Source organism: Eschrichtius robustus, chromosome 17 (assembly GCF_028021215.1).
Source record: "Eschrichtius robustus isolate mEscRob2 chromosome 17, mEscRob2.pri, whole genome shotgun sequence".
NCBI classification, from domain to species: Eukaryota; Metazoa; Chordata; class Mammalia; order Artiodactyla; family Eschrichtiidae; genus Eschrichtius; species Eschrichtius robustus.
The window spans coordinates 78,824,677-78,896,765 of record NC_090840.1 but is presented as its reverse complement, the minus strand read 5'-3'; the positions used below and the strand labels follow the sequence as shown (position 1 = coordinate 78,896,765).

The 72,089-nt window shown below is 45.5% G+C and overlaps 1 long non-coding RNA gene across 1 annotated transcript; it reads left to right on the top strand.

Annotated features, from left to right (window-relative positions):
• The first annotated feature begins 32,163 nt into the window (after window positions 1–32,163).
• Window positions 32,164–64,695, top strand: LOC137751102 (uncharacterized). The gene is made up of 3 exons (XR_011070691.1): window positions 32,164–32,330; window positions 45,706–45,754; window positions 64,578–64,695. It is a non-coding gene; the product is annotated as an uncharacterized lncRNA (long non-coding RNA).
• Window positions 64,696–72,089: the final 7,394 nt, after the last annotated feature.

Sequence of the window (72,089 nt, the reverse complement as noted above, 5' to 3'; positions counted from 1 at the left end):
CATAAAGTGCTGTTTCATTGGTAAATGCTAAAACAAAATCTCTAGTGATGTCAAACTTTCATTCATGACTTTGCCCCTCCAGCTCAATTTTACATGTTTCCTTAACCACAATTTCTCCCACGGTGAGAGTTTCAGGAACCCAACCTGCAAGGGAGTGGATGGACCCTTAAGATTTCATGGTTTCCCAGTTCATGTTTTTTAATCCCTATTGCCTTGGCCTTTGTGACCTTACTCTCCTAGATCTGTAGCTCTGCGTGTTTTTTCTCCGCCTTCTTCCTGCACTCATGTTTTCTCCAAAGGTTGGTGATTCACAGGATGCTGTTCTTGGACCTCCTCTTATCTATATGCCTCCTCTTATCTATATGCTCTCTAAATGATGACTTTAATTACCACTGGCATGCCAATTAATGCCAAGTCCAAAGCTCCTGCCTGACTTCAGTCCCTTGTATATTTACTTTCCTGTTGGGCTTCTCAGACTAAATATTCCATTAGCACCTCACATGCCATATATCCCCCATTGTCATTCCTTACCCTTTGTCCTTGTCATCTAATGCAGGTAATAGAAGCCACATGAGGCTGGTACCTAGGTCAGAAGTCAGGGAGTCATCTCTATCCGTCCTTCTCCTTCACCTGTCGTATCCAATCAGTCAAAAAGTCCCATCAATCTTGCCCTCTGAAGATTTCTTTAATTTCTCCAACCTCATGATAGGATAGGATAGGAAAGAAAATGAGTGCATTGAATGCAGTAAGGGTAAGTATTGTGTAGTATATTTGGTTCAATTGTATATATCATTTTATGTATTTGTGTATGTGTGTGCATATTGGAGCATGATGTCAAATGTATTTTTTACAGTAAGTCATGGGACAGGGCAGTTTAAAAAGCACTAACTTAAGCCCTTCTTTATCGAACATATTGGAGCCCAACTGACTAGAATTATCCATAACTCTCTCTTTTCTCTTTCTATGAAGGCTTTTAACATAATGAAATAAAATAAAATGAAAAAAACACTCCCTGGCATGTTTCCTCATAAGAGCACTTCAGTTGCATCATCCTTAGGAACATAGAGACCAGCCTGTGTTCACAGCCCCTCCCCAAGGTTTGGAGCAATCTGTCCCTGTAGAATAGAGCCATGTGCATTCTGGAGGTGACTCGGTTATATGAGGACAGGAGTCCCTGCCTTCAGAGAGATTTCTAATAACGGACAGTGATATAGTAAAGACCTCCTAGTAGACTCTGGGAGAATCAGAAAGCCCATTTTCCATGGGTGACCCCTGTACACATTGAGTTCTTGGAGAATTTGATGAATGAATTCACTTTTCCTCTGCTCCCATCCTAATACACCCCAAAACTCCACACACTCACGCAAACCCACCCACATGCAATTTTATCCTTACACCCTCAGCATTTTATTTTTCTTCTAGGTCAATGGTTTTTTAAAGCATTTTCTGTAGCAGAGTGCTTTTTTTCAAAGGAAATCTTTACCAATACCCCAACCTATAAAATGGATGAAAGCAATAAATGGGTTCCTAGAGCATTTAAATATTCATTGTTTGATGGGGAAAAATAACTATAATAGTCGTTTTTTATTAAGAACCCCTACCTTCAGAGCCCGGCTTGAAAAATTAGTCCTTGAAAAACTATGGTGGGATAGATGTTGTCCATCCCTGAATGGTTCTGAAGCCTGGGTGGGATTACGTATGAGCAGTGTCTTCACTGTAAGCTGTACACCATTGAAGTATTATTATTAGTTGTACTTCTACCTTCTTTAGCTGAACAACCTTGGGCAAACCATTCAGCTTTGGGGGCTCTATTTCCCATCCCTGAATCACTAGGATCAGACTGAAGGATCTTCAACTTCCTTTTTACTACATGTGTCCTTAGAACAGATATGAGCACTGTTCTTAACACCAAGGTGCTGATACTGGTTATAAAGCTGTGGTTCATGGTGAAGTTTGTAATCACCACTGCAGGTTTTTCCTAGGTGGTTGATTTTATGATCCGCTCAAAGAGGCTCCAGGTGTCCCTTAAGTCGTTTTTCCAATATTTAACTGTACAACCAGGAAACTCATTTTCACATGTATCACTGAGTCCTTGTAATAATAATAGCAACCATAGCAATTTGTTTGAATACGTGTCAATCTACAAATGCTTATAGCTGTTATTTCCTTTGATTCTCACAATAATCCTATGTCTCCATTTTAAGAGAGCACAGATGTAGAGAGGAAAGCGGATTTGCTAATGTCTGTTAGCAAGAAGCTGGAGCTGTGATGGGGTGTCAGGTGGGGACCACAGCTTGGGAAGCCTTGGTATCAGGCCGAGGAGTTTTCATTTCACTGGGTCCACATGTTACCAAGTCCAAGCTCATACTGCTTGCCATACAACAGGCCAATAAATTGAGAGACCAGTTGTTAGGGCAAGGAATAATGACTTTAGTTAGAAAGCCAGCAGACCGAGAAGGTGGTAGACTAGTGTGCCAAAGAACCGTCTTGCTTGGGTTTGGATTCTAGTTTCTTTTATAGAGCAAAAGGGGGAGGGAGGTGAGGAGGGAAAGCAAAAAAGTTAATAAATTGTTGCAAATATTTCCTAGTTCTGGCCAGACTCTGAAAGGGACGTGTTAATTTCTTCTCCCCTGCAGCCATTCACAGGTAGGCCTGTTTCCTGTGACTAAACTAAGGTATTTTAGCTTAATGCTCAGGCATGGGAGTCAGGGTTCCCAGAGACGAGCCATTAAATACACTTTAAGCTATGGGCAACATCCCTTTAGAGGTTAACTTGTAGCAAACTCAGTAGAATACAAAGGTTAAAGTAAAAGAAACAGATCCAATTTGGAGTCAGATATGTTCTTCCCAATTACACACAGCCCTGATGGAAGAAAGAGGAGAGTTACCTGATCAAGGTAGAGAGGTACAGGCCAGGTGATGGACACCTGAAGGACCCCAGAGCAATCCTTTGACGGCTGCCTTGAGATGGTGGCAGCAGGGTAGACAGAGGAAGCAAATACAAGAGAGCATTTCACTCTTATCTTTCAGGGAATCCTGAACCCTGCAACTGAAACCTCTTTCTTTAGTATGGCTCATGAAGAAACACAGAATAGCTCCAAACTAAATATCCGTCTCCCTCTGAATGTTAAGTTCCAGAGGGCAGAAAGATTCCCCTTCTCACCTACTCTTTCTTCATCGAAGCTTTCCCTCTGGGCTCCCTTTCCAACCCTCCAGCAGTTCTCATGAGTATTAAATACATTAGAGTGTCTTCCATTCCCCGCCTCAAGCTGGAAACCAGAATCCAAGAGTCACGAGAAGGTTTAGGTCAGTTTTGTGGAGCTGCCAAATCTGATGGGCTAAGTTTTCATTCTCTTTATGTTATGTATTTCAAAGGTTCATATTCATTGAACTGTGAAAACTGCCCTGTTCCCAAGTTATATAAAAGGACAAAAGCTGCATTGTCGGCAGCAGAATTTGGCCTAAGTCTGAAAAGTAACTAAGGAGTAAAATGATCTTGGATTTCTTAGGGATCCTACAGCAATGAGGCAGCAGGTGGAGGGTGGGTGTCTGACCACATGGTGGCAGAGCTGAAGGCATGAGAGACAGATCTGAAGATACTCCAGAACTTGCATGAGGCTGGTGCGTTGTCTTCATGTAACTTTTGCCTTGGAAAGAGAAGCAGGGCATATACTACCATATTTACTTCTTTGGTGCTGCTACAATAGGGATACATTTCAGTGCTCACCCCATCAGACATGTTCAGTATGTTGTGTGGAAATAAGCAAAGACCAAGCAAATGAGAATAAGCAAAGGATGCATTTTGCAGAGACTCAAAGGCAGACAGAGGAGTGGGAAAGCTTCATAGCAGAAAAAAAGGGAAAGCTTCAGGGATGCCCTGATTGGAAGCTTTTGGCATGGGAAAGCTGTAGGTGGTCCAACTAGCTGATGGCCTGGCACGTAGAAGAAACTCCAAGCCTCAAGGCTTGCACTTGGGTGAAGAGCTTCCAACAGTCAGGACTGCCTGAAAATGGGATGCTTCTGACGTAATGCGAACATCAGTGGGAGGTGAAGGATTTGCTGGGTACGTGGCCTCTGCAGTCACCCTGCTGCCCTGACACAGGCTGCATCTGAGGAATGCTAACCCCCCTCGTCGGGCCAGTTCAGGGCATGATTCTGCCTAAGGCAGTGGTTCTTAAATCTGGCTCCATGTTTAAAGCTCTGGGGAACTTTTAAAAAGTGATAACCAGCCCCAGGCAAGAGAAATCAGAATTTCTCAGGATAGCAATGGGTCATTTGTATTTCCTAAGAGCTCCCCAGATAAATCTGATACAAAACCCACTGGGTTAAGATGTGTCTTCCCCAGAGCAGCATCATTGGTGTAAGAGGAAATGAGAAGGGTCATTCAAAGGGAAAATGAAGCAGCTTTCTAGTGTATAATAAGATCAATAGGAAATAATTAATCCCAAGGGAGCTAGCCACAGTAAAATAGAGCAAGCACATTGGCCAGTACAAGCAGGGTCTGTGGCACTAATTTTGACTGTATTGGATCAGAAGAACTGAAGTTTTGTTTTGGCAAGGAGATCCAGTGCTCTGTTTTAGTAAAATATGTCACACAGCTAAATGGGAATAGAGTGTCTGTAAGCTTTCCCATGTAACAAGGACTAAGTCCATAGCCAGCCCTTCAGTTCTCCACGGCTATAATACAATGTTAGGTTGTTTTGGTAACAAAAGTAATTGATAGATATTAAAGAAAACATAGAGCTATAGGTAAGTATAAATATTAGAAAATATAAAGGAAAGCATAAAGAAGAAACTAGGAGATTTTCTCTAATCCCATCATACAAAACTAGGCATTTTTACAGTTTTGCTATAATATATACAGACAACACACTCTAATTTATATGCACACACATATAAATATACATCTGTCTGTCTATCTAAATTTCTATTTATTTATCTGTTTATTAGACTCTGTACTAAGCACTTTTGGTGAGTTATTTTTTGAAACCTCAAAACAGAAGAGATTTTTTTTCACCTAGGGTGACAGTAATAGTATTTACCTCATGGGATTGTTGTGTGTTAACATTAGTTAATACACAGAAAATGCTTAGAACAGTGTCTGACATATACTAAAGTCTCAATAAGTGTTAAAAAGAGAGAGGAAGGAAGAGAGAGAAAGAGAGGGAGGGAGGGAGGAAATTTGCTGGAGTTAGAAAGATGGGAACTTAGAGTTGGGTTTCTCAACTGACTGCTGACATGTGGGCTGGATACTTCTTTGTTTTTATTTGCCGGGGGGTGGGGTGCTGTTCTGTGTTTGGTAGGGTGCTTGGCAACACCCCTGGCCCCTTCCCAATCAATGCCAGCAGCAATCTCCTCCCCAAGGCATGACAATCAGAAATATCTCCAGATGTTGCAAAATATCTCAGGAGGGGGCAAAATCACCCCCAGTGAGAAACACTGACCTAAAACCATCATATTCTAATTCCTGTTCTTTCAGTGAAAAACTATATTTTAAACAAATGCACATGTCGAAAAACACAAATGAGATCCAAATACATATACGATGTTATATTCTGCCTTTTCACTTAACATCACGTTGCAATAATTTTCCCACATCATTAAACATTCATTATAAATGTCATTTTCAGTGACTGTATTATATTCCATTTTTTGAACGTACTGTCATTATTTTAATGACACACTATTGTGAAGTAGGTTGTTGCCACATTTTGCTGTTATCGCAAGAAAACTCATCCTCCAAACACACACACACACACGTGCACACACATGTGCACAAATATACACTCAAGTGTAAACATATCCTGTCCACATTTTCCCTTCTTTTCCTTGGGTAAATTTCTCAGAGTAAACTTACTGGAACAAAGTAATTAAGATCCTGAAGAGTCCTGATAACTACTGTCAAGGCGCTTTCCAAAACAGCTGTCCAAATTCACACCCCCCCAGAATTCAGGTCAGCATCTGAACTGTGCTAGGTATGGATGGCAGCATGGTTTTGATTTGCACTAAATAAAGGGGCTCTTTTATCCTAAACCTCATAAAGGAAAAAAATCAAGAGTTAAAAATAAAATAGGACTCTTGTTATGGAATGAGCCAACTCAGGGTCACCAGCCGGGATGGATATCTGACTCCCGTCCACTCAGGGAGTAATGGCCACATCTTATATAAACTGAGTGAGTTCCTTTTGTAATATTCTAGAATCCTTGCAGTAGGCAGAAAATCGGCTGCTTCACTTCTACGTTTTGGTGGAAAACTTTTAGAAACAGAAAGGGAGCCCTGTTCTGCTTTGGACAGATACACGATCCTGCATCAACTATTGGAACTTCTAGGCTCCGGTGTCCTATTTGCATATGGGATGTGGATCTGAGCTTCTCTGCGGACTCATCTGGCCCTGATGTTCTCGGACTCTCTGACTCCAAGCCCTCAGTTATTCTTAATATTCCTGTGAAGGTCACACGGGTTTCTTCAACAGTATAACCAAGGGCAGAGTAATTGAGCTAATAAAAAAGACTGACAAATCCAAATGGGCTTTTAGCACAACCCGATAGAGCCGAACATACACTTTTCAGATTGTCTTCTGATAAGTGTTATGGGCTGAATTGTGTCCCCCTAAAATCCATATGCTGAAATCTTAACCCCGAGTACCTCAGAATGTGACTGTGTTTGCAGACAGGGTCTTTAAAGAGGTAATAAAGTTAAAATGAGGTCATATGGATGGGCCCTAATCCAATCTGACTGGCATCTTATAAGAAGAGATTAGAACAGACACACACAGGAAAAACCACGTGAAGACACAAAGAGAAGATGGCTACCTACAAGCCAAGAAGAGACGCCTCAGAAGACATTAAGCCTGCCAACACCTTGATCTCAGACTTACAGCTTCCAGAGTTGTAAGAAAATAAATCTCTGTTGTTTGAGCCGCCCATTCTGTGGTACTTTGTTATGGCGGCCCTAGCAAACTAATATAATAAGTAATGCAATTTCAGAGACTTTCACTGAACGCTGTCTTAGCCTGAGCCTCTATGTTAGGTGCTGTGGAGAATAAACAAAACATTGTTCCTATCCTTCAAGACTTTAGAGTCAAGAAGAGAAGATTTTGAAACACGCAATTATCTAGAATGTTTGACATAAAGTTAAAAAAAGGTTTATTATAAACTGTGTCCAAGGACTTCAGGGCAAGGAGACTAGCTTGGCAGCAAGCATTACACGGCACTTAGTACGTGCCAGGCACTGTTCTAAGTGCTTAACATAGAGCTAACTCAATTCTTAAAATGCCTTTCTTAAAATGGCATCATCATTAAACAACTTGCCCAAATCCCAGAGCTAGGAAGTAGAAGAGTTGAGAGATGGATCCCACTAATCCCACTAGCTGGAACCAGAGACTGTGGGCTTAAAGGCTAGCCAAGCTGCTTCTCCTTAGCTGGGGTTAGGAAGAGCCTCAAGAAGGGCAGATCTCCCAAACAGACCGGCTTGTGAGTTACGCTAGACAATCTGAACATAACCAAGGAGGCAAGAGGCTACCGATGCATATTGAGCAGGGGACCCACGTTATCAACACCGAACCTTAAGAAGATGAATCTTGTAGCACCAAGTAGGAGTGAGGAGGCATCACAGGTAGAGGAACAAAGGTCAATGGTTAGCAATCATGCAGGCTTGCTGCATCACCACAATGATGGGACAGAAGCTGTGAGATAAATAACCAGGCTTTATGGAGCTTGACACTGTGTTTTAATCCTCACACTAACCCAGAAAGGGAGTTGTTGACGTCCAAGTTAGCAGATAAGGAACCCAAAGCAGTGGGGAGTTAGATGCATTGCCCAGGAGTTCACAGCTTGTCAGAGACAAAACTGGGATTTAAACCCCGATCCATCAGAATCCAAAGTCCTTATACTGTCTAACATCCCCGTGCATAAGTGGGCATCCAGCTCCTGCTTGCTGAGATGGGGCAGGAATAGTTGCCACAGTGATTGGAGATGGATCAGGAGTGAGACAGGCAGAGAGAGGCTTCCAGTTTTCCCTTTTCTTCTACAGCACGTGCAGGGTTAACTAGCAATGAAGGCATCATATACCGCTGTTCTTTGGCTGGCTGGCTGCAATCTGAGTTTCACTCCTGCATCGAATAAAGGCCCCTGGGAAATTTGCTGGGGCTACAGACTTTCTGTCAACTAGGAGGAGTGGAGTTTTGCCCCTGAAAGAGGCCGATACCCTGCAAGCTTGGACTGTGGAGTCTTTATTTGCATTCGGAGCCCCTGATGCTTCTTCCAGAATCACAGAAGGAAGCCGGTGTCTATTGAGAGGAAAGTGGTATAGATGGAGGTCTGGGCTGGATTATAGCTCTTAAATATACACACACACACACACACACACACACACACACACACACACACAAAGAGGAACATGCATTGAATAACATACTATCATAGAGTGCTAAGATAAGTTGGAGGCATGAAGTTCATTTCTTCTCTCAAAAGATAATCTTTATGAAGTAGTAGTTACTGTGTGATTTGTCATGGGATCATTAGTGATACTAGATTCTGGGTAAATAATTAAAGAGACTCACATGATCGTATGATATAATGTTATCACAGGAGCAATACAGCAACACCTTTGCCATATTCTGTAAGTTACGAGTCATCACAAGCCCTGCCCACACACAAGGGGAAGCGATTATATAAGAACATGGAAACTGGAAGATGGGGTTAGAGGGACACCTTAAAGTCTGCTCAAGACAGAAGCAGAAAAAATTCATGTATTAGTCAGGGTTCTCCAGAGAAACAGGACCAATAGGCTGGAGAGAGAGAGAGAGAGACAGAGAGTAAGATATTAAGGTTTATTATAAGGAACTCACTCAGGTGATTTTGGAGGCTGAGGAATCTCAAGATCTGAAGTAGGTAAGCTGGACACCCAGAAAAGCCAGTGGTGTCAGTTCCAGTCTGAAAGCCAGCAGACTTGAGACTCAGGAAGGTTTTGGTTCAATTACAAAGGCAGGAAAAGATTCATGTCCCAGATCAAAGCCTTAAGACAGGAGGAGTTTCCTCTTACTCGTGAGAGGGTCAGCCTTTTTGTTCTATTCAGGTCTTCAACTGATTGGATGAGATCCACCCACACTACGGAGAGCAATCTGCTTTACTCAGTCTATCAATTCAAATGCTAACCTCACCTCAAAACACCCTCGCCGACACACCCAGAATAATATCTGACCAAATGCCTGGGCAGCCTGTGGTCCAGTCAAGTTGACCCATAAAATTGTCACAACAACACCGTCCAGGTTAGAGATAAGCCTGTGAAAAAGTGAGGAATAGTCCTGGACCAGGGTGAGGCAAGCTAAGTGCCCAGGGTATACAGTTTAAGACAGCCCTAATTCTTAGGGTTGTCCAAGGGCAGGGGTGGCACCTGAGGGTGATGGCCTCTTTAAATTTTACACCCCGGATTCCTCACTCACCTCACCCTAGCCGGGGCCCCGGTAAGAATCAGTGAAAGGACTCACAGGTGGAAACTGTGCCTCTCTCAGTGTGGCTGAGGAAAGGGGGCACGTGGCTCATGAGACAGTCAGGAGATTTCGGAGAGCTGAGAGCAGGCTTTGACGGCTCTGGCCTCTCCAGATGGGAGTGCTGGGAACGTGCCCCTCAGGACCCCACAGATGGGAGGGACCAACCACATGCCCAGGGCAAATACAAGCAGTACCCCCTCCTCTCACCACCTAGACTTGCAAGAGAGACACTGCAAAGTTCAAATTAGGTAGTATTAAAACTCATCCACAATAGCCAAGACGTGGAAAAAACCTAAATGTCCACCAACAGATGAATGGATAAAGAAGATGTGGTACGTATATACAATGGAATATTACGCAGCCATAAAAAAGAACAAATCTAAATGTGGAATCTAAAATATGACACAAATGATCCTATCTATGAAACAGAAACAAAATTAGGGACATAGAAAATAGACTGGTGGTTGCCAAGGGGGAGGTGGGTGGGAGAGAGTAGGAGTGGGAGTTTGGGATGAGCAGATGCAAACTGGCATATATAGAATGGATAAACAACAAGGTCCTACTGTATAGCCCAGGGAACTATATTCACTATCCTGTGATAAACTGCAATGGAAAAGAATATGAAAAATAATATACATGTATAACTGAGTCACTTTGCTGTACAGCAGTAATTAACACAACATTGTGGTTCAACTATACTTCAATAAAAAATAAATTAAAAAAAAAGAAAGCTTACCAACAAAGGAATGGTAGTTAAACTTAACAGTAGACTTTACTTCCCAGCAATAGATGCCAGGAAAGGGGAAGTATCATCTTGAAAGTGCTGAGGAAAAATGACTGATAATCTAATAAAAAGAAAAATAAATAATAGCTATCAACTTTTGAGCACTTAGTATGGCACCCTGGAGGTCTGTACTCAGCAGAACAATCACTTCATGAGAGTGAAATACAGACTTTCAGACATCCAAAGAATTCACCAACCATTGGCTCTCGATAGAAAACAAAATCTGCAGGACGATGGGTAAGGATGGAGAAAACAAAAGTGAACACGGAAACTGGTAAAATATATTGCTAAATATATTTAACAATTAAGAAATTGATAATAATGACTACTTTGTGTTTTTAAGATGGTAGAATTGAAAATGGTAACAAGAAAGATATAGAATATTTAATAAGTAAAGTGTCTGAGATAATTTGAGATAATAATTGAGATAAAGAGTACACTTAGACTTGTTAGAAAAACGATTAGTTGTGTATAGATATTGGAAATAAATATGAACAAAAGAAAGAATAAAAATATTCATCATCACACAGTATATATTGCACACCTGCTCTGTGGGAAGCTCTGTTCTATGCACGGATGATACAAAAAAAACAAGACAGAAAAGTCTCTTAACACGTGGATTTATTCATTTAAATTGTAATGTGTTCTTACAGTAACTATGGTTATTTTTGACAATGCTGAGACACCCACTTCAGATTTTCTTTCTAGAAATAGGAGGTGCATATAAACCGTAAACAGGGCCCTGCTGGTCATGGAGGAAAAAGAAAAGAAAGTCTTCTTGATGAGAATCTCAATTCCACTAGAAAGTCTTCTTGATGAGAATCTCAATTCCACTGTCCTTAGCAATTACCATACCTGATGTGACACACGTCTTCTCCCCATGGCTTTAACACGAAAGGTCATAAATGGCTGAGCTTTAACACACGACACAACTGAACTCTGTAAGGTAAGAGGTGAGCCAGGCCAGACAGGCGTGGGTAGGGGAGAGGGGCGGACCATGGGGAAAACCAAAGCACGGAGTGGGCTCAGGCGACCAGATGTGGATTCAAGCTCCATCCTTTCCTCTGAGCTGCGCAACCTCGAACGTTACCTTCGCTGAGCCTCAGCTTCCTTGTATGCAAAAATCACCAATTCACGAGGTTACTATGAAAACCAGATATGGTAAAGGACATGATCACCCTGTAGGAGCTCTCAGCTGATCAATAATAGGTGTCCAGACGCTGATCTGAGGCCCCTCAGATATGATTTATATTTCTCTCAGTGTGGTTTAAGCCCTTGGAGGACACGTGCTGGTTCTTATGTAAGTTTGTATTCCTTAGTATTGCGTGAAGAAGATGGTCATTTCTTAACAAATATTCCCTAATTGACGTAAACGAAATGAAATTAGATTGGATTGGCCATCTCAACACGATACAATTAGAACACAATAGAGGACGCCATCTCATTAAGGGCTGGTTTTCTTGGCTTTTAGAGAAATATCATAGAAATTCAGAGAAGAGGGAGACTAAAGTAGGCTAACCAAGCATTTATTGGAGATGTGTTTTATTGAACTTCTGCTCTGTACCCGACATTATGTCAGTTCTTCTCCCAAGCTTTATCTCATTAACTCCTAACAACACACTGAGAAAAAGTACTATTACCTTTATTTTACAAATGAGAATCCAGGGGTTCAGACAAGCAAAGTATCCCAAAGTGACCATGGGAAAGCAACAGGGACAGGGACAAAGTAAGAAGCCAGCTCTCTCTGTCCCCATAGCCCCCTTCCCTCCTTGTCACTCAGCCCCAGGCTGGGGCTGGGGGAGGCCACCTCTGCTTGCTTCCATTTATTTCTTTTTTGTTTCTTCTGCTACATTGGCTGATCTGCACTCACCATGCCCATTTTCAATTATAGCCTGCATGCCTGTGCTTTGAAAAACATAATTTATTTTCCCAGTCAGACCAAATAGAAAACACAGTTGTGTGTTTAAATACTAATTAACCTTTCACAGCTGCATGGCTTGCTCTCTCATTCTCAGCAAAAATGCAGGACAATTCTTGACACAATTTCTTCCTTGAGTCCACCACGTGGAGGTCTATTGCAGATGGCTAGGAGGACCTCCACACTTGAATTAAACTCCTTTAGAAAGAAGAGATGACCGGGCTTCCCTGGTGGCGCAGTGGTTGAGAATCTGCCTGCTAATGCAGGGGACACGGGTTCAAGCCCTGGTCTGGGAAGATCCCACATGCCGCGGAGCAACTAGGCCCGTGAGCCACAACTACTGAGCCTGCGCGTCTGGAGCCTGTGCTCTGCAACAGGAGAGGCCGCGATAGTGAGAGGCCCGCGCACTGCGATGAAGAGTGGCCCCCGCTTGCTGCAACTAGAGAAAGCCCTCGCACAGAAACGAAGACCCAACACAGCCAAAAATAAATAAATTAATTAATTAATTAATTAAAATATTAAAAAAAAAAAAAAAAAAAGAAGAGATGACCATGGGCATGGTCAATAATGTGCTTTTCTCTCTGCATTGAGAATTCTAAGCTTCCTTCGCCGTAGGGTTTGCATGGTCTCTTCCAAGGATGGCTCCACTGAGGTCCCCATAGACATCATTCCCATTGACCATATTATTTCCCCCTGTCTGAAATCTCTAGTAGTTAAAAGGGCATGGGCTTTGAAAGCAAACAATCTGCCCATTTAAATGAACTTCATGCATCACTCAAGCCAGGTTAAAGTTTATTTCAGTAATCACTGCTTATCAGCATCATAATTTTCTTATGCTTCTTCCCATCACCCACTCAGCAGCTCCTCCTTCTTCAGCCTTCCTACTTTCATAGCTGTCTCCTCCAGTTTGGGGCCTCACTTGACATCTAAATTCTTGCATTGCCACTTGACTTTGGAGTAGTAATACCTTGAACTTCAAAACCTTTCTAGACTATGACCATTTGCCTCTCTCCCCAGTCTGAGTGCCACACTCAGAAAGCCCTCCTCGATCCTCAGTACCATTCTTTGATGAAACTTAATGACACATTTAATTTCGGACACACTGAATTTACAATGCTTGAGGAGATATTCTAATGGAGATACAACTGGATATGTTGGTTCAAAGCTCCAGGAAGACAGTGCAGAAGACAAGAAGATAATGGTGTCATGGAAGATAGAGAAAAGTAAGGGATTTCTAGAAGAAAAAGAGTGGTAAATGGAATCAGATGCATCAGAGAAGCCCCATAGAGTGATAAAAGGACGTGTTCATTAGATTTTGCCACAAGGAGGTCAATGCTTTTCTTGTCAGGTACATTTACATGAGTTGGAGGCCAAAGTCCCCAAATTGCGACAACTTCAAGAGAAAATGAGAGGAGAGAATGTTGAGACAGAAAGATTACCTCTTGATTTCAAATAACCTAGCACAGAACCTGACACCCAGCAGGCTCTCAAGAGATTAGTGTTGAATGAATGAAAATGGAGGAATGAGCCAAAGTAGAGGGCAAGGACCCCAGTGCTTTACCTTGAGAAAATGGCCTGAGGATTTTGCTCTCAAAAGGAGTCCACAATCCCTCCCCCCACCTTTCCCCTTTGTAACCATTTTGAAGTCTACAAGTCTGTTTCTGTTTTGTAAATAAGTTCATCTGTATAAGATTTTTAGATTCCACATATAAGTGATATATGATATTTGTCTTTCTCTGTCTGACTTACTTCACTTAGTATGATAATCTCTAGGTTCTTGGGATTAACATATACGCGCTGCTGCATATAAAATAGATAATCAACAAGGACCTACTGTATAGTACAGTAGTATAGTATACTACTCAATAGTCTGTAATAACCTATATGGGAAAAGAATCTGAAAAAGAATGGTTATATGTATATGTATAACTGAATCACTATGCTATATGTCTGAAACTAATACAACATTGTACATCAACTACACTCCAATATAAAATATAAATTAAATTTAAAAAAGAGTCCGCAGTTTAGTTAGAAATACATAAGTATACAGGCAACAATTACAATATGACTTTTTAAATGTGTACAATTACATATTAAATTGTGTGTAACATATTGAGGCATGAGAAAAAGGGGCTGTCTGTGTGCTTCCTTTACAAACAAAAGGGTGGAGTCTTCTTGGTGATCTAATCTTCAAGTCAGAATCCTGCTTGACTAGTGTGTCAAGAGATGACATGTTTCTCATTATTAATTTACAATTAACAAATCCTCTGGAGACTGAAATTCATTCATTCATTTATTCAACAGATATTGATTGAGTTCCTACAATGTATAAATCAGAATGTTCACCTATCAGGTGACGGTGACCAGGTTCTATGAGGAAAACCAGAATGTGTCCATTTCTTGGGTAGAACATGTGCTCTCTGGAAACAAAATTACACCAAGGTCCATATTACTAATCTGACAATTGCTGCCAACATTGATTTGGAATGAGGGGAGTTAGTTGGGTAATCTTAATTACTATAGACTTGAAGCAATGGTAGACCAATGGCTCCATTTTTGCCATTGATACTGACTTTCCCAGTTGACCAGATTTACATGTGGGCAGGTTCATCTCCCTTGGATGTTAATAGAGAAATTAAAAGCCATTCTTTTACGAATTTCTTTTCATTGAAGTGCTAACTTTATTTTTAACAACAGACTATATACCATGCACGATGGTAGGAAATGTATATTCACTCACTCACTTCTTCATTCATTAAAAGCATAAATAAAGGGACAGACACTAGGAAAGTCAATTTATATTCAGGGACTCATTCAACAGATTATATACTGAGCACAACTACTTGTGTATCTCTACTAACTCATGTACCCCTCACAAAATGAGGTGTCATTATACCCATTTTACAGATGAAGAAACTGAGGCTTTGGAGACCCCAAGCAGCTTTCTCAAAGCCCATCTGGTAAGTGGACAGGTCAGATCTGAGCCCAGGTTAGCCTGGCTCCAAGGCTTGTCCCCACCGTAACTCATGATCTCTCCCCACATCTTCTATGACTGCAGACATCACTCTTGCAGGGACTGGGAGAGTTTAACACGGAGCTCTCAGCCCAGAAGCCAGCATTCTGGGAACCTCTCACTCAGCCCTGGCGCTGTTGTTTCTGATGATACACTTCTGGGCGGGCTCTGGCTCCAACTCCACATCAAGTTATCAGGCACCATTCATTTTGCAGCATTTTCCAACCTGCCTGCCAATCCACTTCCTGGGCTGATGACACAAAAATCTCCAGGGCCAGGATGAAACTCAATCCGCCCATGGCCCTGCTTACAGGCAGTAGACAGGAGCTGGATCTCTCCAGGGACTCCTGCCTCAGCATGGTCACAGGCCATCCTCGGAGACAAAGCAGTTACTTTGGACACGGGGGACGCATTTTGGTGAATGAGGAGGCGCACACTTTGGAGGAGGTACAAAAAGCCTGTTACATCTCTCGGGGCAGCGCAGGGCAGAGGTGAGAACACGGCAACCAGAATCAAAAGCAGAAAATGTAGATCAAGATAGTTATTGAGCACGGATTCTGTGCCTGGCAACGTGCTGGATAGAGAGTCACGTAAGAGGCGGTCCCCGCCCTCAAAGAGTCCACTGTTTCCTGTAGTGTCTGCAGAACTAGACGCAGCAGCAAATAACCGCCACCTGGGAGACTGGAGCTTTCAGAGAACCAGTGCAATTCTGCAGGAGGCTCCCAGCACACTGTTCTGAAACTCCTCCTCATGCAAACTCGAAATACGCTCTGATCCTCACTGTTAACAGTGGTTAATGGGTATGACAAAACACGCCTACTACGCTAATAAAATATAATGCTCAAATCAAGCAATAAAATTGCCCATTCATGTACATTTTTATATCTCCCTGTATAATAAAAAGAATCACATTCCCCTAAGAAGAATTTCTTAAGTCAGTGTGCCAAGCCCCTCCCCTACTAGCCCATTGATGTCGCAGATAACATCCCAGGGGGCACATCCAGACAAAGGCGGAATAATGAGGAATCTTGGTTTGGGTTTCTATTCCTTTTTGCTACAATATGGTTTAATGGTTTAAGTCTGAGGTACCATGATCCCTAATTCCTGCTGGGACTCCTCTGGGGAAATGTGCAGGCACAGCCAGGCAAAATTTATTTCTTCTTCCTCTCCTTTTCTTCCGTGTACTACAAGTTCAGTGTCTCAGCTCTCTTTCCATTGCACCTGGCCTGTCATATTAGTACACAATTTGTCTGTACATGAACTGCTTGGAGAGTGTTTTTGTTCCTCATCAAAAACTGGGCTGCAGTCTTTGTCGATGTATACGGACAGTCTGCCCAGACATCTCTTCTTCCCCATAAAATAGAGGCCGGGACATCATGAGGGTCTCACTCTGGATCTCCAGCCCCAGAAAAGAGAGGGTAAGACATAGGATTAAAACAGGAACATGGTTGAGGTATGGAATTTCCAGGAGATAGTCTTTTTCTGGCTTTTTCATGCAAAAAAACTAGTAAAATTTGTATTTGACACATTGTATTAGGAGACTAGGATTCTTAATAAACATGCAGGCAATTCCTGTAGGCATTTACAATAATCTTCAAACAACTCAAAAGTTAAATATATGAATGAAGGGAATGGGGAGGGTGGGGACACTGCTTTCTGAACTTCTGTTTTTTGAAAAGAATACTGAGTACATAAATGTATAAAACAGAAAGGCAATGGATGAGGGGGTACTTATTTTTGCCTAGACCGGGAGGCTCAGTGGATACTCTGGAAAAGTGCTACCATTTTCTTGTTGGATGAGCAGGAGTTTCAGATGAACAAGAGGGTGGCAGAGCAAATTCTGGAAAGTTTTCCTAAATTCTTTGGGCACCTTGGGAGTTGAGAGTGTTTTCTTCTGGTCCATCATAACCGTAAAGTTACTGTGAGGTCCCTGATCCGGACACCCATATTCCTTGTGAACGGCAGAGTCTTCTCTTGTGAAGTCACTGTCGTTGTTTGGGTGCCTGAAATCATTGGAGTTCCAGAGCTCTCTTGGTGTGTCACCTAGGCAGTTAGCACTTAGAGTGTCCGTGCATCAGTCCATGCTCTGCTGAAGCCATCTTGGAAGAGTAAGCATTATCTGAATAAGGGGCGCTGCATTGTAAATGTTTTATCCCAACCCCACGAATTCTGTAGCTAGTCCTGCCTTGACCAGCCCTGGCAGGGAGAAGGGGCCATCAGTCTGGGGAGACAGGAGCAGATCCTATAAGCCAGTGGCAGAAGCAGACAGGGGAGGGCACAGTCTGAAGAGGAGCAGGGGTGGGCACGGGGGATGAAGTGACAGAGCCAGAAAGTGGGCTCAGACTCCGTGACGCATTTGCCACTAAGCTGCCGCCCCTCACACCACTCTGAGTCGGGAGTCCTATCCCTGGTCAACACCCCTTTGCACCAACCCTGATTACAAACCCACTTCACCCAAACCCATGCCCTCCTGGCACTTTGGGGCTCATTTCTGCAATAGGGTGCCTCAAGTAGCCCTAGTGTTCCTCAACATGGCCTCAAGGTAGATGCTCCAACTGGTCCGAGGGTTGCTTTCTGTCATCCTCGGCACACAATCGGCCAACAGCACAGTTCTCCCTCGGGCAGGGATCCAAAACACATCAGGAATAAACAGAAAATGGATAGAGTTTTTAGCTCTTCTTATGGGGATTGTTACAGGAGGGAAGGGCTGGAGGGAAGAAGCTGTTCAATGGGCTCAAACAATGTATGCATTCACTCAAAGATCACGGAAGCTTAGGTGGGAGAAGACCTCAGAGGCCCATCCACTGCTCTGAGATGCTGGAATGCCATATACCCACCTGCCTGGCAAACTCTTACTCATCCTTGGATACGGCCTTATCTTTGCCTTCTCCTTGTTGGGGATGGAACTTGACTGTAAAACACAAGGGAGGAATGTGTACATTCTTCCTGAGGGCAGGGGGAGGGAGTGATGAGAGAGGTAGCATGAAGTTTGCACCAATGAGATGGCGGGAGACTCTTGAAAGATACTCCTCCTTTCGTAGTTGGCAAAGAAACACATAGAAGAATGTCTGCATGTTGAGGATTGGGGCAGGGAAGACAGCCTGTAACTGCATGGATATTGGGAGATTTGAGGAACTTTTTCAGGAGGTTAGGAGTCCACCCAGATGTTACCAGACACACACACACACACACACACACACACACACTCACACCCCAAACCATTACACTATAAATACTCATAGTTTTCCACCTCCTCTTCTCTCACTTGCTGTGCTAGAATCTCTTTGCAGTGATGGTAAGACACTGGGACTTAGCTTGCTAATTGGGGATTGGATTGTGATGGAAAGGTCAACAGTGGTTAAAATGATCTTTATAAACAGCACTGAGGCTGAGATTTGGAGGAGAGAGATGTTGGGTCAGGAAGAGTTAGGAAGCTCTCTAAGATAATATATGGTGTAATTTTCCTTTTGTCAACATTTGCTGGAAAAAAATAGTAAAGGAATGTATTATCCTTTTGGACATCAGCAGTCAGATTGATAATTTGGGAAATTGGTCATCTTGCTGAGGTCAAGTTCTAAGTTAAATGAGGATGGGGGAGAATGAGCGGGGCAGAGATGTAGCCAGGAACGTGGCCACCCAGCTACAAACACCCTATTTCCCAGCCTCTATGGCAGCAGGAAAGGCTGTATAATCAATTTCTGGCCAACAGGGTGTGAGCAGAGGTGCCATGAGCACTGTAGGCTGAGCCCCTAAAAGGAAGGGGCACGCCCTGCCCTCCTCTTTCCCCCTCCAGGTAAAAGTGGAGCAGCTGTTTTAGACACAGAGGTGAACACCAGCTCTTGAGGACAGTAGATTGCCTGGGAACATTTAGCTCTGCACTGTTATATAAGAGAGAAATGAACTTCTGTAATTTTGCAATAAGGAAGGTGACAAGATAAAAACAACTGCCCCTCTGAAATGTCTCTGCCCCCTTTCTGAAAAGTATCCTGATATATTTAGAAATGTGTGTGTGTGTGTGTGTGTACTCCTGCTTATTTTACAAGATTGTTGTAATTGTTCTAAGGATAAAATCCAACGAAAGAACACATGATGAAAATGCTCCGAACAAACAAATGCTTTATGAATATGCATTATTTGGATGGTGTCAAAATCAAACCCTTTGCTTTTCCCCCATCAAACTTGCTCCTTCCAACATACTCTCCTTCTCAATAAATTGTCCCTCCCTGCTTCTCAGGCCTTAAGCCAAACACCTTGCCGCTTCCCTTCCATTCACACACCCAGGGTGCTGCAGAGTCTTCCAGGATTGCCTTGACAACACATCCAGAGTCTGACCGCAAACCACCACCTCCCCTGCAGCACCCTGGCCCTTCCACCATCTTCTGCTGCTGGATTGTTGCAGTGGCCTGATAATGGCTCACTGCTCTGCCCCTGAGACCTGCTCCCCCAGCTGCAGCCATTAGGGTCCTTTCAAAGCCTGACTCGGATTGTGCCCACCCTGGCCTCCCAACACTCAGATGTTTCCCATCTCACTCAGGGAGAGAGCCGAATTCCTTCCCATTCCCTGCACCAGCCTCCGGAACCAGGTCTCCGTCACGCCTCTGACCTCCTCTCACACCAGTCTCACCGTGGGTCCCTCTCACACCAGCCCCACTGGTCTCCTGTGTGCCTTGGACACACCAAGCCATCCCTGCTTCAGTGTCTCTGTACTTTCTCTTTCCTCTACCTCGAATGTAATCCCCGGATATCCCACCTGGACTCCTTCAGTGTCTGTTCAAACCCTTTTCCTAAGGTGCTCCTTGACCAAAATGTTTCACCCCAGGCACCCCATCCCTCTTCTGTGCACATGTGTGTCTATGCGTGTGCATGTGCATCTCCCTCTATGTAACATTGTTATCATTGTGACCCACTGTATCTCTTTGCTTGTTTATTGTCTGTACCCTCACCTTTGGGGTGTAAGCTTCATGCGGACAGGGTTTGTTCATGTTATTCACAGCCTTATCTACGAAGCCTCGAAAAGTGCCCTACACATTGTAGGTCCTCAACTAACACTGGTTAAATAAATGATTGCATGTGTAGATGAAAGGATGGTGTCTGCGAGCTGAAAGGAGGGCGCGAATGGAGGAAAGAAGGCGACCAGGTGAGGTGGGCTGAGGTTACGCGGGGACAGAGGATGGGGACGTGATAATATAGCCATGCAGAGTACGAGCATATCCTGTCTCTGCATACAAGCTGCCAGGGCTTGATGATGACTGGATTGAAAAGTGGGAGAGGTGAGCATGGGTTCCAGCCTGGGTGACCGTCAGCAGAACCTGCCAGAGGTGGGCGTCCAGGGCCAGCTGAGGAGGGATGATGGGGAAGGGGCTGATGGAGGCTGGTGTGTGCTGCCCCTGCAAAGGGAAGGGAGGATGGGGATGGGATGATAAGTGAGAGCCCGGGCTGGGGGGAAGGGGGGCTCCTTGAGAGGCACTGGGCTTGGCCTGGGAACCCGGAGCTCGGTTTCTAATTCCACCTTAATAGCTAACATGCTGTGTGACCTTGGCCCGGCCACTCTTCTCTCGAGTCTGTGTCATTTTCTTTCTTTCTTTTTCAGATCTCTCTCTTTATGTCTAATAATATGTCTTGTCTTATTTTTTAACTTTATTTTTAAAATTTTGTATTTTTTTGGCTGCACCATGAGGCCTGTGAGATCCTAGTTCCCCGACCTGGGATTGAACCCGTGCCCCTTGCAATGGAAGCGCAGAGTCTTAACCACTGGACCGCCAGGGAAGTCCTTTGGGGTCTGTGCCATTCTCTGGACCGGCCATCTCTTCCATCTTTCATCCTTGCCAGGCTGGCGTCTAGGAGGAAGCTGAGGGACCCAGGTGGGCCTAATGGCTCAGCAGCCGGGTCAGCCCTGCTGGACCATCCCTAGCTTACCTTGCCTGGGGACACACCACACTGCTTCCATAGGCTTCTGGCTCTTGGGCAGCCTTCCTCCCGAGCTTGCCTGGCAGCTAATAACACAGTGTCTGCCACAGATTGCCTCCCCCACCGTTTTTCTTCGAGATAACAGCACATTGTGCTCTCTGAAGCCAGAGGGGGCTGGCGCTGACTTGCTCTTTCCTCCTTGTTTGCCGCCGATGAGCTTCAGGATTCTGCTAAGGAAGGCATCGGGTGCCCGCCCTCACTGTTTCCGCATTGCAGGGAAAAGAACGATGCCAAGGAGAAGGGTTTCGGGTCCTGGCTCTGGCCCGAAGCTGCCTGCAGGATGCCCTGGTAGTCAGACAAGCACCAACAAGCCTGGGGACCTGGGGAATGGCCCCAGCACTGCCTCCGCCTGACCATATGGCCTTGGGCAACTCACTGCGTTTCCCTGAGCCTCTGTTCCTCTCTCTGTGAGATGGGATCCTGATTCCCTCCCTGCCAGCCTCACATCATTTTCACTGTGCAGATAAAGGGATTAGCAAGCCCTAATCTACTCGGTAATTTTCACAAGACTGTTTACTCTTTTTGTTTAACTTTTTATTTTATATTGGAGTATAGTAGATTAACAACATTGTGTTAGTTTCAGGTGTACAGCAAAGTGATTCAGTTATACATATACATGTATCTATTCTTTTTCAAATTCTTTTCCCATTTAGGTTGTTACATAATGTTGAGCAGAGTTCCCTGTGCTATACAGTGGGTCCTTGTTAGAAGACTGTTTACTCTTAAGGGACTTTACTGTTTCTGGTTCATCCCTCCTCTACCTAGAATCCCATCCTGGCCCAGGACCCCAGGGTTCACCAGGACAACCAAACATAGACAGAGGCGAATATGTCCCCATTGTCCTTTGTTGATTGTCTGCCTTCACTGACTTCATTATGACCTTTGTTGGTGATGTGATGTGATTTTTCAGATTTATTGAAAGGAATAACTTGGAAAACAATTTATATTGGTTAAAACTCCTTCTTCCCAATTACCCTATTTTCATAGACCCTCACAGTTCATTCTCTGTCACCATAGCAACCCACATCTTAGGAAAAGAAGAGTGAAAAGAAGAGTGAGTATCATCAGGATGGGTATGGGAGCCTGAAAACACAGCCTCATGGGAGACATGGGCCCTCTGCAGACCTTTTTGACAGTCTCATGAGTGTTGGTCCCCTCGTGACCTCAGAACCTTCTCAGGAGCCCCCCGGTGCTCTTGACACCTGGGCACCAAGGACATCAGTCAGACTCATACACATCCTTTTGTAAAATCTTGGAGCTATACATGGGATAAGTACCAAAATCATGTAACATCTACAGGTCAAATAGGGGAAAATTGGAAACTCGTGTTCTAAGGGAGTAGTCAGTGTATAGTTGGGTATCTCAAGTTCCACACTGCCCTGGGGGATGAGAGCTACCATAGTAGGGAAGATCAAGTGCAAACTTCTAAAGTTGCTCCCCCGTCCACACACACCAGCCAAGACAGTAAATAACAGGCAATAACCATCCCTGATTGGTGGGGACAGGGGAGAAAACACTCTTCTTAAGAATCTAAGGATTCGGGCAGTATGCATTGTCCCCATCATATTTCTATTCCGTTCACTCGGTGGCTCCTCCGGAAACCAGACAGATCACAGAGGACAGCTCTCAGCTCTCACAAGCTCACCAAGTGGAAGCCGGATGGCCGCCCACATCCCAGCCGTAGTATTTAACTAGAGCAGATCGAAACAGCCTCAGGGCATGGTATACCGACATTGATTTGGCAAATATGTCTGTTGCATCCAGGAAGAAAAGAGGATCAGAAACGGTTTGCATACACATGGAACGGGCAACACTATGCACTTCAACTCTCCTGCCCGCTTTCATAATACTGTCAAAAAAGATCGGGATGAGCCAGACATGCCACAGAACTTCACTTGGACGTATTATCTTGGTGATGTTGTGCCAATAGGGCCAGATGAGCGAGGGGCAGCTGGCACACCGGAGACCTCGGTAAGACGCATGTGCTTCAGAGGGTGACAGAGAAACCTTACGGAGATTCAGGTTCTGCCACATACAGAGACTGTTCAGGGATTCAGTGGTCCTGGATCTCTGGGGATCCAGGGGCCAGGGGCATGCCTGGACACCATCTTCAAAGTAAAAGGGAAATTATTTCATCTTGCATCTCCCTCCCCAAACAGGGACGCTCAGCATCTGGCGGGCCTCTCCAGGTTCTTGTTGGAGCACTTGGCACATGTAGGATAATACTCTAACACATAGATGGAGCGACATGAGAGGCTGCCAGCTTTGAGTGGGGACCAGAGTGCAGAGGGCTCTGTGGCAGGTTCAGGCTGCAGTACAAGGAGCTGCCTGATGAACCAGGTCACTCAACCGACCTGATGCTGCTAGAGGTGTCAGTGGTGGGAAGAGACGCCCTCTGGAGTGCGTGGTGTGCTCCAGGGGTAGATCCCAGCAGGACACTGGATTTTAACCAAAGGCCATGCCGTCTACAGTAGAGTCTCATGTCTGTTGAAAACAACTCCTGTGTGCTACTGGTCTCTGGTCGAGACAGAATGATGGCCAGGAGACGCCATGTGACCATCTGGCTAGAACCACCCATCATGAGCTGGGTCAGAACCAATAAGTCATAAGGCTCGACAAGATAAGCAGGCAGCTCTCATGAGAAAGAAGTGGTGGATCATCCAGACCAAGTAGGTGCAGCATCAGAGGGCTGCACGAGCAGGTGCTCACACCACCGTGGCCTGCACCACTGTTGCACCAGTATGACTGTGCCTATGCCAGTATGGGGGATGCCGTATGACCAGCTGAGTGCCAGGCACCACCAGGACAAATAGCTTCCGTTTCCCACTGACAGCAAGCCCATGAGAGCAGCATTCAATTTCTCCCACAGGTGAGAGAGCCTGTGTCTCCCAGAAGCCAATCACCTTGCCCTGCAGGTGAGTTTCCAAGGTACAAGGTGAACCACACTCTGTCTTTCTGCTTTACGGACTCCCTGTCTGAAGCCAACATCCTACAAGATGAGCGGGACCTCAAAAGGGAAAAGAAGTAAAACTTGAACCTTGAAGAGAACAAGTCCAGCCCTAGGACAGCTGGTCTGGGGCCCTCTAAGGGTGATATTCCAGAAGGAGCCAGGACAGCTGAGGTTTCCAAGCTGGTCATTTGCCTGTTTCCTCTCAGACCCTTCCCTTCTGCTCTGGGCTTCCCAGCCTCCTGCACCAGCTCCTCTGGACATGTTCAGACAATGGGAAGGGAGAGGAAATAAAACCATGCTGGCTGAGGAATGATCACAAGAACTTAAAAGTGAACTAAGTCAGAAAGAGAAAGATAAATACCATATGATATCACTTATATGTGGAATCTAAAATATGACAAAAATGAATCTGTCTACAAAGCAGAAACAGACTCACAGACATAGAGAACAGACAGGTGGCTGCCAAGGGGGAGGGGGAGGGATGGAGTGGGAGGCTGAGGTTAGCAGATGTTAGCTATTATATACAGAACGGTTAAACAAGGTCCTACTCTATAGCACAGGAAACTATATTCAGTATCCTATGATAAATCATAATGGAAAAGAATGTTTTAAAAAAGAATGTATAGGGACTTCCCTGGCAGTCCAGCGGCTAAGACTCCATGCTCCCAATGCGGGGAGCCCGGGTTCGATCCCTGCTCAAGGAAATAGATCCCACATGCTGCAACTAAGAGTTCCCATGCAGCAACTAAAGATCCCGCACGCGGAAACAAATGTCCCGCGTGCCACAACTAAGACTTGGCACAGCCTACTTAATTAATTAATTAATGTTAAAAAAATAAAATAAGAAAGAATGTGTATATATATATATATATGTGTATATATATATATATATATATATATATATAAAACTGAATCACTTTGCTGTACAGCAGAAATTAACACTTTGTAAATCAACTATACTCCAATCCAATCAAGATAAATAAATAAATAGATGAATAAATAGACAGATAAATAAATAAATAATTTTTTCAAAGTGTTTTACCTGGAGGAATGAAGATTCAGGGGACATCGATATTCAAAGGGCTATTGGGTGAGAGTTTGGGGTTGTGTTATGTGGCCCCAGGACCCACAAAGGAGGGTTCAGGGAGATGGCTTGCAGGTCAAGATGAGGGAGAACTTTCTTACAGAACGGGGGGGAGCAGGCAGTCTGGAGAAGTGGAGACTCCTTTCATGGGGCGTGTGCCAGCTGCAGAGGTGGTTCTACCATCTGCTACAGGATCACACTCAAGGTGCTTTCTGGTTCTCAAATCCAGACCATCACCTGCTTTGGTAAACAGACGTTTATCGGAACATGGACACATCCATTCCCTCACATATCATCTGCGGCTGCTTTCTCACTACCACAGAGAATTAAGTAGCTGTAGTTGTGACAAAACCCCTATGGCCCCCAAAGCTGAAAATATTGACTATTGGTCCCTTTCCAGTAAAAAATTTGCCACCCCTCCCTGTAACTCATTTTTCTGGAAAGCTGTTGAATCTGCCAGATGCTGGAGGGAAAGTTGAGTAGAGTTGTTGAGTTGGGAGAGAGGATTCCCCTGAAAATGATTGAAATCGTTTTTTTTTTTCCCTAGCAGAACCTGAGACAGGTGATTATTCTTGTTCCTTTTAATTCAATTCCTTTCCCCATTTCTTCTTATTATACCCTGAGCTAGCAGCTCGGTCTCACCCTGGAAGATGTTTGCACAGATATCCCCCTGAGCTAAACTTTCTGTTTCCTACGGATTAGGTACAGATTTTATGATGATTAAAAATATAAAATAAAATGCCTTGGGAAATTTAGCTCTAGAGGAAAGGGACAGGCCAAGATCCAGGCAGCTATGGCTGAGAATTATAACTGGACAGAGCAAAGAATTAGTTTGATGACCCCCCCCCCCCCCCACCCAGGGCTTGAGTGTACCTTAAAGGTGTGGACTCATCAAGCCTTCGTTAAGGATTGGGCAGAGACGCTTAGCACAAGACTCCGGTTGATTTCTGTTCCCCTAAAGATATCTTGACATCTTAACCCCTCTGCCTATGTATGTGAATGTGCCCTTATTTGGAAACAGGATCCGGCCAGATATAATCAAGTTAAGATGAGGTCATACTGGATTAGAAGGGGACCCAATTCAATGGCTCATGTCCTCATAAAATGAAGGAAATTGAACACAGAGACACTGAGAGGAGAATGTCATGTGAAGAGACAGAGACGCATGGGGAGGACAGCCATGTGAAGACAGAGGCATACATCTGTGTGATGTGTTGATAAGTCAAAGGTGATAGGGATTACCAGCAACCAAGGGGCAAGGAAGGGTCCTTCCCTGGAGTCTTCAGAAGGAGCACGGGCTTCCCCACACCCTGATTTTGGACTTTCAGACTCCAGAACTGTGAGAGAACACATTTCTGCTATTTCAAGACACTTATTTTGTGGTGCAGTCCCAGGAAAATAATACAGTAGGTGATTCATAAATGTTTGCTGAGTGGTTAAATGAGTGAATGGAGGAATGAATGAGTGAATGAACAAAAACAAATCCAAAGGGGCTCAGAAGCAGGGCTGTGGGTGAATCCAGAGGTGAACTGAAGAAAGCAGAGACTGGTATCTGAGAAGGAGGCAAATCTCGAGTGCTTTTGTAGAGAGTGATACTAGCGCACCCTTTCATAATTGCAAAGGGAGGTCAGCCCCACGGCAAAGGATGGAGAGAGGGTAGCGTTACACCAGATGGGGCAGGAGCCAGACATGGGCTCTGCAGCGTCAGGCTCTGAGGCTCCCTGGGGAGGAAGGTCCCTGAGTGCCCAGGATAACCACTTCTGTGGGCTGGAGCATGGCAATGTGATTGTTGATGGCCTTGATGTTAGGGCTGAAGGTGAGTGGACAGGGCTCGGGGACAGACAAGACGGGATGATTCACCCTCAAAACAGGTGCTAAGGGCATCCAAAGCAAGTCGGGCACTTGGTGAGTGCCCACCTGGTGGATGGGTCTTAACGACTGAGGGAAGATCCAGCCCAGGGAGAGCACCAAGCACATAAGCGGGGTCAGGAGATGGGAGAGGGCATGAAGTGAAAATCCGGACTGAGAAAAAGGCTCCAAGACTTGGCCTTGAGTGAAATAGGGTTGATGTGAGCACCGGCCATGGAGCAGCAAAGACGTGCCAGGTACTGTGGCTGGCAGGCTTTATTGCTCTGAACTCCCTCGCGTCTGCAAGGAGAAATCACCTCCCCCAACTCAGAGTTAAAGAAACTGAGGTCCAGCTTCCCAAGGGCATGTGCTTAGGAAATAATAGAGCTGAGAAGTTAAGTTGCTTTGATCTAATTCCAAAGCCCAAGCCAGGCCCGCTATACCTGGTGCTTCTCTCAAGTCAGAGGCTAAGTTACCGTCCCCCCAGACTCTCCCCTAGCCCCGTGGAGATGTCTCTCTCCTGAGCAACAGAAGACTTTCCAGAGAGACCAGAGGGCATTTCACTACTGCCTGCCTAACGAGCCTTTTAGGTAAATATATTTTTCCTAATCTCCATGCACCACCATGAGATTTTAATACCAAAGATGTACTCTGTAGTTGTTTATATACTGTATGAATATCTGTGCTTTATCCACAAAGAAAGGTTAAGATATTTTTTCCCCATTTCATGTTGAGATTTCATGGATTAGATCTTAATCCCACTTTTCCATGTAATGCAGATTGTTCTGGGTGACATTTTTCATCAGAACAGGCTTATTTAATAAAATGGGGAAGCTCTTGCTGACCAGGCTAAAATTTCCCAGGAACCAACTAGGTCATACATGCAGACAGAAGCCACTGTTCTTCCACACCAAGCAATTCTCCAGTTCTCTGGGGACACCGACCGGTTGTCCTATGAGTTAACTCAACCCTGACACTAACTGCTCGGAATGAGTGCAGACCCTACAGGTTAAGGATTTATTCCCACAAGACTGTCACCCACTTCAGATGCCAGACACAGGTTATCTGTAATTTCTGTCCAACTTGGCTACAAATCAGAGGTTCCCACAAACCGCCCCCCTCCCAACACCCAGGTTTGATAATTTGCTGTAACTGCTTACAGAACGTAGGGAAACACGTATGTTTGCAGGTTTATTATAAAGGATATATTAAAAGATACAGATGAACAGCCAGATGAAGAGGTACATAGTGTGAGGTCTGGAAGGGTCCAGAGCACAGGAGCTTCTGTCCTCATGGAGCTGAGATGTACCACTCTCCCAGCATACAGATGTGTTCACCAATCCAGAAGCTCTCTGAATCCCATAGTTTAGGGATGTTTATGGACGCTTCATCACATAGGCGTAATCAATTATTAACTCAATCTCCAGCCCCTCTCCCCCTCCCAGAGGATGGGGGACAATGCTCAAAGTTCCAAGCTACTAGTCATGGCTTCATCCTTCTGGTGACCAGCCCCCATCCTGAAGCTGTCTGGGAACCCACCCAGAGTCACCTCATTAGAACAAAAACCCTCTTATCACTCAGGAAATCCCAAGGGATTCAGAGCTCTGTGTCAGGAACCAGAGACAGAGACCAAGAATATATTCCTTAAATGTCACAGGTAATCTCCCTTTGAAAGACCTAGAAATGATGTCTGCTTACCCAGCTTCTTGATTCTGACTCACTCAAAGCGTCCCAGGTTTCTACCCCCTCTACCCCATGCCTAACCCATCTCTCTGTTTCTCTCTGTCTCTGTCCCTCCCTCACACGTACACACACAAATACACACACACACACACACACACACTTTTTTTTTAAAACTGAGTTAAGCAGCCCTGGTTTTACATTTTTGCCACCAACAGAACTGTGAATAATTCAGTGCATGAACTGTGTTCTGTAACCCGTGAAGCAATTTGCAAATATGCACCGAGCATGGGAGGTGCTCAGTGAATGGTTCAAGAGTACTGAACTGTGCTCATTAGCCCCTGGCTGGCATATCTATATGCAGGTAGATGGCAGGACTCAAGTATTCATGTGTATTTCACCCTCACCATTACAGGTAGTTTGTCTTCCCCATTACAGCCTGATTTCCTTGCCTCGAGCTTGCATTTGCGCCTGTGGCAAAACCCGAAGAAATTCTGGACAGAAAATGCACTGGGCCTCCTGGCTTTGAGGGGAATCGTGCAGGCTCTTTGCAGAAAGAGGGTGTCTGGAGACAAATGTTCAGGATTTAACAGTAGAAAATCTTTGGACCTGGTCCAAAAAGGGATGAGAGATCCCCAGGAGACTAAAGAAGGAGGGAGAAGTCTTAGGAATTTCCAAGGAGGGAAGAATCTTGGGCTCTGCTCCCCCAGAGCTCCCCAGAGAGAGTTGCTACAGAATGTCAAGGGCAGCTGATCACGCTACATCCAGTAGTGTCTCCAAATCCAAATCCAGAAGTATCTTATGCAAAGTGAGGGGAAGAGGCTGGACCAAGAAAATCTCCTCTTTAGAGTCTCAGATGCTTCCCTTTGTTACAAAGGGTCTCAGAAGCCTAGAGCTGGAAAGGGGGTCTGGAGGCACAGATTTGAATGACCCCATTTCATACACGAGAAGACTGAGGCTCAGATTTAAGAAGCCAACTCAATGTCATGGCCAAGGGTTGGCAAAGCTGTGCCTTTGGCTGTGGCCCTTGACACGGGATCTGTGTTAGTTAAGTGTCTGAAATTCATCATAAAGGAATCTGTTTAGAATAAACCAAACTTTTCTTTCAAAACCTGGTAAGTGTTAGCCGTTGTGCCTTTAGAGAAAATTATTTTGATCAAATTACATTTCTTTCAGTTACACTGTGAGATGGAAGTTATTTGAGGAGAAAGAGGTGCTGTGAAAAAAGGCCAGCTTGGGTTGGACCGGGGAGGGGTGGGAAAGACCGAAGAGAATACAGAATTCTGAAACAGCGTGAAGGAAGCTAGAATGGGAAAAAAGAAAAAGAAAAAAAAAAAAAGCAAAGCAAAACCAGGATTCCAACCCTCTGGGCCCTCATCCCAGCCTGACCACTGAGCAGCTATGCCTTTCTGGAAAGTCTTCCTCCTTTCCGGGGTCAGCTTCCCACGATGGGCAGTGGAGTTAGGAGATGCCCTGTCTGCCTGCTTGCCTGGGGTTTTATGACATCAGGTGGGTCATGAAAAGCCCCAGGTATTCACAGGGCTGGTCCTCTAGGGGTGAAAGAGGCAGAACAGATGTGCTGCAGGCTCAAGCAGGCTATTCTCCCAGTGTCTCTCGCACCCGCTTCAAGCCCAGCTCTGCTGGGAGCCAGCATCATGCTAAGCCAGAGCCTTGTAGGGTAAGAAGGTGAGAATCAAGCAACCAGCCCCACTGACATTTTCTGTTCCTTCCCACCGACCGGCCCGCAGTACGCAGGCAATCTTAGCCACCCAGGGACCCTCTGATACAGGATTTAGCCCTCTGCCGTATCCTCAGGAGGTAGAAGGGATGCTTGGACAAAACACAGCTCACGATGGAAGGGAAATCCACTTGCAGTAGAACATGATCCAGCTCAGTCTTGACCTTAATAGGGAAACTGAAAGAGCTTGGGAACCAGAAGGGTTTTGCACCCAAGGATGTCTCTGAGATGAAGAGAAGCAATAGCACTGATGGAGCTCTTGCTATGGGTCAAACCACATCGCTGCTCCTCGATGTATTTTGTTCCATTTACGCCTCCTAACAAACTTACACAGAGGTAGCATCATTCATAATTTATGGATGAGGAAATCAACTCAAAACACATTAATAGATGTAGTGAAGCAAGCCACTGATGAATAGCAAAGCTGGGACTGGCACCTAGGACAGTCTGTCCCACAAATGCACGTGCACACATTACAACAAACGATTTATTATGTGTGCGTTATGAGGTGGGATGTGTATTCAGTGCTTGGCATACATTGTCTCATTTTTCTCTTAAAACAGCTCCATCGGACATATTATTATTCCTACTTTATGAGAAAACCAAATCTCAGAGACATGAGATAACTCAACCGATGTCACACAGCCAGGTCTTATTGATGCCGGGTTCCAAGGTTTAAATGTCATGGTATACTGTCCTCCTGGGAAGACCCCAGCTTGCCTTTCATGGGAGAAGTAGAGAGAAAGTGTGAGTTCAGGAAGCCATCATTCTCAAGTTCAATATGGTTGTCTTTCTTAGGGAAGAGCAGGGCAGATACTAACCCCAAACCGTGTGCTTCCCACGCTGCCTTCACTCCAGGAGGGGCTGTGAGTTGTACAGCCATCCTCACACGGCAGGTGATGGAGATCCAAGGTCTCATCTTCCCACTTCCTGCACAAAGCAAGTCATTTTGGGGAGAACACTTCCAAAATCTGTCCAAAGTCACTTTTCCTTTTATTATCTGCTCAACGTATTGTTGATGTTTTCCTATCAATAATTTACAGCTTCTTCTTAAATATCCAAGATAATAAAAAAGTTATAAAAACTTGCTAGGAGACTCAATGCTCTCAATGACACACCTTTTTGACTCTGCCCCTTTATTTTTTGGTCTTTAGTACTCATTAGGCACAGACCGTAGGTTGCAGATTTCCAGACACTAGCTGTGATCTCTTTGAAACACATACCTCTAGAAAATGGACCTCAGCTCTGTTCACTAGAAGCTTCTGCAATGCTAGAAATGTTCTCTATCTGTGTTGTTCAATACCATAGCCCCAGCCCTCTGAGGCTGATATGCACTTGAAATCTGGCTAGTGCAACCAAGGAATGGAATTTTTAACTAAATTTACATAGCCCCGTGTGACTAATGGCCACAGGATTGGACAACACAGACCTAGATAATTACTAGGAAAATATCAGCCTGGTGCCTTATTTATACACTTATTTTTATTGTAAATATGGAAGGACTTCAGTTTGTTTACCCAATGGGTTTAATTCTTGGCCCCGGTATTTTGCACTGTGGGAATTCACAGTTACGTAAACACTCTCTGCATGAAATTAAGTTCAAGAAAGGCCATGTACTGGCTTATTAGCATTGCACTGTAAAAACTCCAAGCGTCATAATGAAAAGATTAAACACTCCCAGACGCAGTCTCGCAAGCATTCACCGCCTACCTGCTACTCAACAGCGTCAAGGCTGAAAGGCAGAAATGCAATGATCACATCACCTACGTGGGTTTCACCTGCAGAAATGCACCTGTCCGGCATGAATGGCACTGGAGCGGGTTCTGCATCTGACGGAGGTGCCGGCTCCTTACCAGTAAGTTCTCTCTGTTTAATAGTTCGCTCCCCTTTCCTCACTTATAACTGTGCCTTTTCTGTGGAGTCCTTACCTCGTACAAGAAGCTTGTATAATAGTGAAATGACCTCCCGTGAAGCACTGGCATCACGACATCTCTCTCCAGAGCTGCATCCTTTCTAACTCCTGAAAGGGAAATGCAATGGCCACTCCAGTATTTCAAACGCACAGATTCCTCAACCCAATCCAGAGATCTGGGTTAGAACAACCACAGCATGGTCTGGACAGCTGTGTTTTTTCAGAGCTCCCCAGGTGATTCTGAGCCGCAGCCAGATTTGGGAAACACTGACCCAAATCGTCCTCTGTTGACACAGGCTTTTAGCAGCAAGGTCAGCTCTGAAGTCCTGCCCCCCGGCCACGGGACGCCAGATGGGACCGACCATTATAATCACAACTGCTGACTGACATTCTCCCATGTGCCAAGTCCCGTGCTAGGCACTTAATATAAGCTGTCTCCACATAACCCTAGGAGGGAGGGGTTTCTATTCCCAGGAAGAGTCAGAAGCTTAGAGAAATTAACACATGTTCGTTCAACCTCTATGCAACAAACAGTATTATGTACCTGGTCTGTGCCAGGTGCTGGTCCAGGATGTGGAAGCACAGCAGTGAGTAGAAGATACATCTCTGTTCCCAGAGAGCTTACTTTCTAATTGGAGGAGACAGACAATAAGCTATGTCAGATGGCAAAGGCCACGATGAAAACTCACAAAGCAGGGTGAGGCAGATAGAGAGTGATGCAGGGGCTGTCTGAGGCGGAGACTTGGGAATCTGCTCCCATTAAGTCGCCTTTCGAGCAGAATCTGGAAGAAATTCAGTGTTTGCCTTGAGGATCTAGAGGAAGAGCTGCCAGGTCCTGGGAAAGCACGTGAAAGAGCCCTGTGGCCAGAGAGTCACACAGAGGACAGATGGCGGAGCCCGGATTTGATCCAGCTCTTTCCAGCTCCAAAAAGAGCTCTTTCTGTGGTCTTGTGGTCACATCTTTCTGGCTCACTGTGTGAGCAATTTTGTAGCTAAGTGACGTTGGACAACCAGTTTATCCTTTTTTCTCATCTGCAAAAAATGGAGCTTGGCAAAAATGGGAAAAGTCTATTACATAGCAAGCAGGGATTTGTACGCACATGGGATGGTTTATTCCTCCAACACTGTGAGATGGGCATTGTTACCATCTCCATTTTGCAGATGAGGAGACTGAGGCACACAGAAGGGAACTGGTTCTCCTAAAGCGACCTAGCTACTATGAGGCAGAGGTAGGATTTGAATCCAGATCTGTTGAGCCACATCTAACACAATCATTTATTCCCTTTGGAACATTCTCTGTTGCTGTCATGTGAGGCCCCAGGTTGCTGTAGTCCAGGGAGAATGCGCTAAGTGTCACGGGCTGTGAGCTGCACTCTGGTGGCTGAGTTGGGCTTAAGTACCATACGAGGTCCCAACCCCTGTGAAGTAAGAAATTGGCAGAATTCACCTCTTAATGTTGGCTTTCAAAGGAAAAAAGAAAGAGAGGCTTTCACTGAGGCATACGATGGCTGACATGTTAGAACATCATAGCTCCAAATTGCAGACTTATTAAAGCCATTAGAATAATTATAATTGAGAATTTACTTAAAAGCTCATAATGACTTCTTAGACAGCCCTTTGCTTGAGCACCTTCTCCCATCTCTCTCATCCTCCCTCCTCCTTCCCAGACACAATCCACCGAGACCCTGACGGGAGACTTTGCTCTCTCTGCATCAGTACCTGCAGAGCCCACAGCCTTATGAGCACCATGGAAAATTCATGCAGAAGAAAGGAAGTGAGCCTCTCCAGGCTGCTTGTCTTGCTTTGGTCGTGTCCTGCATTTCCTTAACTTGTTTGGAGACGGCGAAGCCTGGGCTAAAAGCCCTGTTCATCTGGTGAACTCCTACTTATCTTGCATGACCCAACTGCAATGCCCCACCTAAGAAGACCCTTCTCCCGGCAGGCAATCAGTTTCCCCTCTAGGCCCCTACAGCTTCTATGCATGACTTGACTAGAGTTGTTTCGTATCGCAGTTTAACTTCTGTATTTACATATCAGTCTTGCTTGGGAGGCCATGTCTTACCCATAGTTTAATTCTCCCATTGTTTACTGTAGAGCCTGACACACAGAGGAAGCTTAAAAAATAAATTAATAGATGACTAAATGAATGAATAAATGAATGAATTGGCCCATGTGTATATTGCTACCAATGACCCTCTTTAGATATGAGAGCAAACATGCTATCATATCGTAATAGGAAATGCAGATATATCAGAGATAAATCAGAGATTATATGTGGAATCTAAAAAAATGATACAAGTAAACTTATTTACAAAACAGACTCACAGACATAGCAAATTTACGGTTACCAGAGGGGATAACGAGTGGCGGAAGATAAATTAGGAGATTGGGATTAACATATACACACTGCTATATATAAAATAAACAACAAGGACCTACTGTGTAGCACAGGGAACTATACTCAATGTTTTATAATAACCTATAATGGAAAAGAATCTGAAAATGAATAGATAGGTAGATAGACAGATGTTACATAGATAGGTAATGTGTAACTGAATCACTTTGCTGTATACCTGAAGCTAGCACAACATTGTAAATTAACTATACTTCAATTTTAAAAAAGGTTAAAAAAAACAGGCAAAGTCTCACCCTTAGGGAGCTTCTAGTCTATCAAACAACAAAAGGTTATAATCTCAGACAGTGATATTTTCTATTAAAAATAAAACACAGGCTAGTATGATAGAGTCAAGGGGGATGGAGAGGCAGCATTAGATTGATTAGGAAGGGTGTGGCAGAATTCACTAGTTGCTTATCCAACTATCCACCCTATTCATTCTTATAACCTGAGTTTATTCCCAGAAACAATGTAATAAACACTATGTTCCCCAGCCTACCTTGCAGCTAAGGGTGGCTAATATGATATAAAGGTAATATTTGAACGTTGGACTTCCTGGAAAACTTCTTAAAAGAAGAAACTGACAGATGAAGGGTGGATGCATTTTAGACTCTTCTTATTTTCTACCTGTATCTATCTGGAATACATATACGATGGATGGAGCTCCAGCAGCCTTCCTTGAACTTGAAGACGAGTACAATCTTTAAAGACTGATAAAACAAAGGTTGATAGAAGAATCCCAGTCCCTAATGACTTCACAGAATCTTTTCCAGACCTGTGTTGCCTTCTCTGGCTTTATGTAAATGAAAAAACCATTTGTGTAATAACCGAAAGCCACTTTGGAAATGTGCATTTCCTGTCCCTACCACTCTGCACGCTGCAGAATTTGTGGTCACGGTTCCCAAAGGAAAAGGCTTCTTAAGGGGACACAATGGGAGTTGCACTGAACAATGAGATATGGCTCTCCACGCCAAAGGACCAGCTAGCCAAGAAAAGCAGGGACCGTCCTAGCCAGAATTTAAGATTCTGACCTTGGGGGGATGCCGTGTTGCTGCTACAACAGGTGGGAGCTAGGGGATGTGTTTGATCCATTTAGGCAAGTCTTGATACTCCTTTTCTCATTTTAACTGTAAATAGACAAATGCAAGAACTCCGTCTGAGAAGAGCCCGGTGACTAGAGCATAAGACCCTTCAGAGATGTGGGTCTGGGTCACCCCAGCAGATAAACCATTGAGACTGACAGGTTCTGGCTGAAGGTGAAGGGAATCTAGAGTGGATAATGGATAGTGGATAAGTGATAACTGTCTTTTGCAGCCAAGGCCAGCCACAGTGTTGGGGGCTATCTAGCGCATCCCACTGGAATTCTACTGCTAAATTTCCCCAGGAAGAAATGTCCACTGGAACCCTGAGGAGATGCCCCTCAATTCTCTCTGAAGAAGTTGACCTGAGTAGTACCAGAGTTTGGCTGTGGTGGGGAGCTGTGAAACGTGGCCAGACCTCCCTCAGAACTCAAGGTCTCAGCGCCCTGCGGCCGACAGACAACACTCACCATTGGTCCCTTCGGGGATTCCCGAAGGGAACGTCTCCCGCCCAAGGTCATGTCTCCTGCCAGGGATAGTCTATGCCTTTTTAGAGCCCAGCACATAGTCGCTGCTCAGTGAATGTTTGCTGAGTGAATAAATGAGCTATCTAGGATTTCCAGGGCAAGTTCCGGGTAATGAAATGGTCCCCGGCAGGTCTTCCCACCCCAGAAACATGGCCCTGGGAGAGATGAGCCTGGTTATTTCCATTCCCCTTGCAGATGAGGACGCTGCCTCTCCCAGAGGTCAAGTGTCCATCTACTGTCAGACAAGCAGGGAACTTCAGAGTCTAAATATGAATCCAGCCTTCAAGCTCAAGAAGTTAAGCTTGGGGCATTCCTTTTGCCTTTGGTACATTGAGCCGAAGTACAGGGGTAAGTCTGCGTTTCAAATTATTCTATGAGTAAATTAAGAATAAATAAATGTTGCCCCCCACCCGGCTTTCTTTCCATTGTTTGCATATGTGTTTTCTCCTAAGGTTACCCAGGCAAAGAAAAGCACCAGCTTCCTGAAAGGGAGTGCTTCTTTAATTTTTTTTTTTTTTAAAGGCAAAATTGTTTGTTCTATTGTGAGCCTTGTTTAATGAAACTTCCACCTTTGTAATGTCTTGGTCTCAAACATAAGATGTCAGGCAGGTCAGCCATGGGAGTTACTCATGAAACCCACACACAGGAAGCCTGGGAAAGAAGTTTCTTGCCTTCCACAAGCCACGTGGCCCCGAGAAGATGGTTACAGATCCTATTTTTTTGAAAATCATATCCTATTTTCTGGGTTTTTACAATTTATTTATTTATTTATTTATTTTTGGCTGTGTTGGGTCTTCGTTGCTGCTCGCTGGCTTTCTCTAGCTGCGGCGAGCAGGGGCTACTCTTCGTTGTGGTGCGCGGGTTTCTCATTGTGGTGGCTTCTCTTGCTGTGGAGCACGGGCTCTAGGCGTGCGGGCTTCAGTAGTTGTGGCACGTGGGCTTCAGTAGTTGTGGCTCATGGGCTCTAGAGCACAGGCTCAGTAGTTGTGGCGCACGGGCTTAGTTGCTCTGCGGCATGTGGGATCTTCCCAGACCAGGGCTCGAACCCGTGTCCCCTGCACTGGCAGGCGGATTCTTAACCACTACACCACCAGGGAAGTCCCTCATATCCTATTTTCAAAGCACTGAGCGTTCTTGACTTTTTACAAGACTCCAAAATGGCTTTGTCCCTTTCTCCTTGGCACCGTACCTGGCACAAATAATGACAGGTACTCCTTCGCTCTCCCGTCTTTTGTGGAGTGAAAGATCCTTTCGAAAGATCAACAGTTGAACTGTGCTATACACTTAGGGCTTTATATAAAAGTGAATCTCAGCTAAATGGAGGACTTTAATCATTCATTCATTCGTTCATTCATTCAAGAAATTTGCTATCTATCAGGCACTGTGAAAAGCTTTAAGGGTAAGATATGGATTCTGTGAATAAGTAAGTGTACGTGGATTTCTGTGCATCATATAAAATGCTAGGAGAACAATGACTAACAATCATAGGATTCAAATCATGACAGTTTTGTTTTTTGTTTTTTGGTGGAACTTGACAAGCTGATTACAAAATGTAAATGAAAAAGCAAAGAAACAGAAATAGCCAAGACTCTCCAGAAGAAGAATTGGTGACATAACTTACCTTACCAGATGTCTAGACTTGCCCTAAGACATCTGGTAAAGTAAGTTATGTCACCAATTCATTCCAAGCTCTAGGAATGAAGACAGCGTGGTGTGGATACCGGGATGGACACCGGCTCTGAATGGAGAGCACAGGGAGAGAACCTCCATCTATGAAAACCTTATAGTTCCTCAGTAGGGAAAAGGTAGATAGATGTTCAATGAATGATATGAGATCATACAGAAAAATGATTTAACTAGGACCCCTTTGTCACATTATACACAAAAATCAGCTCCAGGAAACTTGGAGACTTTAAGGTTAAAGGTAAAACTATAGAAGCTTTAGAAGATGACATAGAAGAAGGGCTTTATGGCCTCCAGCTAGGAAAAGATTTATTAAGCAAGGCTCAGCAGCCACATACAATAAAGGAAAAAAACCCGACAAAATTGTCTACATTAAAATTAAGAGCTTCAATTTACCAAAAGAAACTATAAAGAGTATAAAGGTAAGAAAGAATTAGGAAGACTTGTTTGCACACAGAAAATTGACAATGAATTACGTTTCAGTATATGCAATAAACTACAAGTCAGTAAGAACCAACAACTCAGTAGAATAACGGGCAAAACAGATTCTATTCGATAGAAAAGGGGAAATGAATGAACCATCAACATACAGAAAGACACCCAACCTCTCTAGTCATCAGGGAAACATAAAATTAAACCACAATGAGATATCATTTCACATATGCCAAATTAGCAAAACTTAAAGTCTGACAATCAAATGATGCTGGGAAGTGGGGCAATCATTCCTCCCAGCCAATGCGGGATGGGAGTGTAATCTGATAAAACCACTGTAGATAGCAATTTGGCATCACGGAAAAGAGTTGAAGATATGCACAAGTCTGCCCTAGCAATTCTGCTTCGGGGTAGCTACCCTGAGGTATCTTGCAATTGCTCCAAGAAACCTGTACAGAGTTGGCCACATCAACACAATTTTTAATAGCAAAAACCGGAAGTAACAGAAATGCCCATCACCAGCAGTAATGGATTTTTTAAAAAGTGTTCTGTATTCAGCTAAAGGAAAAGTATATAGCAGTGAAAATGAACAGATTACAGAAAAGGACAAAAGAGTAGATCAATCTCTCAAATGTTATTTTGCAGGGAAAAAGCAACTCACAGAGAATATGCAGTATGATTCCATCTATATAAAGTTCAAAATCAGGTACAACTAGATAATACATTATTCAGGGAAACAAATGAGCATGATAAAATTATGAAGAAAATAAATAGAAAGACAAATACAAAATTCCCATGTGGAGTCCAGTCTGAAAGGGGAGGGAGAGAAGAAATCTGGGGAGGGACATACAGAAGATTGCGGAGGTGATGGCATCGCCTATGAGTGGTGGACACACGGCTGTTTATTTTATTGTGGTTCTTTCTATCTGACATGCAGCTTATGACTAGTCTGTTTTTTCCCTCTCATCTAGTACTTGATATTATCATTAAACAATGAATCATTTAGTTCTACGTGTGTGAAAGAAGTAAAGACAAAGGGAAAGTTTGATGGAAGAGATGGCTGTGTTCCTTATTGACCTAGATCTTAAAGGTTGAGTTTGCTTCAGGAAGTAGGAAAAAGGGGGAAATAAAATATGCTTCAGGCAGATGAAACGGAGACAAGAAGGTGCAAGTGGGGATGGCAAGTTGGTGAAGGTTAAGATTGGTGGGTAGAGAATGAAATTTGCATGGCAAGGGACGTGGGGTTCTCTGAGGTCCCTGCAAACCTCACCAGGGTATTCAGAGATCAATAAGGAGTCATGAAAGAATTCTGTGTTGTAGTAACATAGACATAATCTAAACTTTACCATTATAACCATTTGTAAGTGTACAGTTCAGTGACACTAAGCACATTCACATTGTTGTGTGATCAACACCACTATGTCTAGAACTTTTTCATCACCCTAAGCCATTAAAGAATTTCTATAAGGTAAGTGATATGATTGGATTTGCATTTTACGGGAAAAAAATACCCCAAATCCAGGGAGTGTCTAAAGGCAGGGAGATTATTTTAGGAGGTCAAAGGCGGTCCAGGTGAAGGAGGGTCAGAGGAATGGAGGAAGTGAGGGAGATAGTGCAAGAAAGGCCACAGATGTCCAGGGTGGTTAGTCCTAGGAAAAAGTGCACAGAAGTTCATGATTAATTGTGTGGGAGAGAAGATGGAGTCCAGGGTAAACCCGGGTTTCCAGGTTGAATATATACTGGGGTCATTTGTGAGACCAAGGTTATAAGAGCAAAAACAGGTTGGTTAGTTTTTTTCCTGTGTTTTAAATCAACTGTGATCTGTGCTTTTCACCCACACACCACATGAGGTAACCCACTTCCCTTATCTTGTGGAGACTCTTATCTCCAAAGCCTTGAAGGCTGTCAAAGCCTATTTCATGATAACAAAGTGTGTGAAGGGAAGGATGGATCCCCCGTAATCTTGCTTAGTTTTGCTAGAGGGGAAAAATGAATGAGTGTGTGGTGGAGACCCAATTCTAAGAGTGAATATGAGGCTCTCCAGGTGAATGAGAAGACAGCCAGACCCCAGGTGGTACCCACAGCCCAGGGACCTGGTATCTGCTTCCCTAGCTATGGATAGCTCCCTATGACCTGGGTCCTATTCTGACCCTCAGAGTCTTCCTCAAAACCAAATGGAGCTTCCTGGGGAGACCCCACTGCCTGGAGGGGCATGGCCGACACCCCCGGCATCAGCATCTCCCAACCAGCGTGGAGCCTGGGCCCCGAGAGATGAAGTGACCCTCCCGAGGCCACACAAGGAGTAAAGGACAGAGTGGGCACTTGAGCCCAGCCAGTTGGAAACACCATCTAGGAAACAGCAGAGAAGACACCCTGGGATCTGGAATAAGACTATAGCCCAGGGGTCAGTAAAACACAGCCCAGGAACCAAATCCAACAGGCTGTCTGTTTTTGTATAGCCTATGAGCTAAGAATGGTTTTTACATTTTTAAATGGCTGGAGAAAAGAAAAACATCAAAACAAGGAAAATATGTGTGATACATGAAATGGTGTGAAATTCACATTTCAATGAGCATAAGTAAAATTTAGTGGAACACAGTCACGCCCATTCATTCCTGCACTTTTTATGGCTGCTTTTGTGCTATGATGGCAAAGGTAAGCAGTTGCAACAGAGAGCCTACAGCCCACAAAGGTTGCAGTATGTACTTAACAGAGAATGTTTGCCAACCTCTGGCACAGACCTGGAGGACTCAGTGCTCCTGATTCAGGCAGAAGAGAACTCGGGGTCAGGGACGGAGCATTAGCCTTGCACCTCTCACCTGCCCGGGAAGAGTCAGGGAAGTCTGACACCCCAAATTCAGCTCCTCTCCCCTTCCAGGCCACTACACTCAAGCCCCCTCCCCAAGTACGAACAAAGGTCCAGCTCAGAATGAATCTACCATCCACATCCATGGAGCTGACCCCTGGATCCACCTACGACCTATTTCCTGTTTGTTCATTCCTTCAACAAGCCTTTCTTTGCTGAATCCATATTATGTGTTAGCTGGGAAGGATGCAATAATAAACAACAATGAATAAGACAGGAACAGTCTCTGTCCTCATGGTGTGAAGAGTCTAATGCATGAGAAGTATTGCCAAATAAGACCCCAAGTAAATGTCCATCTGTAGCTTTGGCAAGGATGCTGAAGAAAAGCTACACAGAGAGACGAGGACCCAGGGTCCATGAGAGTCCAAGCTGAGGGTCTGAAGGATAAGTGTGTGTTACCTCCCCAAAGGGAAGAGAACAGTGGGCAAAGGGAACAGCATTTGCAAAGACCCTGAAGAGCACAGAGCATTTAAGAAGGACAGTGTGGGGCTTCCCTGGTGGCGCAGTGGTTGAGAGTCTGCCTGCCAATGCAGGGGACACGGGTTCGAGCCCTGGTCTGGGAAGATCCCACATGCCGCGGAGCAACTGGGCCCGTGAGCCACAATTACTGAGCCTGTGCGTCTGGAGCCTGTGTTCCGCAACAAGAGAGGCTGCGATGGTGAGAGGCCCGCGCACCGCGATGAGGAGTGGTCCCCACTTGCCGCAACTGGAGAAAGCCCTCGCACAGAAATGAAGACCCAATACAGCCACAAATAAATAAATAAATAAATAAATAAATAAATAAATAAATTTTAAAAAATTAAAAAAAAAAAAAGAAGGACAGTGTGGATGGAGCTGGTCAAGGGGGCAGTGGCAGGGCCGGAGCGGGGTGGCGGGGGAGGGGTGGTCCCTGCTAGCCGGTCAGCATCCCAGCCCTGGCCTCTCTTCCCACATCCCTTCCACATCCCCACATCCCCTCCGCATCCCCACATCCCCACATGCCTTTAGGACAGGCGAGTTCCAACTTGAGCAGAGGAGCTGGATGAATTACCATTCATCTATGCTATGGTTATATTATCCAACCATAAACGTTCAATTAAGGAGACTAATTGCATGTAAATTTCCTGAGCTGTAATTTAGTGTGCCTGGAAAAAAGATCATAAGTGGTTTGGACAGCAGAGTCACACCTATGTCAAGCAGGTATGTGTGAGTGAGATTAATTTGAGTAAAGCATTTAGCACAGTGCCTGGGACATTGTAAGGGCTCAATATACGTTAGTTATTCCTATTACTGTCATCATCCTATCACCATCAGTTTTATTTCATGGACCAAAAATAGAATCATGACTCTAAGAGAAACATTCACATGGCGATACATCTTTTCTTCGTTTTTCACATTTTCCCAAATATTATTGACACATCATCCTTTCTCTTTCAATGTAAAATCCAAAATTCTTGAGATGACTTGAAAAAGATGGCACCACACAGGCACTGGTCACCACTCATTGCTCCACGCCAGGAGGAGAAGCCACAGGAAAATCACAATCCTGAGACAGAGGCAAGCAAGAGAATTTGCGGCAGCCTCAAGTCTCCTAAACTGCCCCACCCCCATTCCCTGGAAACTCTAAATTTAGACATTGGATGGGGAGGATCTATTATCTGCATGGGTTCGGAAAGTGCTGAGTCAGCCCAAAGCTGTAATGTGAGTAATGACCCTCCGCTCTGAATGTCCTCACGTGAACCCTCGTCCCTTCCTCTCTGGGTCCCGGACCTCTCAGTGCAGCCCTGGGCTGGCAGCATGTCTGGGAAGACCTGTGCTGCCACCCGTGCCCGGCCCTGTTGGGTTATAGGAAGTAAGGTTCCTGGTCCTGGCCTCTGTGCCTGGACCAGGGAGTTTCTGGATACTCCATCTTAGTCAGACTGAGCCCCCAGTTCAAGTCCAGAAGAACTGTGGTGAAAATCCCAGGGCTTCAGGACAAGATGGCCTGGGCCAAATCCGGCTCTGCCTCTCTCCAGCTGTGTGATTGTGAACAGGTGACTTAACCTCTCTTTGCCTCATTTTCCTTACCTGTTAAATGGGAGTATATATAGCTAATCCACTTTGAGGATTACATATAAACATGGCAAGCACTTAGAATGGTGCCCAGCACACAGTCAATACTCAACAAATGTTAGGTCTGCTGACTGCCAGGCGGGTCGCATGGGTCTAAGACCAGTACAGCCACATACGGCCCAGCATTTAGTAGAGCCCTGGCTTGGTTTCATGCTCTACTGTCGCTATACTGAAACTGAATAATTTTTGAAAAAGCTGACCTCACGTTTTCATTTTGCACGGGGTCCCACAAATTATGCACCTGATCCCGTGACCCCCATTTATCGAGTCCCCGCTGTCCCAGGAACAACCTGGGGACTTTGCAGACACCAACCCCGCAGAGGTCCCTTTGATCTTACAAGCCTGGCACTCTCCAGGTTATGGAGGAGGAAGCTGAGCTCCTAACCAGCTCCACCTAAGAGCTCACTCTGCAGAGATGAGGTGCAGCCCCTCTCGGGGGCCCACAAAGCACCTGCCAGAGCCCAGCTTCCCACTCCCATCTTTCTCAGTAATAACTCAGGCTGCTTTGGCCTTGGTATGCCTGACTGGAAGCTTGAGGCAGGTCACAAGAGGCCTAGGGTAGCTGAGATAGGTTTGTTAGAGTCATCTGCATCAGAAAAAAAATTTTAACCGAAATGCCTGCATTAAATTGTAAAATGATTGGTACCGTAGGCCAAGTGGTAACTTGGCGACAGATTCTGTTATGTGTTATTTTGAGCCAGTATAAAATGCATGTGCACACACATTATGTGAATTAGCTGCTGACCCTTGTTTTATGCATGTATATGTGTATGTGCATGTGTATATGTAGGTATAGGTGCATGTGTGTATAGGTACATATGTACATATTTATATAAGATATATACCCATGTGTTTATATGTATTTATAGCAATGTGCCTATAAGTGTGTGTGTATGGGCATATACATGTATATACACTTACGCATTATATATGTAGATTATATATATATATATGTATAGCTATAAAATACACCTTGAGCCTTAGGATACAATTATACAATAAATGAAAATAAAAAGCTTGCGTAATGAATGGGTGAAGGCAGTCAAAAGACACCAATTTCCGGTTATAAATAAATAAGCGAGTCCTGGGGATGAAATGTGCAGCATGGCGACTCCAGTTGATGAGGCCGTATCGCGTGTTTGCAAGTCGCTAAGAGAGTAGGTCTTAAAAGTTCCCACTACGAGGAAAACTTTGTAACTATGCGTGATGGATGCCAACTGGACTGATCGTGGTATTCATTTCATAATATACACACGTATCAAATCATGGTGTCGTACACCTGAAACTAATACCACATTATATGTCAATTATGTCTCCATTTCTGAAATAAATAACTACGTTTTCCAGAAGGTTTTGTATGTCTTACCACTTAGGGAGGTGTTCAAGGTAGGGGTAGAAATCTTGAAAGTGGGCCTCACGCCCTGCTATCCAGGGATCAAACTGTCCAGCAGATAGAATCAGAAATGTATGTAAGACGCCACTTTACACAGCAATTGAGGCCCAGACAGAAAGGAACGACACACGTATATTCTCCTGTCTTATTTTCTATTTCTAGGTCATTACTTGTTATGGCTGGAGTCGTTTTGCTGGAAGAGGAAAAGGATGATTCATTTCTACCTAAACTCTAGCCGTGGGTTGTGCCATGTTACCGGCGGGGAGACCTGGGATGACCAGGGAAAGCTGTGCCTGCAGCAAGAGCCTTAGGAAAGGCGTGGGCAGCCTTGGACTAGAAACCCAGCTCTCCCACTCCCGAACCTTTTTTTTTTTTTTTTTTTAAATCTGGCACTTTGCACATTATATGTATTTTCTCAATAATATATTGATCACAAAAACGTGATAGCAATGAGAAAAATTTTAAAGTACTCTAAATCAACGACCTGGTTAAGTTCTTTAACAGGGTCAAACGTAGAATAAGATACACGACACACAACGTATTTAGCCAAGTGTGTGTACTGCAATCCACTTTATATCCACGGATGGGACACTTTGAGGGATTAGATAGGCAAATGCCTCCGTTTTACTCCCTGACCTCACATCAAGGAATCTCCATTCACTATTTAACTGAGGAGTCAGAACTCTGCTGACATGAACAAAAGAATTGTTACTTTAACTAGGTTGTTTTCGTAGAATTCATTCTCAGATTAACTTTTATATTTCCTCCCAATCTAGTTCAGGAGAAGTAGCCGATTCCCTTCTTGAATATTCCCTAAACTTCATTTTTCCCCCTTGAATTGAACTGTTTCAGATTACACATGGATTCGAAGAAAACCAGTGAAGTTCCATTTCTTCTACAGGTAAATACATTTCTCTGTATGTATGTATATGTTACATATTTTAAGGTTTCAGTGAGGCTTGTTTATTTTCTTACTTTAAAACTTCTTTTCACCTCTCTCCGGAAGCTTTCTGTGAAACAAATTTGAAACAGGCAGCAAATGAAATTGTTTGTAGGACTTTGCGGTCACTTCCTTAAGGCTCATGAAAAAACAAAATTGCTGAAACAAGGGCAGGAACCGAAATGAGCTCTGAGCTTGGGGACTAGTGTTTGCAGCTCTAACCTCTGCTTCAGCCCCTGGGCCACTTTCTTCCCCTCCTGGAAACTGTCTTCGGGTGCAAACAGAAGAGAGGATGAGGAAGGAGGGCAGTTTATCCTCTCAGCAACACAAGTACTTGAAGGCCTCCAGCGGCTTCTGGAGGGCATCTGGATGCTGAGAACCCCTTGGCCTCCCCCCTACAGCTCTCTGATGCTGATCAGGAGATATAAAGAATCTTCGAGAACCAAGTTCTCCAGGAACCCCCAGGGAGCCCTCCCCCCAGAGTTCCAGCAACCATCTGCTGGCACTTGGGCAGTCACCCCAGAGGGAGTTTTCCAATGCCAGGAGGGCATTCCTGCCAGCAGCCTTTAATTAAGAGTGCCGTGATTACAGTCGCTCAGAGCCAAGGTGGCATTCCTCTTTTACTAAACATTGCCCATTTAAGCACAATAGCTATTTTATGGGCAAAAAGAGACAGAAGCTTTTTAAACCTCTCCCATCTAGAGAAAGACAGCTGTGAAGGGTCCTTCCCTCTTTGTCCTCCTCAACCTTTGAAAAAAATCCCCCTTCTTTCTTTTCCCTCTGCACCACAGACCCACAGCCAGCCAGGTGAGCTCCAATGAAACCCCAGGTCTTTACTGAAAATGGGGCTTTCCCGAGGGGAGACCCCTACATCACCCGAGGCCCCTCTTTAGAAATGCAGACTCCTGGGCTCTGCAGCCTTACGGCGTTAGAATCATCACAAGCAGGACTGAGAACCCGTGTTTTTAACATGCCCCAGGTCACGCTGATGGACACTAAGGTTTGAGACCTGCTGCCCTACTATGCACTAAGACCCTGAGAGAAACACAAAGAAAAACAGCCACCCTGTGATGATTTATACATTTCTGGGACACGTCCATGGAAGAGAGGAGGAGGGAGAAGTCTCGCTGACCATCTCATGTGTACGAGGCTAGATCTTTTGCAAGCATGACCCTTTACCATCCTTGAAACAGCTCTGAATGAGTAAGGTCCACTCTTTCCCATTTTGCAGGTGGGAAAACTTGAGGCTCAGAAAGGTTAAGTCATCTGCTCAAGGTCACACAGATGGTAAGGGGCAGAGCGGGGATTTGAATCCAGGTCAGCCTGAAACCAACTGATGTGGGCCTCCGGGATGACTCCCACATTCCAGGCACCAGCAGCTTTATTAGTTGACAAGCTGGATGGTGCAGGAGGAGGGGCAAGGCAGAGACCTGAGAGACAGTGCGATCCCTTTTATTCATGCTGAGACGTCCAGGAGGTGGCTCAGGAGAGAGTGGTGGTCTGCAGAGAGAGTTGTGTAACTCCAGAGTGCTGTGCAAAGGGAAGAGTTGTCATTGCTTCTTACCATGTGTGAGAAGATCACTGAATTCTCGCATCTATTAATAGAGTCTGGCAAGTGGTGAGGAGGTGGCCAGGATCCCCTGGTAATTTAGCAACAGCTGCAGGATCAACATTCTGGCACAGCAGGCCACATGGAACCATCCCAAGCCAACATTTGGGGGTACCACATGGTGTTTATCGTAAATTAAAGGTGTGAGGCTGCTTCAGACAACGAGCGCTCTGACGCCTCCCCCGTGCCCCGTGCTGTCCTTCAACCCGCGCCTAGTGGCACCGATGTGCCTGGACAAAAAGCAAAAGTACACATACGCCAACCTCTCTCCCCTTCTTCCCTCGCGTTCTCCCTTCCTTTCTTCTCTTCCTGTCTCCTTAGCTCAGACTTGCCCAGGGCACCTCCTCTGTGCTGCACGCTGTGTAGAGCTGAGGGTACCAGGTCAATGGCACAGGCAGGAAGGAGGCGCTGGCTCAGCCTCTGCTGAGAGGCAGCACCGCAGCTGGACACGTGCACAGCTTCACAAACTCAGTTACCTCTCAGTGCTTTAGTCACAGCTGAAAATACATGGGAACTGTTCCCAGCAAGAAAGCCAATCTCTCCTGGAGGGTGACCAGCTGCAGAAAGTGATGGGAAACGTGGGGGAGGGATTAGGGGTTAGGAATGTATGTGTGTGGGGGACGTCCTTCTGTGCGTGGAAGGACCTGGGACTTCTTGATGCTGCCTTCCTTTCTTTTTTTCTTTTCTGCTGCAAATTCTTGGGGACATTCCTTACAAAGTTAGTCCAGTTATTGATGATAAGCATTTATTGCCTATCATGTGCCTGGCATTGATGTAAGTCATCTCATCAAATTCTCATTTTTTAAAATAAACAGAGATAGATGTCCTTACTCTCATTTTGATAAACGAGAAAATCAAGGCCCCAAAATGTTGCATTTCTTGCCTAAAGATGTTGAGATAAGGTGATAAGAACAGAAGTAGACTCCCAGATGTAGAAAACAAACTTATAATTACCAGGGGATAAGGCAGTGGGGAGAGGGGATAAATTGGGAGATTGGGATTGACATATACACACTACTATATATAAAATACGTAACTAATAAGGATCTACCGTATAGCACAGAGAACTCTACTCAAATACTCTGTAATGGCCTATACGGGAAAAGAATCTAAAAAAGATTGGAGATATATATATATATATATATATATATGACTGATTCACTTTGCTGTACACCTGAAACTAACACAACATGGTAAGGTTCTGTGAACTCTCCGTGCTCTGGGTCAGAGCCAGATGGCCAAAGCCATCCACAGGACCACCGACCACAGCTACATCTCCATCCTCTGTCAGCAAAGGGGATGAGATAGCATCTGGCCCAAGCTTCAGAGACCCCACTACACTGCTCAGCAAAATACTGTATTTTTTATAATGTGGGGGAGGTGGGCAGCTGAAAAAATTATGTGTTCACTAAACTAACACAACATGGTAAATCAACTACACTCCAATAAAAAAAAAAAAAACAAAAGATGATAAGAAAAGTCAGGAGTCCTTGAACAAGTACTTTCCAGGCACCCACTGTGTGGCCAACACATGGATTCAAACCCAGGAACTCATGTCATTTCTGTTCTACAAAACTAGGTACCACGTGAATCTGACAGTGTCCCTCCCCAGTTTAAAGGGTATCCATTATCCATAAAATCCAGTTATCTTAACACAGGATTCACGGCCGCCCATGATCTAGCCCCTATCTCTCATGTCTATCACCTGCCGTGCCCAGACTGTATCTAAAAACACATACCCACATAATGTAAGAGTCCTATTAAGGGAAGAGTTTAAGGACTGCAAACCTTTGGGCACCATTTAGTACCTTTCTCATCTCTACTTGCTTTGTATTTAGACATGTGACATGCCTTGCAACACATTAGACATTGGGAAGGGATAAAAATGAATCATATGCAATGTTAAAATAGACCAGTGGAGGCTGACCTCTTTGCTGAATCCACTGTAGAGTTAGAGACAGATTGAACACCCCTCTGCCTTAAGGTCCTGTGGTCGTCAAATGCCTCCGCCTTATAGCTAAAGTGCCCCAGGGGTGGTGTCCCCAGCCAACACTAATAGCCTTAAAGTAAACATTTTATCCTTATCTGCTTTGGGCTAATCTCAGGAAAGGCCCCAGGTCACCTTTTCAATCATCTACAGCAGCTCTCAATAGTTCTTCCCTTTCAAGTTCAGGAACAAATACTGAAGAGCTTTATGAGTGTCCCTGTAACTATTCTATGACTTTAATTTTCCAGGCAGGATTTTTGTTCCTTAGCTGAGAAATCTTTTTAAAAATAATGTCAAATTAATCTGCATTTATTGACTTTGGACCTTTTAAAAATATACACATATTTGTAAAAGTTTTAATTCAGCATCTGCTGGAGAGGAACCTAAGGGACAGAACGTACTAATGCATGGAGAGAATACAAATTGGAATTGGACAAATCTGGATTCGAGTCCTGGATATATCATGTCCTAGCTGTGTGGCCTTGGGCAAGTTGCCCAACCTCTCTGAGCCTTGGTTTATTCACATAGTAAGCAAGAATCATCATAACTACCCATGAAGTATGGTCTGCAGATAAAAGGAGCCTGAGAGCCAATGATGTAAGTCCCAGTCCAAGTCCAAAGGCCCAAGAACCAGGAGTGCTGATGTTCAAGGGCAATCGAAAATGGCTGTCCCAGCTCAAACAGAGAGCAAATTCACCCTTCCTCCACGCTTTTGTTCTATTCAGGCCCCCAACAGGTCGATGTCCACCCACATTGGGGAGGGCGATCTGCTTTACCCTGCCTACCAATTCAAGTGTTAATCTTTTCCAGAAACATCCCATAAACACACCCAGAATAATGTTTTACCCTGCCTACCAATTCAAGTGTTAATCTTTTCCAGAAACATCCCATAAACACACCCAGAATAATGTTTTACCAGTTCTCTGGGCATCCCTCAGCCCAGTCAAGTAACATAAAATTAACCACCGCACTCAGACTGAACCCAGATCTCTTTGCCTCTCTTTGCCCTTTGCCTGGTGCGCTCTACTCAGTACAAGGAGGCATTTCTGTGAAACTATTGGGCACAAGAGCTGCCTGCTGCTGTAATAGGGAAGCCCAGCCTTGACAGTGTCCAGCAGAGATTAGACCATCCGCTGATCTGTCCTGCTGGCTCTGGGATGCCTACACTTGGTTGAGGAGCTTCTCAGACCCCTTGTGAGCCAGAAATTCTATAAAATTTGATCTGTCCATCTGGGTTGCTACCCAAAGAGGGTTAAGAGATGAACTGTGGAGAAAGTTAATTTAATCTGGTGAGGAGCCAGGAAGTAAAGCAGGCCTGTTGGCAGAAGACCCTACCGCAGTTGGAAGACAAGACCAGCTCATTCAAGATGGCCCATGGCGATTCGATCCTTATTAAAGCAGAATGTAAAATCGTAATGCGGACATTGTTGCTGTTCATAAAGGATCTTATAAAAATGATTGCCGGGCACGTTCGCTGTCCCTCTGAAATACAGGAGCCGTTAAACTGCCTCAGTAACCCTGGGAATATTAAGGAGGACTTACTGGGAACAAATAGAGCTTCAGGCCTCAGTGGGGATAACTCATGGATTTACTTCCTTCTCTTACTTAACCCCAGCCGTTTAACCTCAAGGAAAAGGGAAAACGCTTACAGTGACAAAAAAGAAATTAACCCCTACTGCCCTCAACTTGCTCGCCAGTAGCCAGAGGTTCTTCCCAGAAGGGTCAGCCGTGCCCAGTGACTCAACAGTCCTGGCCAAAGGCAGGCAGAATCCTGGCACCTCCTCGCCCTCAGCCTCAGCAGCAGAAGAAGTGGGTCCGTGGCACAAACAGCAGCTTCCTTCTCCCAGCCCAAGCTGAGTTCCCAGTTGACATGATCAGGATTCTATCTAAATCCCTAACTGGGATCTAGATCACCTACTGGGAATGATGCTCTGGCCAGACGTCAAGCCCCTTGCCCACGTGACTCTTCCCTTGCCATGGTCACCCTCCTGTCATCCACACACTGCAACTCACACACACGGTTCTCTGTCCGGCTCTCTGGACCCTAACAGATGAGCCCAGATCCTTTCTCCCATATGGTGGCCCTTCAGGATTTGAACACACGGATGAACATGTTGCTTGAATATGGTCGTCTCCAGACCTATCAGGCTGGCCTCTTTGGAATAAGTTCCAACTTGTCAGCATCCCTCTGGGCAGTGCCTGGGTCCTCTGGCTGAGGATGGAGTGGAGCCTGCCCTGGGTACCACTTATACATCCCATGAGGCCTCCCATGGGGCAGGAGGGTTTTGGCAGGTGTTTCACAGGGTGGCGTTTCGTCAATCAGCTCAAGCCCCAGATCTTTCAACACAGGACAGAGCATAATGAGGCCCTTATGACCTTAGTCTTGATGAGAACAAGGAGACTGAGGTTTTGAAATCAGGCGAGTCAAGCACAAAACAAATTCACCTCTGGGGGAGGAGGTCCTACAGTTTAGCAATTGAGAATCTCTATTGTTTACAGAGGAAATATGCCAAAGCCTTGGGAAGGAGGGAAAACAGGTTGTTGTGGCCACAGCCCTTGCCTCTGAGATAGAAACAGCCACCAACTACCTTCCCTGCCCCGGCCCAACTCAGAGCCCCAGCATACGGGTCACCTACGTCTTAGAAATGAACAGACACTAAAATAGCTTAAGGTACAACAAGCCACTCCCACCCACCCCACATGTCCCCAACTCCTATTATCTCTACACAGACACATGCACACACACACTATAACTAAAAGCAATAAGCCCTGGGAATTCAATTTGACAATCAAAAAGAACAAAGTACTGAGACATGCTCCAACATAGATAAACCTCAAAGACACAATGCTCAGTGAAAGAAACCAAACACAGAAGACCACATATTGCATGATTCCATTGATATGAAATGTCCAGAGAAGGAAAATCTACAGAGACAGAAAGTCACTTAGGTGGAGGGAGGAATGAAGCAACCGATAATGGATGTGATGTTTCTTCTCTGGGTGATGAAAATGTTCCAAAATTATATTGGGGCAATGATGGCGCAATTCTGTAAATATACTTTTGAAAAATCATTTAACTGTACACTTAAAATGGATGAATTTCATGCCATGCAATCTCACACTTCAAGAAAACTGTTTTTAAAATACAATTGGCCCTGAACCTGGATACATGTTAAATGTCTGCGATGGTGGTGTCAGTGAATGTACCGTATGAGAGGGAACAGGAGGGTGGGAACCAGGTCTCCTGGTTGCGTGTCTGGGCTTGTGCCTGGTAGGTTATGATGTGGCAGCTCACCCCTTCCTGGGAGCCCTATGTAGTTGGGAAGGGGCCCCATCCAGAGTGACCCAGCTGGGTTTCAGGGGATCCAGGAATCCCTGAGGTTGTCTCCAATAACCAGGTGTGTGTGCAGTCGAAGCAAAGGACTTGCAGCTGTCACCAGATTCCCAAAGGGGGACCTGGGACCCATAGACATCAAGAAATGTGGGTTTCCTTGTACACTGTTGGTGGGAATGTAAATTGGTGCAGCCGCTGTGGAAAACAGTATGGGGGTTTCTCAAAAAACTAAAATTAGAACTACCATAGGACTCAGCAATTCCACTCCTGGGTATGTATCTGAAGAAAACAAAAACACTAATTCAAAAAGATACATGCACTCCCATGTTCATAGCAGTATTATTTACATTACAATTGCCAGGATATGGAAGCAACCTAAGTGTCCATCAACAGATGAATGGTTAAAAAAGATGTGGTACACACACACACACACACACACACACACACACACACACAAAATGGAATACTACTCAGCCATAAAAAAGAACAAAATTTTGCCATTTGCAGTAACATGGATGGACTTGGAGGGCATTATGCTAAGTGAAATAAGCCAGAGAAAGACAAATACTGTATGACATCACTTATACGTGGAATCTAAAAAATACAACAAACAAGTGAATATAACAAAAAAAGAAGCAGACTCACAGATATAGAGAACAAACTAGTGGTTACCAGTGGGGAGAGGGAAGGGAGGAGGGGCAATATACGAGTAGTAGTGTAAGAGATACAAACTATTAGGTATAAAATAAGCTACAAGGATATATTGTACAACAAGGGGAATATAGCCAATATTTTGTTATAACTGTAAATGGAAAGTAACCTTTAAAAATTGTATAAAAATTTCTTTAAAATAAATAAAATAATAATTTAGAAAAATTTTTTTGAAAGTGGGTTTCAAACATTATGTGCTCAAAGCACTCTAGAGATTGGAGTCTGGGTAAGGCGTGGTGTTCTCTGAATTGCTGTAGTTTCTAAAATCTACACTCCCCCCCAGCTCATCTTACTGCCAGGTGGTTTTTATTTTTCCTCTGGTAAGGAAATATCTGTAGAGGAAATTGGTGGGAGGGATGGGAACAGCGGCCAATCTCGGTGTTGGTGAGTTCCTTGCTGACCGAGTTTGAATGGATCACAGGAGGGCACTGTGTTAGGCAAGGTACCCTCTGTCCCTGTAGGCCTGTCCTGTCCTCTTGCTTTGTTGAGGCCGCATCCTGGCCTTGTCGCTCACTCCCCCTGAGCTGCAGTGGGAGGGCCTACCCGGCAGGCCTGGATTGTAGCTACACTACTCAGCCCATCAGCCTGGGCAGAATGTTCCGGGATCAGGAGAGCAGACCCAGCATGAGTGTGTTTATATATTATGATCCAGATTGTTTTTAATCACATCTTAATCCTGCCTTAGAAGCAGCATTTATACCAAAAAAAAGAGAAAAAAACGTCAGGTTAGAAAAAATCATTAAAAATCTGAAATACATTAGAGCCCTTAAAAAAATATAAGAAACATAAGCCAGCTAGCTCTTCTGGACCTGGGGTATGCTCTTCCCCACACCTATGATTATAACTGTAGATAACCATAGTGTATTAGTCTCTTAGGGCTGCTGTAGCAAAATATCCCAGACTGGATGACCTAAATTACAGATTTGTTTTCTAACAACTCTGGAAACTGGAAATCCAGGATTAAAACATGGGCTGGGTTCGTGTCTTCCGAGGCTGCTCGCCTTGGCTTGCAGATGGACGGTCATCTTCTCTCCGTGTCCTCTGTGTGCATATATGTCTGGTGGCTCTCTGTGTCCCCATTTCCTCTTCTTCTAAGGACATCAGTCAGACTGGATTAAGGCCCACCCTTAATGACCTCATTTTACCTTAAATACATCTCTTTAAAGGCCCTCTCCACAAATACAGTCACATCCTGTGATGCTGGGGGTTAGGGCTTCAACCTCTGAATTTGGAGTGGGGACAGTTCAGCCCGTAACATGTGGTTATAATATATCAGGACACCCCCTTGTGCCAGGAGCCTTATGTGACACCTGCTGTCTTCTCGGAAACTCATAAGGTCAGGGGCATTATAGGCACGTTTATAAAGGGAGAAACTGAGTCTCATGGTTGGTGAATCATTGATTTAAAAAGCAAATATTTACTGAGAATCTCCTGTTTGCCAAGCACTGGGAGTCTAGAGAGACAAAGATACAGCTGCTTCCCTCCAGGAATACCTGGTCTGGAGGTGGAGACAGGGCAGGAAACGGGCTGCTGTGATGCCTGGAACTGCATGCTGTGATGGGGAAATCATGGGGTGCGGGGGCATGCCATGGCGCTCTGAGGAGGGGCCCTCGCCAACTCTCAGGTGGCATCACCAGGTAAGGCTGTGAGGAATGTGTGGGCCTTAACTGGCGTCTCAGTACCCAAGCAGACCTGAGACGAGGACCCAGGAGTAGGTGGCTGACGAGGCAGGCGATCCCAGGAAGCAAGATCAAGGGGAAGGTGATGCCAGGGGGGACAAAACCCATTCAAGGGGCATTCGTGGGCAGGTGACCCTGTGACCGAGGGACAATTGTGTAAAAGACATCTCAGAATTGTCCTCTCAAGGGCCCAGGAAGCTGGGCATTTATTCACACACTCCTGTCCCTCATTGACTGAAGATTGCTCTGGGGCGAGGGGTGCAAATCTTGGCTCTTCCCACCTGCCCTGTGCCCTGTGGAGCCAGCTTCTGCCAAAGGGAGCCCTCGGGCAGAGAAGCAGACGGCGGGAGGTGCTGGCCGCTGGAAGTGGCTGTGACCGCTCAGTGCCACTGCAGGTGACCTGAGACATGGCCAAGGTGGTCCGGGGCGGGGCGCCCACAGCATCTGCTGCAGAGGTGAGGGGGCACTAGTCAGACGGAGGTGAGGATACAGGAGGGCCTTCCAGGAAGGGAAACGGGGTGAGCCAAGGAAAGTCGGAGGAAGAGTCAGGTGTGGGAGAACCACGGGTCTGTGGGTAAATCCGGAACTGGGACGGGTGAGGCAGGGGGCACTGGGGGCTGAAGCTGGAGGGGAGGCTGGGGCCGTCTTCCCCCATGGTGGACACTTTCTCCTCCTCTTTGCGGTGGAGCTTCTTCTAGCTTATTCTTAGAGGGTGTATCTAAATCCTTTTCCAGGTCGGTACTTGTCTCAATAGCCCAGGACTCACAGAAATGCCAATCCCAGCCTCCTCCTCTGTGGGAGTGATTCCCTCCTCCTGGGAGCCTCAGACACATGCACATGTGTGCACAGAATACAGAGACATACGCATAGAGACACACACAGAGACACACACAGGCACAGAGACACACACACCCCTCAGAGCCCCTGACATCACTGGCCATCAGCAAAGTGGCCTCTTCTCAGAGATCCCTCCTCCTTGGCCTCACTTCCCTCCCTTGGGAAATCTCCTCAAGGGACTGAAGATCAAGCAGCGTCTCCCCTCTCCTTGGAAGAGGCCACCTTTCTCAGAGGTCATCCAGTGTACAGTTGAAAGACAAGAAATCAAGAAACAGACAGTCGAGTCACATCCGTGAGCAGCAGAGGTGAGCAGCCGGAATCCCACAGCGGCAGAGGCCGTCCAGCCCAACCGCATTGTTTTACATCCCAGGAGACTACGGTGCAGAGAGGAGAGGAAGCAAAGGGGTGGGACTCGAGCAGGGACAGCGGCTGCAGGGCCAGCGCCAAGCCTAGCGCAGTCACGGGTGAGACACAGGGAGACAAAAGCTGGGCCAGGCAGACGCGGGTCCAATTTCAGATTAGGCCACTCCTGGCGATGTGACTTGGGGTGACGACTTCCCTCTGAGCCTCCCCTGCATAAATGAGGCTGGGCGAGACCCACATCCACCGCTCGGGTATTTGCGAAGGTGAAACGAGATCCCGGTGGGACAGCACTCCTGCTCTGGGCTTCTGCAGCTCCCCGTGGGTCTTTCCATTTCCATCATTAACATACGATTAATACAAGTTCGGGTGCCTGTCTCTGCCACTCAACTGGGTCTCAAGGTCAGAGATGATGTCTTATGGATTGATAGATCCCATCTCTCCATCCCATCTCTTACCCATCGTAGGTGTTCAATAAAAGACAGCAATTAATATCACTTAGTGCTTGTGAGAGACTCATGGAGAGAGAAGGGCTATTCCTAAGTTAGGAGAGGAAATGAAAGCCCAGAGAGGCAAAGACTTGGCCAAGATCCCACAGCCGTGAAGAAGTTCAGCCCAAACCATCCCCGTTTCCTAAGGCTCCAGCCTGGCGTGACTAGCTCTGCGTCTTCTCAGGGGCCCCCTTCTCTGCCTTCACAGACGCAGTCCCGGCTCTCACCTCCTACAGCAGTTTGGGGCCCCCCCAAAAGGCAGGGTCCATCCAAGTCACATCTGTGATCAACCATCTTGGAACAGTCTGTTAAGCATCTAGTCTTAAACCACACTAATAATCATCACCTTTTAAATTCAGCAATGAATTTGTGCCAAGCATGGCAGTAAGACCCATGCAGTCTTGGCTCTAACAAGGACAAGTCCATCCAGGCTAGAAGCTCATGAGTGTGCCCAGGGTTGGCACAAGGCCCAGTCCTTATTGGAAGCCAGCATTTTGGCATGCCCATCTTTGCATGCCTGTTTTTCTCCCTCTACCCATGTGCTCTCGTCATGGCTGTTAAGAATGAAATTGCTGTTAAGTATTAAGGACACACAGCCATCAGTGCCTGAATTCTGCCCTGCCAGTGACCCCTCTCTCTCCCCTGGATCCCAAGAAATCTGTAGACACAGGACATAATAGCAGAATGAAAGGCAAAGGACCACTTGACTCGGAAGTCGAGCCCCTGTCACGAATCCACAGCATAGACGAGCCGCCTGAGGCCGACAGGACCCCTGCACCCACTGAAATCTAAAGCTTGAGTCTTTCAACCTCTGGTTGCACGGAAGATGCACGTTGGAGGGAGACGGAGCCCAGGGAGGAAGCACATTGTTCAGCTGCACACGATCAACCCTGAACTCACTTCTCCAGCCACCTATGCACGTGGAGAAGGTTGAATGGAAGGGAAGGCATGTGGATGCTTTGACTCTTTACCACAAGTACCCTGGCAGCTAACAAACAGAGCCCACAGGCTGGACTGTGCCCAGACTCCTCCTCCTTCCTTGGCCGGGAGTAGGACGTGGCAGCCGGAAGGGATATGGGCAGTAGCTGGGGAAAGGGTGAGTTATGTTTCCTTTCCTGCAAAATGCTGTAAAGGCAAGAATGTGGGCTCTAGGATCAGGAAGATGCCACGTCCACGTTGACTGAGGAGGACTTCCGAGGCACATACACTTCAAGAACTGTTGAAAACAGCCCTGTCGCTAGGACCGGGCAGCTCCTTGGAAGGTGGCGGTGTTGATGGTGAGGCCAGTGGGGAAGGATGCCCCGGGGGGAAGCTGCTTCTCCCAGGGTCACCAGCGTGACGACCAGGCAGAGGCAACGGGACTGCCTTAAGCTTCACGTCCTCCACCTGCGGGTGCAGACTTATCAGTACCTCCTTTCAGGGCCGATGGGAGGAACGCACCGCAGCAGGGCTTGGAGGACATTACTCACTTCCTCTTGCCTGTATCCCACCAGCCAATACCCTATGGTGTTGGCAGGCTCCTGGAAATCGGCGTCCACTTCCGTGAACTACAGCATTAGAGCATTTACCCCTTCCCAAACACCCAGGAGAGCAGGTGACCCGGTGGGTAGATGATGCCCTGAGGGGCTGTGGAAGCAGCCTCCACGCTTCCCTCTCCAGGACGGTGGGGTGGCAGCTGGAGCGTGCCTGGTGGGAAGATCCAGCCTCAGGGCAGAGGGATCTGAGATGATTCCCACTTCTTTGCCTTCTGGTTGTGAGGCTTGGAAAAACTACTCAACCGCTAGAAGTCTCCGTCTCCTCATTTGACAGTGTGGTCCAGGTTAAATAAGATATCCTCAGTGGCTTGGGAAGCCATCTCCTTTTTTGACCTCAGTACCTTCCTATGTGATATGAAAATTATAACAGAAGTTACATCATGACTGGTTAAAAGGATTAGATATACACAGAAAGTGCTTAGAACAGGGCTAAAGGGTGCAAGTAAATGTCATAGCAAAAACAACAACAATAATAATCATCACAGGATGTGATCCTTATAATGTGACAGTTGTTTTTATGATGGTCCTCCCATGTTTTTCTGTGAATGCCATGCACCTCATCTTGCAGCTAAGCCTGATGTCTTGATCCGTAAATCTCGTGGTGAATTCTCCTCTGTGGGGAACTGGGATTGTAAAGGGCCGCGGTCGGCCTCCTGCCCCCTAGCCAGTGCTCAGGCAGAGAAGAAAAGCTATGACACATCAGGAATGTCCTTGCAGGTAGGCACCCCTGCCCTGACATGCAGGCTGCTCCACACACCAGAGGTCTGGTCTTGAGCAACTTTAAGAATTTATCTGCACCTCATTTTTCTCATCTGTAAAATGGGAATAAAAGTAATCATACTTCCAGAGGAAAGTGATGATGATTAAATTAACTCAAGAGCTACTGTGGGCCCTGGGCTTTGCAGGGTGGCATATGGTTGATAGAATAGTCAAAGGTCACCAAAGGCAGCTGTGATTAGTTCCGCTGCCTCCATATGGGCCACTCACCTGACCTAATAACCCATCAAGGGTCTGCATGGCAAGGATGGATCTAAATCTAACCCTCGAGCTAAACAGAGCCAAAATCTGAACAACCTCTGGGTTATGGCCAAAGTTTAAACCACGTCATTTCATGTGTCCATAAACACTTAAAAATCAGCCCTCCCTTACCCCACTGTAGTTCTTTGGAACGAAGAGAAAATCCATACATGATCTCAGTTAGTCCTAACATCAATGGGATGAAGCAGTCCATAGCATTGGGAGAGAAGATGATTTGCCCGGTCTTGGAACTGCTGCCAATTTTGAAACCCAGATATGTCTTCCTTTAAAGCCACCATGCTTCCTTTTGCATCCTGCTGTGTTTTCCTGAGCACCTAATTTTATAGTCAATCTGTTGGCAAAGCGTCTAAATTTTCAGATAGAGAAAAACCAAGATGATAAATATCACCGGAGGGATGATTTTCCAAAGGTTAAACATGTAGTTGGAAACAATTAAAACACTACATATAAGATGATGAGTCAAGTGTCTGGGATTCATTCAGCCAGTCAATCATTAATTAATTTATTTAACAAACATGTATTAAGCTCCTACTGTGTGCTAGATACTCTGTGTTCCTACTCCCTGGGCTAGATGCTAGGGAGGTAGCAAAGAGTAAAGCCTATATTTGTTCTCCCAGAATTTCCCATTTGTTTAATATTATAGCTTTGATTATAACCCCTCTTGTCAGTTTTCTTGCCACATTAATCTGTTCTCCCACTATAAGCCTTTTAATAGAATATTATCATTTCCATTTTTAATGGAAAACAGCAGTACTCATTTGTTGGTTAATTATTAACTGTCTCCCTCTCTATCCTCTTTTTCTATCTCGAATCCTTCTCCAATGTGCTGAATTTTAAAACCCCTGGGTTTGCCCTTCTTCCATGAACTTTTACCATTGGAAGCTCTGATTGACTCCCACTGAGTAGGAGGGAAGCTATAGATTACTGGGAAATATGGTAACCAGTGCTAGAAAAAAAGTGGATCACATCTTCATGTTTTATAAGCTAAGCACCCACCACAATAGTACTCTTCCCATCTTTGAGTGGAGGGATCCTGAATCTCATCCTACTTGGCTTTGTAAATTAAAATGAAAATGTTTCCAATACAACCTGCTTTGCTCAAAAGTTGTCAGTAAGCCACACCTGCCCGAGCTACCACACGCAAAGCTCTGGTTGTGATTTTTGTAACATGGGACACAGGACGGCTCCTGGTATTTGGGCTCACACCAGGATCAGTTGCACAAGGGAAAGATGGGGTTATCAGTTTAATTGCCAGTTCTATACGAGATGATGCCAGCATTTTACTGACCCTGGTGGGCACAGTAGCCCTGCGGGCCTCTGACGTCAAAACACCATGCTCAGTTATTCTCATAGGTTATAAGTGGAAGCTTTAACCATCCTTTATCTGCCTTTAAATGATTTATTGCACTTACTTGTTTACATGGCATTCTGTCCTGCTGGACCATAACTTTTGAAATCAGAATCTAAGCTTTAATCCTTGCTGTATCCTCAGTACATAGCCTAGGGCCTGGCATAGTGTACGGGCTTAACAAAAGCTTGTTAGATGAATAAAACAAAGAATGAATGAACAAATCACAGACATTTAGCTCATCGTCTTTTTTTTTTCTTGGCTGTGTTTTGGGTCTTCGTTTCTGCACGAGGGCTTTCTCTAGTTGTGGCAAGCGGGGTCCACTCTTCATCGCGGCGCGCGGGCCTCTCACTGTCGCGGCCTCTCCTTGCGGAGCACGGGCTCCAGACGCACAGACTCAGTAGTAGTTGTGGCTCAGGGGGCCAGTTGCTCCGCGGCATGTGGGATTCTTCCCAGACCAGGGCTCGAACCCATGTTCCCTGCATTTGCAGGCAGGCTCTCAACCACTGCGCCACCAGGGAAGCCCTAGCTCATCGTCTTATACGCAGTGTTCCAACTGTTTCCAACTACACGCTACAGTTGATGTCTATCAGCTCGGTTTTGCTCTGCCTGTAAATTTAGACACTTTGCCAACAGATTGATTCTAAAATTATGTATTAAATAGGAAAACACAGCAGGATGTAAAAAGAAGAACAATGGCTTTGTAGACAGGCATAGCTGGATCTGAAACCTGGTGGCACTACTAATTTGCTTTGGGCAAATCTTTTGCTCTTCCAGCCTGTATAGACAGAGAGACACTCCAGGGAGCAGATGTCCAGCAACTATACTCTGGGATCTTCTGCTCCACCAGGAGGGATGGTGCCTGTAGCAGGTTGGGTTCTCCTGGCAACAGTCCTTGAAATAAAAATTAGGGTACCTAATGTAAATTGGTACAGCCACTATGGAGAACAGTATGGAGGTTCCTTAAACAACTAAAACTAGAACCACCGCATGATCTTGCAATCCCACTCCTGGGCATATATCCAGAAAAAACTCTAACTCGAAAAGCTACACGCAGTGTTCATAGCAGCACTATTTACAATAGCCAAGACATGGAAGCAACCGAAATGTCCATCGACAGATGAATGGATAAAGAAGATGTGGTACATATGTACAATGGAATACTACTTAGCCATAAAAAAGAATGAATTAATGTCATTTGCAGCAACATGGATGGACCTAGAGATTATCATATTGAGTGAAGTTAAGTAAGTCAGACAGAGAAAGACAAATATCATATGATATCGCTTATATGTGGAATCTGAAAAAATGATACAAATGAACTTATTTACAAAACAGAAATAGACTCACAGACATAGAAAACAAACTTATGGTTACCAAAGGGAATAGCAGGGGGTGGTGGGGGAGAGATAAATTAGGAGTTTGAGATTGACATATACACACTACTGTGCATAAAATAGGTAAACAACAAGGACCTACTGTATAGCACAGGGAACTACACTCGATATCTTGTCAGAACCTATAATGGAAAAGAGTCTGAAAAAGAATATATATATATTTATATATATATGTACTGAGAATATACAATATAAATATATATATATAACTGAATCACTTTGCTGTACACTTAAAACTAACACAACATTGTAAATTAACGATAGTTCAATTTTTAAAAAATTAAGGTACCTAGGAATTTGCTGTTACAATCAATACTTAATAGAGAGGGAGAAAGCAGGATTTGGCAAAGGGAGAAGTTGAGCTACTCTGCAGTTCCAGCCAAGCAAGGTCTCTGGTGACGCCCCTGCCCCAGGGGGCCTGGAAAATGGAAACACCTTCAGCATTGTCCCAAGTCAAGGCATGGGGGCCACTGTTTTCTCCTTGCTTCTTGGAGCCAGTGTTTTCTCAGCAGCCCCCAGAATTCTTTCCAGAGTTCTAACTCTTGTCTCCCAGGAAACTGCTCCCAGATCAATAAACCCTGGCTTATCCAATCTGATGTTCCCACTCCTCCTTGATCACAACCCTCAAAACCCAGTCTCGTGCATCTTCCCCCAGCTCCTGCTGACACAGGCGGATTAGACCCTGCAGCTACTTCAGCTCCCTTCCTCCCTCTCGGCATGGCCCCAGATGAGATGTGAATTAGCCCTGGTTATTAGCCAAGCAGCTAGGGATGGGGAGAAGTGGATGTAGACCCTGAAGCAGCTGATGTTCCCTCGCAGGGGCAAGGCCACTCCATCATCTTCAAGCAAAGAAAGAGGGGATGTTATTCCTCAATAGGGATGAGAGGTCCAGAGATTCAGGGGAATCTAGAGATTCAAGGTTTGGGGACACATCAACCCAAGTGTTTCCCAAGCAAGGTCAGGAGACCTTGGCATGGCAGACCTGCCAAAGTGGGGAATTACTTTTCCTTTCAGGTATTCTGATAAGTCTTCAGCTTTCTCTGCCCTATTGCTCAGGACTTGAGAGCCTCTTTTCAATGCTGATCAGAAGTCCCTGCTTTCACACTTAGCTCTTACTTGCTAATTAGTCACTCTCACCTTTTCATTACGGTTTTCCAGAGTATCAGTTGAGCTTAGCAATGGCCACTCCATTTCATTGTCCTTTTATTTACTCTTTGCCCCATATCTATAAAACATCTGATACATGACACCAACTAGTGCATGCCCCCCCCCCCACTGATAACCACCCCAGCTTATCAGCAGTGAATGTTCTCTTGCCTGGTGTTGGGGGCCTCTGTGCTCCACCAAACACCAGGGATGGAGTCCTCATCCCCAGACAAGCAGCTCCAGAATCTCACCTTAGTGTGTTCTTTCTCAGGCAACTCTTGCAACCAACTGCCATGGGTTTGGTTCTCCAGTAAGCAGATGCAGACAGAAATTTGGAGGCAGGAAATTTATTGAAGAGTGCCTTTGCAGGCTAGAAGGGAGGGACGTAGAATTGAGGAGAGGGAGAAGTTAAGCTGTGATTCAAGCCCCAAACAGGCCTAAGGCAGCCCACAAAGACCTCTGGAGCTGAGAGTGGCCTTCAGACATGACCCAAATGGGGGAAGAGGAACCCCTCCCCATAAAAGGGGCATGACTGCAGGTGAGGCAATATCAGAAGGGGGCTGATAGGTCTTCAACTCCTGATGGGACACTTGGGCAGGGCATCACAGGGTCCTCCCACGTGGGGTCCTAACTCTTGTGGCCTGGCACTCCTTGCTCTCCACTTCGACCAATGGAGAGCCAGGATTGAATGGACCAGGTGGACGGCTTACTCCACCAAGCCAATCAGTCACTCTCTTTGGAGAAATTTGGACATGGCAGTAAGTGGGAGTTGAGACAGAAAGTCAGCCTCGGCTTACTCCACCAAACCAATCAGTCACTCTCTTTGGAGAAATTTGGACATGGCAGTAAGTGGGAGTTGAGACAGAAAGTCAGCCTCTGGGGGTGGCTGGGTCTCTGTGAAACACGCCAACCAGGAACTCAGGGGACAGCCAGGTCTTGCCCCATGGATTGCAGATTAGGGGAAGCCTGTCCACAGAGGAAGAAAAGGCTAAAATAGACAAGCAGAGGGAAGTAGAAATAAAAGTTAGAAGCCTGAGGTCCTTCTGTTCCCCACTTCCAAACCTTGTCTAAACTTCAGCTAAATCCAGGACCTCGGGCTCTGTAAGACTGTATCCTTGTAACACATTAGTTCTAGTTTGTTTCTATTTCATGCACCAAAAGACAAAATAACGTGTTAAGCACAAAATAAACCTTAGCTAGCTCCTGTTTTTTCTATTTAGGAGTGAGCTCTTTGCAAGTAGCACTTGTTTTGTTGCGGTTGTGTTGTTTTTGTTTGTTCATTGACTCTCAATCTTTTTCTTTCCTTTAACAGTAACTCCTTTCCTAGATGTTCGTATCTTTAATGGAAAATCCTTTCAACAACATGGATATCTAAAGGAACTCTGTGGTCTGGGTCTCCTCTTTGTCCCCGTGTTTGCTCAGCCCCTCCCTACAGGAGAGACCACATGATAAGTGACAAGCCCATGGCATTTGGTTTAAGCAGAAGTGAGTTTGGGGCTTCTCTGGTGGCGCAGTCCTTAAGAATCTGCCTGCCAATACAGGGGACACGGGTTCGAGCCCTGGGCCGGGAAGATCCCACCTGCCGCAGAGCAACTAAGCCCGTGCGCCACAACTGCTGAGCCTGTGCTCTAGAGCCCACGAGCCACAACTACTGAAGCCCATGTGCCACAACTACTGAAGCCCGCGTGCCTAGAGCCTGTGCTCCGCAACAAGAGAAGCCACCGCAATGAGAAGCCCGTGCACCTCAACGAAGAGTAGCCCCCGCTCGCCACAACTAGAGGAAGCCCGTGCACAGCAACGAAGACCCAACGCAGCCAAAAATAAATAAATAAATAAGGAAAAAAAAAAGAAGTGAGTTTGAATCCCTGCTCCACCACGTACAAACAATTCGACCTTGGCCAAGTCACTCAACCTAACAGAACGGTAATGATTGCAGCTCTATAATGGTAAGAATTTTACCTCTCTTGTAAGCTATTAAGAAAGAAAGAGGCAATACTTGTGAAGTGCTTACCAGCGTCTCAGAAAGGAGTTAGTATCAATGTAATTATAATTACTTTTATTCCAATGGCTTGGGCAATCTTGTGCCCCCTTGCATTACTCAGAGCCCTTTCTGTTGCAAGAAACAGACCCTCTTCTTGCCCCCTTAAATATCTTCAGTCAGGAGGGGAATCAAAAGTCTACTGGGCATACGAGACTCAGGGATGGCAGGATTCGGGGTCTTGGACAGGTCCTCAGGACTCAGTTTCTCTCCTTTCTTGGCTGGCATTCCTCTCTTATAGCTCCTTTCTCAGGCATCTGCCTCTAAGCAACCCCAGCAAAGAGACATTTGCTTCCATCAGTTCTAGGACATGTCTTTGACCATCCTCAAAACCAATCCTTCTGACCAGTGTAATTGGCTTTGGACTGGGGTTAATGGATGAAGTCAACCCCACCCCTCCAGAACCAAGAGGATGGAAGGGGGAAAGGGGGAGTTTTCCAAGAAAATCAGAGAGCTCTTTCAGAAGAAAGGAGAAATGCAGGTGAAACAACCAGTGCCCATTCTACGTGATGCTGAAGCTTTGGTGCTCCTTTTTTCCTGGTAGTGTTTTCTCCTTTGAGCAGTTGGTGAGCCAAGTCTTTATCACAGGTCCTTTCGCTTGCTTAGAACAGAGGGGGATTCGCTCGTTAGTGGTTTCCACAGTCCCTTCTGAAGCCCGAGTCCTGGGTGGAAATCTAACCAGCAGTCAAGTGCCCAGGACTCCTTTACATGACCCTGTGCAATGAAGGATTCCTCTTTGTAACTGTGAAACCAGCATTTTCACCCACGTGGTCTTGCCAGGACAGATGAGAGACCATGGCACCCGGCATAGAGTGATCTAGCTAGATTGGGGGTATCGCCTTGGGACGGATTGTTTTATCCCTTGGCCATGGTTGAATCAATGACATACTAGATCCCAAGCATTTCTGGGAATGCCAGTCTGCCTAACGTGTTCTCCAGTAAAGATGGAGACTGTGACTCTTAGTCATTCTCCTTCACTTTTTCCCTTTTCGGGATTCCTTTACAGCGACATAAAAGATCAGCGTCTGGAAATCGTCAAATCTGACTTAGAAATAAGAAAAGAGAAGATTAAAATGGTTAAGGGGCTTCCCAAAAGCCAAACAGGGCTGTCGGACTTTTAGATAAGCATGTGAATGAGAGGATAAACTACAGGAAATAACTAATTTAGGCTGGCAGTGCTCAACTGATAAAGGATAAATCTCAGTTTCAAACCTCCCTCTCCCACCGACTGATAAGGGGTCTTTATCTTCCATCACATACCCCTAATATTCTCTTTTGCCTTCCTATGCCTTGCCCTGTACAGCATTTTTTTTTTCCCCCAGAAAGGTGTGGAGATCTTGAGGATCCACTCACACCACCAGGAATCACAGAGCGATTTTGCCTGGACCAGCCCAGCAAGTGGCGAGACAAGGAAACCAAGGTCTTTGTGTCTGATATGTACATGGATTAAGCTGAAACTAGAGCCCGTGGCCTCCCTCTGCCGTGAACGTGAGCACCCATTGTCATTCCCCACAGCGCCCGCTGGGTCTGACACAACACCAAACAGGACGAGGCCAGCTTTAAACACACCTGGAACTTGCTATTCTATTCACTTTGCTTAAGAGCTGGAGTTATTTAAGATGAAGGAAGAAACCAAAGCACTCTGGATTCAAGAAAGGACATGTGGTTGACGTGAACCCCTCCCAGTTCATCCAACTGCTGCTCGCATCTCTGACGTCACTGCGGCCTCTGGCCAGATGGTCACCAGATCTGCCCTCCTCTTCCTGAGCACACAGTCTAACTATATTTCCCAGACTCTTTGATCCAAGTCATACGGCTGGTTCTAAATTATGAACTATGGGTACCCATGATCTACGCCACTTCCAAACCTGTCCCCTCAAACTTCCCACGTGATTCTCCGTGCTCTTTCTCTTTGATCATGTGCTGGCTGGATGTAGAAGATCTAGTAGGGGATTCTGAGGCTCCAGAGGGACTCCAAGGTTCTGGGAACACCTGGGCCCTTGACCAAGTGGCACCTGGACTACTGAGTCATCTGGACTTAGGAAATTCAGCCATCCAACCCCATTGGACTTAATGTTGGGGGAAACAAATTTTGATTGTGTTAAGCCACTGAAATTATGGGGTTGTTTGTTATAACAACTAACATTAATCACCCTGGCTAAGACAGCTACCCAACCTAATGGTGTGTTTATAAAATGGGATGCACCCAATAACAATGCAATTCACTGACATCAAGAAAAGAGGTCAAGGAGAAGCTGGAGTGAGACACCCAGAAATAAACCATGCCTTGTGAACCCATATGAACTGACTGAATTATCATCTCTCTGGAAGGCGGGACCAAGTGATCAAGGATTGGGAGTCACAGCTTCAAATCAGTCAGGCCCTCGGAATAGCTCTTGGCTTCTGTTCTCCATCCCCACTGCCACCTCCCGGCATCAGGCCCCTGCGTTGTTTGCCTGGACCATGGCAATAGTGTCCAGCCTGGTCTCCCAGCCTCCAGCCCCCGGCTGTTCTTTCTTCAGCAAGCAGCCATTATGGTCTTTCCAAAATTCAGTACACTCAAGTTCAAGTCTTCCAGTGCTTCACAAATGAGAGTAAACACAACTCTTTAACCTAGCCCTGGATGACCTGACACTTACCTATTTCTCCAGTCGCCACCCATCCCCCCAACACACACACACACACACACTCACATGCACACTCACACACACATGCATTTATGCACACATGCAGGCACGTATACACTCCATCTATCCAGCCTCCACCTCCTTGACCCCCGTCCCCGGGCTGTGTAGGGCAGCTCCCCTCCTCTGCCTGCCAACGGTACTGACTGCATGGTGAGGAACTGCATGCTTATATTGATAATTGTGTGTTTATGCGGCCAGACTGCAAGTCAGTACAGGGCAGAGAGAGCTTCTTGTTCACCCTGCATCCTGGCTCCTAACAGAGTCCGAAACCCAGGGCAATAGGCTTAGGGCTTGTTCCTGGGTCTTCTGACATTCTGTGCTAGAGTGTCCCCAGCCTCTGCTTCTGGGGCCAAGGTGTGCCCAGGTTGGCCCTGGCAGTGACCTGGCTGGGCCCTTTGCTTCCTTCAGGATGTGACTCTCAGTAGGTTAACCAGTCACACCTGCACTCTGGGTGGTGTGAAGCAAGCAGCTACAAAAGGACAGCAACGGGGTTCAGTGCCTGATCCTGGTACATTTCTGGATGTGGTTCTGCTAGTGCGGTAGGTCCAAGTGTCACTAAGAAGAGACCAAAAAGTCAAAACGCCCGACTCTATTAACCACCCTGACTCAGATCTTGCCTCTATTATCCTCACTCCTTCTCCCTCCTAGGTTACCATCCCTGTGTCTGCACAGCAATGCAGAGTTTACTTGGCTCCCTTGCACCCACCATTACAGCCGATGCCCAGAAACAATGGGATGGGGCGAGGCAGTGCAGAGTAAATTTGTTCCTGACCACTTCTCGCTCCTTTCCATGTCTCCAAACCCAGTTTGGCACCTCACACCCATTAGGATGACTAAAATAATAATAGTAACAAAATAACAAGTGCTGGAGAGGATGTGGAGAAATTGGAACTTGTGGACCACGGGTGGGAATGCAAAATGGTACAGCTGCTATGGGAAAGAGTATGGCAATTCCTCAAAATATTAAACGGAGAATTACCATATGATCCAGCAAGCCCACACAAAAGAACTGAAAGCAAGGACTCAAGAAGATATGTTTACACCCATGTTCATATCAGCATCTTTCACAATAGCCCAAAGCTGGAAGCGACCCAAGTGACCATCGACCGATGAATGATTACACAAAATATGGTGCATGCATACTGTGGGACAGTATTCAACCTTAAAAAGAAAGGAAATTCTGACACATGCTTCAACATGGATGAACCTTGAGGACATTATTCTAAGTCAAATCAGCCAGTCCTAAAAGGACAAATACTGTATGATTCCATTTATACAAGCTACTTAGGGTAGTCAAATTCATCGAGAAAGAAAGTAGACAGGTGGTTTCCAGCGGCTCTGGGGACGGGGGAAGGGGAGTTATTGCTTAATGGGCACAGGGTTCCAGTTCTGCAAAACAAAAAGAGTTCTGGAGATGGATGGTGGTGATGGTTGTACGACAATGTGAATATACCTCTTGGCACTTACACTTCAAAATGGTTAAGATGGTAAATTTTTATATGTGCTTTACCACAATTAAAAGTAATGTTTGAAAAAGCAATCTGGATTATGTTCTTTTCTATGATACCTTCCCTGACCCTCATTCTCTTCCCCTACAAGACACAGCACCTGGTCGTGTTCACCCTCTTCCCTCTACCTACCACTTCTGTGCTGGTACCACCCCTGATGCTGCCCTGCTCAGCCTGTATTTATGTTGCCTGATTTGCTAATTCAGCCTGGCCTTTCTAGGTCTGGCTGTCACCAGGAGGATGAGTTTCTGGAGGAAGGCTCCTGGAACATGGAACTTGTCTTTCTCCCTTCACTTCCACCTCCCTGTCGGTCTTAGACCACCCCACACTCAGCCCCTCACCTCCTGACAGTCTTCTCCGTGTGTACTGGCTGGAGGTCTTCTAGGTGTTTGCTTTCCCCGCCTTCTCCACTGCACCTGGTGTAACAGGACAGCAGACCTGCTCCAGAAACCAAATCAATCCCTCTGTGTTACAGACTGTTTGCTAAACTCCATAAAAGCACTGATGGTTTACTGGCTTAATTCGTCATCATTTTTTTAAATTCAGAAAACCAACTCTATTTCAAAACTCAAAGAATAGCTATTCGATTTGGAAATTGGAGGAGATCCTTTCTCCCTGCTGAGAATCTGTTTCATCATTTTAAACCCCGGAAGATTTCCACTCAAATAACCACTTATGAAAACTCACAATGAGTGGGGAACTTGAAAAAAACTCTTGATCTTGGAACCAGGAGGCCTGGCCCTTGTCCTTCCATGTCGGCACAAACTCAGGCAAGTCACAGATCTTCTTGGAGCCTCAGGCTCCACACACACCAAGGGGAGGCTGGAAAAACAACTCTCTTGCTATGGAGCAGGCATTCTGCTCAGATGTGACCATGCTCTCATTTCCTTCCTACAAAATCCCCACAAACTGGGTACCATCATTTCACCTTTTTTGGAGATGAAGAAGCTGAGGCTTATTGCAGTTGAAGTAGTTTTCAAGAAGTCACACCTGTTGTAAATTGCAAAGCTAGGCTTTGAAACCAGGCATGCTGACCCCAAGTCCTAGTTCCTGAGCACCACCTAACAGGCAGATCTAAGACTTTTCCTCCATGGCCATTCCATGGTCCTGTTGCAGAGGAGAGCAAATGTCCTTCTACATGTTCTCTTATCCTCTGGGCCCACTATTACCATGTTTTTAAAAAATCACCCTAATTAAAACATAACCTCTTTGATACCCTACTTATCACTGTATCCTAAGCAACAATCACAGGACCTGTCACATGGTAGGGGCTTCACGAGGGTGACAATCATTAGGAAGGAAAGGAACTAGTGTGTGTCAAGCCCCTTCCACATGCCAAGCTCTGTGCTAACACCATCAGGCATTCAGCTCCATTTCATCCTCTCCGAAATCCTCTGAGGTCAATGCTGATGACCTCTAAAGCTGCCCTTTAGGAAACCTTGGAGGCAGATCTGCTCCAGAGGACGCAGCCTGGGTCCCCTGAAGTCTGACTCCAAAGCCTCACTCGGTAAAGCACTGCAAACGAAGGCATAAAAGAGCAAACCTTTAAAATCACACACAGGCACCATGTAAAAACCAGGGGAAGGGATAGGCTTCAGCATTAAAACATGCACCACGACTCCAGTAAACTAGGAAAGTCAACATGCCAGGTAGTTGATCGAGAGCAGCGTCTTTGAACCTGCTTGTATTGCAAAGCTTCTGCCCAACACTTGTCTATCTAAACCCTGGGAACTGAAGCTACAGAAAGAAAGCTGTTTAATATGCAGGGAGCTCAGCTTTGCGGGGAGCAAAGGGCCTTTATCTCCCCCAATATATTCAGGGAGTGAGCAGAAAATGGCATTTAACAGGACTTGAAGATAAAGAAGACCTGTACTACAAAGGGACTGTGGCTAATTGTTATTGGGTGGAACAAACCACCCTAAGGTTTAGTGTCTTAAATTCACAGGCATTTATTTAGCTCACGTGTCCGTGGGCCCACTGGGAAGTTCAGATCTGGGCTTGATTCTGAGTCTGTACTGCCGGCAGGTCAGCAGAGGCCTGGGCAGTCCAGGATGGGCCTTGGCTGAGAACCCCGTGGCCATGCGGTCTCAAACTCCAGCAAGCTAGTGCAGGCTTGTTTACACACGGCCACCGCACGGGATCCCAAGTCGGCGAGCAGAAATGTGCAGGGCCTCCTGAGGCCCAGCCTGGAATCACATACTTCTCCTTCCGCCGCATTCCATTGGCCAAAATAAGTCACCACCTCAATTCAAGATGTGTTGACAGCTGGCTGCACTTCTGATGAAAGGAGCTGCCAGTCATGTGGTAAGGGGTGCGGATACAGTGAGAAGAACTGCGACCATTTTTGCTGAGATGGACCTTGGGGATCTCAGACAAAGAAACGTCCTCAGGTCTCACTGACCCCGAAAGAAGGTCAGGGATTTTATCTACTGTCACACAACAAGGCATGGTCAGAGGCCAAAATAGAACAGGAGCGTTACAGAGAATAAAAATGCAGTTAACCCCTACTTAGCACTGTTAGGGGAAACACTGACTGAAACAAGCCGCCCTGGCCAGGCACCATAGTAGCCACTTGCATGACTTATCTTACA